Genomic DNA, 72,089 nt, shown 5'->3' on the forward strand with positions numbered 1-72,089 from the left:
TATAAAACTTGGGGTTATTGGATATTAATTTGAATCTTATGTGTGTTTTATCCACTGTACCATCTTAAATGTATGAAAGAACTAGAGATTAATACAAAGAAGTAATACTCAATTTTGATAGGAAATATAGAAGCTGGAATGATGACGACCACCTTTTTAATGGGAACTGGGGTGGGGTGGGAGAGATAGTTTAAATAAAGGGAAGGAGAAGGAAATGAGCATTAGAAGTTCAGTAGAGAGAAAAATAGAATACTAAGGAAATTGCCTGACAAAAGCAAAGATTTTTGTTGGGAAGTAGGAGAAGGGAAGCTTGGGTAAGCTGGGCTCAGCTAATGAAGGCCTTGAATATCTGGGGCAAGAATGGATGGTTCTGAAAGAAAGGTAATGTGGTACAATGGAAAAGACATTGGGTTTGGGGTTCTAGGGATCTCAGTCGGAATTCTGGTTTCTCTACTTACAACCTCCATGACCATGAGCAAATCATTTAACTTCTGTTCCTTGATCCATCATCCTTAAAATGAGGAAATTGGGCTAGATGAATTCAAAAGCACTTTCCAGTTCTAAGTCTATGATTCTCTGCTCTTATGATCTTGAACAAGGTGGAATTATGCTAAAGATAGAATTTGATTAGTACTAATCTTATATCCAAGAGAGAATGAAGCATAGGTGAAATTGGAGTAGGCTCATCATCACAGACTCATAGAATATTAGGACTAGAAGGAACATAGAATGTAGAGTTCAAAGGGACTTAAGAGATAATTGAGTGCATGCACCCCCTCCCCTTCCCACTTTTATAGATGAGCAGATTAAAGTCAAGTAAACAAAAAAAAGTAAGGGTAGGCAGCTAGATGACACAGTGGTATTGGAGTCAGGAAGCCCTGAATTCAAATCCATCTTCAGGCAGTTACTAGCTATGTAATCCTGTGCAAATCACTTAATCCTGTTTGCCTCAGTTTTGTCATCTGTAAAATAAACTGGAGAAATAAATGATAAATCAGCAACCCTAACCATCTTAAATCTCTAAATCATGCCTTGATTATAATTTAGTTGAAAATATTAAATTTAGCTTTCATATTCCATCAGAGAAACAAAATATATATCACTCCAACAAAGACCAGTTGGTGGCATATTAGAACTTAATTTTGGCCGGAGTAATGTAAAACTCTCAGGACAATGAATAAATATTTTCTTAATTTTGTCTCCATACAAGACAGAAAGGAATTGAACTGAGTTTCTGAGCATTAAAAAAATAATATTTCAAATGTAATTTCTTAAATAAAAGAATCATCAGAATAATATGTTTCTTGATTATGGCTCATTTGTTAATTCTATACTCAAAGACAGACTCTAAAAATTACATATCTTCTTATATTAGACAATTAAAGTAATGGGTATAGTTTTATCAAAATTGCTATGGATTGAATCCTTAGAACTTTACACTAAGAAAATTGTTTCCCAGATACACAAAACAGAATAAAGAATTAAATGAAAAAATAGGATATCTGAAAGTAAAGAAGGGCATAAGAATGTAAAAAATTTAGGTTTTTATGTTAATATGAAAGTTCTAAAGTAATATTGTGGTCACTGATTTAAAAATATTATAGCTTGAGTCAAAATTACTTTTAGTAGCTTTATTTATAAAGAGGTGGAAAGAGTGAAAGTGGAGAAATGTAAGAAGAAGGTAGAGAATTGTCTAGTCTATCACCCTAATTGCTTACCCAGTATCCAGCTCCGCTCTGGCAGGTCTCAATAATCTTAAACCAGAGGACTCAGTAGTGTCTTCAGCAAGGGTTCCATCAACACAGCCTCATCCAGGAAAAGAAAAGCCTCTCTGGAACCAATCTCTCCAGAAGCCAGGAAAGGAAGGCCAGCTACTCACCCAGCACGCCAATGGAGAATTCAAGGAAAGAATCTCCTCCTTCAGTCCAGTTCATTGACACAGAGCCTCCCAAGACAAAGTCCAAAGGAGAGGGTCCAAAAGGCCATGTTCAAAAAGGCAAGTTCAGGGCTCTTTAGAGTCCTTTTTCAACATCACTTCCAGTCCCTTCCTCCACTTTATGGGAACCAATTGTCAACTTTCAATTTGCCTAGCACTGCCCAGGGGGTGGTCAGTGGCCTATAGAGTTGTCACCCACTCTGGCAAGTGACTTATGAACTCTCATACTTCATGTTAAATAGCAATGTTTTGAGTCCTTGCTTGATTAAGTTAAAAGTTGCTGATTGATAGACAAAGAAATCTTGATTCACTCTTCATAAGGGCATCCACAAATATACAAGTCTGCTGGGCTTGAGGAATCTGATCATGGCAGTGAGGATTAACTAGGAACAGAAGGCCCTAGAGGAAGGTTTAAGTTTGTGAGAGATAAGCTAGACCAAATAGTAATATATTGGAACTACTTTGGATTGCATGTAATATAACCAATCTGTCAGACTAGATTCCTGGATCAAAGATCTAGAAAGAAAGATAGAAAGGAAAGAGGGAAGGAAGAAAAGAAGATAGGGTTTAAAGAAAGAAAAAGAAATCTTCCAAATTAATATGGCAAAAAAAAAGTTATCCCCCAGGAAATCAAAGATGCGTCCATTGTCCATTTCTCTAAGGAAAGAAAAAAAAAGATTGTTCTGTGACAATAACAAAAGGGTCTCTCTCTTAGTTATTGCTGGCAAGGTTCTTGGAGGAATCCACCTATCCATGTAAAAGAAAATGCAAAGTGTTTACACAGGACATGAACTCCTTGAGGGCAGAGACTGTTTAAACAGTATGGAATCCCTTAGCACCCAGCACAGTGAATTGTTCATTAAAGTTAAAGAAAAAAATTAGTTGACTTACTGATAGACTGATTGGTTGAAGTAAGTTCTTCTTATATAACTACATAAAATATCTGTTTTTGTTTTTTATTATTGCTAAGAGGCAATAAACTAAGGGAGAATGTTTAATGAAGGTACAAATAATGCAGACTTCATAGTATATATTCATCTGGTTTTTTCAGTGTCTCCATATCAAACACTTTATCTAACATTTTCTTTGACTGTAAAGAAGTCTTTATAGATGAAAATAAGACTTTGAATCTTATTAGCCCAGAACCTTTCACTCAAGAAGCAATTTTCAATATAGTCATGATACTAACATATAAGTCATAACTATATTTTGGAAAGAATTATTAGCTAAAGCTCCAGACTCAAAAAATAAAATTACCCATAGTTTTATATTTCTGTTCATTTCCATATTAATAAAATTCTACTTTTCTATAAAACAAAAATGTTTTATTATCCCCATACTTTTTACTGCTGAGAACAGAATTCAGTCATCATCCCTTCATATGATGGTGACAAATAACCTTTTGTCTATATGTTCAGAAAAAATACCATCAAAAGAATTGCCATTCTCATTAATGACATGTTTCTGTATTCCTATGATATCTAGTTCTTTTGGGTTTAAAAACATTTTTTAAGATATTTTATTTTTCCAATTACATGTAATAAAAATTAATGCATATGTTTTCTGAAATTATAAGATCCAAATTGTCTCCCTCTCTCCCTTCCCTCCCCCTTTCCAGAGAGAGTAAGCAATTTGATCTGGGTTATACATACATTATCAAGCAAAACCCATTTCCATATTAGCATCTAGTTTTAAGAAGTTAAAAGCTCATCAGTATCTTAGGGACAGGATTATAACTATTTTATTGAAGGAAATTGTTTCTTGAAAATGTTCCAGAGTTATATAGTCAGTATTTTTTCATTTTATTATTTTAAAATATATTTTTATTTATTTTGTTTAATATTTCCTATTACATTTAAATTTTTTTAAACTCATATTTTAAAATTTTTAGCTAAAAATTCTCTCCCTTCCTCTTGGACTTCTCCCACCCATTAAGAATCAATAAATATGATATCAATTATATGTGTTAGTTCTGCAAAACATAGTACTTTGCCAGTATCCATTTAGAGGACATCTTTCTAGGAAACTGCTACGGTTACTCTATATTCACCATCACCTCCTCCTGTTCTTTTTGAGATTGAAATCTCATAAATCTTTTGGTTTCCCTTGCAGATAAGTTGTTTTGTTCAGTTGCATTTAGTTGTGTCCTACTCTTCATGATCCCATTTGGGGTTTTCTTGGCAAAGATACTGGATTGGTTTGCATTTTTCTTTTCTAGCTCATTTTACGGATGAGGAAACTGAGGCAAGCTGGGTTAAATGACTTGCCCAGAGTCACATAGCTAGTGAGTGTCTGAGGCGAAGTTTGAATTCTGGAAGATGAGTCTTCCTAACTCTAGGCCTGGTGCTCTATCCACTGAGCCACATAAACAATATCTCTTCTATAAATTATAATCTTATAGAGCAATGCCAAGGCATAAAGGTTATTAAAAGACAAATATGGGCCAGCAAGGTGGCTCAGTGTATTGAGAGCCAGGCCAGCCTAGAGACTTCTAGGTTCCAATCTGGCCTCAGGTACATCCTAGCTGCGTGACTATAGGCAAGTGACAACCCCCATTGCCTTGCCCTTACCACTCTTCTGCCTCAGATACACAGTCTTATTTCTAATGTGAAGCTAAGAGTTATAAAAAAAGTTATAAAAACAACAATAACATGCCCTGCCTGGATCACCCAGATAGCATGCTTTAGAGGCAGAACTCAAATTCAAGTCTTACTGATGCTAGTCAGCACTCTATCTACTCTGCCTCTTTGTTCCCCCAATCTCTCCATTTCTATGGTTGATATTGCCAACCTCAGAGACACGTAGAATTCACATCTCAGTCATTTTTTACATTTCCATGTCCCTCACCCTTGGCATCCAATCTTTTGATTTTCCCTCCACATTAACCTTTCCTCTCCATTTATCCTGCTATCCCTCTAGTTCATATTTTCACCACTTCTTGTTCAGACTTAATAATCCCAAGAAAATAGAACTCTACAGGTCTCCCATCTCAGATTATTCCTTTCTACAATCACCAGAGTTAGCTGACTATGTCATTCCCTTCTAAAAACTCCCCAGTGGCTCACTTTTCCCCCGAGGATACAATACAAATTTTTTGTCCAGGCATCTTAAAACTCCACTATCTAGCTCTAACATGTTTCAAGTCTTATTTCACATTATGTTTCTTCATCCTTTTTTTGTTCTAGTCAAACTGGACTTTTAATTCTTACCCTTTCTTACAACTCACCTCCATGCATTTTTAAAAATTTCCCCAGACTATACAATTTTTAACAATTTTCTGACATTTTGCAATCCATGTTCTCTCTCTCTGTCTCTCTCACTCTCTTTATCTATCTCTCCCTGTCTTTGTCTCCATCTCTTGCATCTCTTTCTCTTTGCCTCTCTCTCTGTCTCTCTCCCTCTGTCTCTCTTTCTCTCCCCCTCCCACCCACCCCCTCCTCTTCAAGATAGCAGGTAATTTGATATAGACTATATATGTATTATCATACAATACATATTTCCATGGTTGTAATGTTGTGAAACAAAAGATATCACTTGCAGTATAGAAAAACTTAACATTCATGCATATTTGTGGGGCATCCTCCACTCCTCAAATATACTCTTTTATCATCTCCAACTACTAAAATTGTTCTCTTCCCTCAAGCACTTCATCTTTGATCCTATGAAATATGTATAACCATAAAAGTGGAAGAACTAGTACTGGAGTAGATATGAGAGTAAGTGGGGAACCCAAGAGCTCCACTGCTACCTTCAAGATAATAAAAGCAGAAGCCTCCATTGCATTAAATGGATTCTCTATGAAGGATTTGTAGAAGGCTAATGGCATAGGAATGCTGGCTGGCTTGTGAGTTACACTGGTAGTGGAAATACCCATGAATTGGTTATAAATCTATTCATGTATATTGAGTGACTAGAGTTGATGTCCACTAGTAGGCAGAGAATTCCAATTTCTCCTCTAACTTACCCTTGAGAGTATAAGGATAATTTTAGGGTTGTGACCTAAACTAAATTAATTTTGGTCACCAGGGGATATCCCAAATAAAATGCCCAAGTCAGCTAGAAATTTATGGTGATTTTAATTAATATAGAGGAAAGAAAATAAGGAGAAAGGAGAGGGAAAAGTTGTAGGACTTTTCCCACCTGGCCTTTGCCAGGGGGAGTTCAAATTAGTGGCTTTTAAGAGGATAATGTTGGAAGGTAAAGGAGAAAGGAATCAGCCTAAACTCCAAGAGGGCTCAGCTAAGATGCCTGAACCTGAACTAGCTACTCAGCTTCTCCCAGTATAGTATCATGGGAAAATTCACCTCCAAACTAGACAATAGCTGCCACTAAGCTAAGATGTTGGAACACTTAGCACACTGCCAGTCAGAGCCACTTCTCCAGGGAAAGACCTCCGAGAGAGGAAGAGATGCCAAATATATAGACAGTTTTACATCACTTTCCTGTGTCTCATCTGTACCAATGGTAGCTTAAGCTTGACTCAGGACACCCCAGGGGTGTCCTCTCTCTCTCTCTGTCTCTCTCTCTCTCTCTCTCTCTCTCTGTCTCTCTCTCTCTCTCTTTCTCTCTCTGTCTCTCTTCCCCTCTGTGTCTGTCTCTCTTTCTGTCTCTCCCTCCTCACCCCAACCCTGTGTGCTCTTTCCTGATTCATCCAGATGGTGAAGCCCACACACAGTTCTTGAACTGAACTGGGAAGCTGGGATACCTTCCCCACTTCTCTCCTTTTGGGTGCTATGACTTGGGCTACTTTCTGTTTCTGTTCTGTTTGTTATTCTCAGTTCCAGGTACAGTAGATAATCCTCACTAGAGTGGAGAATTCTAGCCAAGGTAGGCTTGGAACCAGGATGTTGCAGCTAACCAGCCAGCCTGGCAGAGAAGTCCTGATAAGCTAGGATGCCTGGACTTGAGTCTGATGTGGGTTTGGGACTTGGAACTATGCTCTCTAGGAACTGAGCTAAGCTACCGACCTCATATCCTTCACCTTCCCTGTGGAGAGCCATCATACTCACTATCTGACATGGTTGCGCATGGGTGCCAGAGTTGTAAGGTGACTTTTTGAAAAGATGAAGGCACCCACTCAGCCCCCCTCTGTGTGATTTCTTTTACTAACATCTCTTGCTATTGAATTATTGTTCTCTCCCTACTTCCAGGAAAATAATATAAGAGCAAATGCTTACAGGGTTAACACACACATATCCTAATTTTATCCCCCTAGAATAATACCCCAAAGATCATATTCACAGAATTAAAACCTAAAGATCATTACCCACTTTCCTCTCTTTTTTCTCTCAGCAGAGGTACACTTAGTTGCCCAACACCCACTGCTAGCCAAACACACAAGCACCACATCAATCACTCCTCTAAAACACAAGCTGCTGACACACTTCACTAATGATTCTCTTAGCTGGTCATCCCACAGGTCAGGAGGAACTGACCTCCTGGTTACTGTTTATATCATTTATCGCTATCACACACTTTTCTGTTGTAACAACATGGTATATGATCACAAAATGTTGATTAAGCAATTTGTTAATGTGTGACATATCCAATTATCTGTAGAAGATCATATATGATTGAAAAATGATTGTGTACCAGAAAAGCATGTACCCACTGAACTATATAATAAACATGAACCCTGAGCCAGGAGGAACAGCTTGGTGATGCCTGAGCACAAAGGTCTGAGCATTGAGTTGTCTCCCATCTCATCATTATTCACCTGAACTGACACACCTAGGCAGAAGGGACCCTTGCCTTTGAGAGACTGCTGGTCCAGCTTTCAAAACTTCCCAAAGACGAAGGTGGTAAGAGTAGAGAGGAGGACATATATGCAAAGAGACTCCCCTACAACTGGGAGGCATAATTCTCATCCTCCCCACTCTTATGACTTTCATCTCTAGAAAGATGAAAGATATGAGCTTCATAGCTTGGCTGGGTTCCTAGATAGCATAGTCCCAAGGAGTGCAAGTTTTAGTCACTGCAAATTTAAAACCACTCCCTTTTGAGATACACTGTTTATCTAGCTAGCTACTGAGCTAGATTAAATGGTAGATAGGTAAGTAGATAAATACATGGATGGAGAGAGAGAGACAGAAACAGAGATGGAGACAGAGACAGAGACAGAAACAGAGAGAGAAAGCACAATTATCCAACCAATCCCTAATCAAACTTACAAGTAATTTTTCCCCAGGAAAAAAAATTAATTATTTTTATGAAGTGTAATGCAAAAATTGAATCATGTGGAATATAGACTTCTAAACAGTTTTTGTGCATTTAAATGATTGAATGAATTAATATAGGAATGATTTTCACTGGAATTCTGTAAACAAAAACCAAGGATATAATTTTATTGACAATTTCAGAAAATAGGGTTATTTGTTTTGAATGATAATATAAAAGCATTAATATTTAAGCCATTCCTTTCTAAAATGTTTATGTTCTTTTGAAAGTGACACCTTGCAAGAAAATGACTTTTTGAAAAAACTCTTACCTTCTGTCTTAGAATCCATACTAAGAATGAGCTTCAAGGTAGAAGAAGGATAAAGGCTTGGGGTTAAGTGACTGCTAGAAAGGGTCTGAGGTCAGATTTGAATCCAGGACCTCCCATCTGACTCTTTATCCAAAAGTAATCCACCTATCTGACCTAAGCCAAATTACTTTTACTGTCATATGTTATACTTTTTATTAAAAAAATGAATCAAGCAATTTCTCAAATGTCATTCTTTAGAAGTCTCCATTTGTTCCCCAAAGTATTTTTCCTAAAACATAACTCTTCATAAAGTCATTACTGATCTTGCAACACAACATAAACCTCAATATTATGTGTACATTGAAAAAAATTAAGTAACCAAATTGGCCTTTTTTATTCATGACAAGCTAGGCATTCTGTTTCTGGGGTTACATTTTTATATTTCATTCTGAACATAGCATTCTGGCAAAGATTATAAACCCAAATCAATGAATTATATAAGCACTAAATATGCCATTAACATACTCCTTCAAGAGAAATGACAATGAGAAGCCGTCATCATACCCTTGTAGAACATCTACATGGATGCAAAGGAAGCACAAATAAAGGAGGTTCGGTGCAGGGGGGAAGGAAGGTGGGGAAAAGGGAGGAGTATAGAAAAAAATCCTGAAAGTCATGTAACAGTTCTTGGTAGAGAACGTTAGTAGAGTTCTTTTTCTAATTCTTTAAACCCTTACCAATATGGTGTATTAGTTCCAAAGCAGAAGAGCAGTAAAGGCAAGGCAATGACGGCTAAGTGACTTGCCCCAGAGTTACCCAGCTAGGAAGTATCTGAGGCTAGATTTGAACTAAGTCCTTATCTCAAGCTCAGACTGTAATTCCCTGGGTTGGGGCTCCAGACTTCTCCACAGGCTTGAAATTTCAAGGGGTTTGGGTTGGCTTGTACCACTATTTGCCCAGGCTGGATCTCTGAGGTCACATTTGAACCCAGGACTTCCCCATCTCTGGGACTGGCCCCCTATCTATCTAGCTTTTATAGTTTTTATACTCCAAAGGGCTCAGAAAAAAATAAAGCTTCACGAAATTAACCCTAATGATCAAAGAACTGTTCTTATCTTTTCTTCCAATTATGTTAACAACAACAGGTAGCCTTGGTAGTATCATGAGTCCCTCTAAGATTTCCAGGTTTATGTTATGTTGCAAGTAACTAGTGTAAATGCTGCTCTTGCAATAATACCTCTTCTTTTCCAAACCTTTACCTTCTGTATCGGTTCTAATATCTCTAATAATATATTAGATCTAAAACATCTAATACATCTTACAAGGACCTATGTCCAGCGCCCCATCTCTCTGCTGAGGATCATGGAGCCCTGAGCCAGAAGCCCTTGTTTTCTGATGTCAGAAGAGTAAAGGCATTCAGGCTTCCTCCCCCATAAGTCTAACTCCCTGACTCCTCCTCTGATTCAGTCACCCTTTTTTGGGGGGAGGGATGATGCTCTGGCAGTCTTGGGGAGCCCTCTGTCATGTGTCTAGCTGTCTGATCCCATAAGTGCCCTGAGAGAGTAGTAGGAATCTGAGTCCTAGGGGACAGAGAAAGAAAGGGAAGCTGGGGGGGGGGAGGAATGGAGGGAAAATTAGAAAGGGGGAGACACAGCAGTGTCTCTCTGGCCTGTGCCCCTGCTATTCCCCAGCACTGCCCCATCTGGTTCTGACCTCTGGATAATCTTGATTTTGCCTCCTTTGCCCTCCTGGTATGTGTGTGAGTTGTGAGGACTTTGTGGGGGTTAGAGGCAAGAGATACTTTGGAGAAGGATCTGTTCCATGCCTAAAAGAACTCCAACAGGGTGTATTAAAGAGAATACCCCCACCCTCACCCCAAGCCCTGCCACCTCCCTCTCTGAAAGACTCCAGGCTTTAGCCTCCTTCTCTGAAAAATCAAGTAGTGAGTGCCTTCCAACTGTAGCTGTTGTTAGAGCCCAGCACAGTTCAGCCCTGTCCTGTCTCAATCCCAGGACCCAGCTGGGATTTTCTTTCAGTGGTGAATAAATCATGCAAACTGTGGAGATAATTTTAGGGTTGTGACTTAAAATCTAAATTAATTGGTCACCAGGGGAAAATCCCAAATAAAATACCCAAGTTAGTCTGGAAACTTATGGTAATTTTAATTAATATAGAGGGAAGGATTTTAAGGAGAAAGAGGGAAGAGGGTATAGGATTTCTCCCACCTGGCCTGTGCCAGGGGGAGTTCAAGATCTCTGCCACTAAGTCTCTGAAGGAGATTAGAGGCTTCTAAGAGGATAAAGTTGGGAAAGTAAAGGAGGAAAAACTCAACCAGAAACTCACCACCGAACCAGATAATAGTTATAGCCACACCAAGATGCCAAAAGGCCCAGCACGCTGCCACCAGCCATCTCTCCACCATCAAAAGGTACCGGAGAGAGGAAGTGACACAAAATATATAGACCTTTTACACTTGTGTCCTCTCCTCTAAATTTTCACGCCTACCAATCACATCAGAGGCTTTGATCCAGGACTGCCCATTCTTTAGTTCTCATCTTCTTTGATTAGATTATATCTTTTGAATTACTTAACACTTCTTTGTTAAGTTCACATTTTGTTAGTCACTTAACCCTTTTGTGATTAATTTACCCTTTATAGTTACTTAACGCCTTTTTGTATTAAGATCTAAAAATAGACTTAGCTTAAAGTTCTAGCTATAAAGTAAGAACTAAGTACCTTCATTATTCAATCAGGAGATTACAATTTTATCTTCACCATAAAGTAAGATCTAAGTAGGGTGGAGTAATCTAAATTTCACAAGATCATTTAAAAAAATTCTAATAGAAAAGCAAGGACTAGCCAGTTGAAATTAAGTGACTTACTCAGGATTGCATAGCTAGAAAGTGTCTGAGGTCAATTTGAATACATCTCCTCCCTACTCCAGGCCTGGTGCTAATAGTTATTCTTCTAAACTACACCTAAACCAGATGGAAAGTCTATAAAGCTACTTAAACAAATGCAGAAAAGCTGAGATATGAAACATATCCTTTATTGTATACAACATAAAAAAATTATAATCAACAAAGGGGATATGAAAAAAAGAGTTCAAATTTAAATGGAAATTAACCATTACAATCCTAAAGAATTGGTGGGTCAAAAAAAAATCATAGGAAAAAAGAATAATTATATCAAATAAAATAATAACAATGAAAATATACAAAACTTCTATGATGCAGCCAAAGCAGTCCATGGTGGGGTGAGATGGGATTTTCTCTAAAAACTTTCACAAATAAAATATAAGAAGAACAGATCAGTGACTTGGTTATGCAACTAAAAAAATTGGAAAAGCAATAAAAAACATTTTTAAACAAACACAAAAATTTTTTAAATTGGAAATCAAAGAATAGATTAAATCGAAACAAAAAATTTAGTTATAAATACAAGAAGAATCTATTTTTAGGAATGATAAAATAGATAAATCTTAGCTTAAACCAGTCAAAATCAGTCAAAGATACATCAATGAAAACCAAATGGCCAAAAATGTTTTTAAAAGGAAATTATAAGAAGTGAATGGGGACAAAAGAAAATTGTTTAAAGTATTTTGTACAGTTACATATCAACAAATCTATTGACAAATGAAATAGATGAATGTTTGCAAAAACATTAATAGAATGAGTAGAGAATTTAAACAACTCTAATAAACATAAATTGAACTCACCATAAATGAACCCCTAAAGAAAAATATCCTCCTAGCCCAGATGAATACATGAGTGAATTCTGTCAAAGTTAAAAGAAAAATTAATTCCAATATTATGTAAATTATTTTCAAAAACTGAGAAAGAAGGCATACAACCAAAAGTCTTCAATGAGACAAATATGGTCCTAATAACAAAATCTAGGAGAGATAAAATAGAAAAATCATATATTGGCCAATGTCTTTAATTAATATTGATTCAAAAATATTGAGTGATATAGTAGGTTATAACACACTTTAAAAAGAATATTCTCTGTCTCTTGAAAAAGTTTATATTGAGAATTTAAGGTTAGTTCAACATTAGGAAAACTACAAATATTGAAACCACATTAATACTAAAACAATAAAATTACATAATTAAATCAGTAGATGAAAAAGCTTTTGAAAAACTACAATATTCATTTATGGTTTTTAAAAATAGCATAGGAATAAATATACCTTTCCTTAATATTATAATTAGTACCTATCTAAAAATAAAAGCTAGCACTATTTATAACAAATAAACAGAGGTCTTATCAATAAAATAAGGCATAACACAAAGACATCCATTGCCACGTACTTAAGGTATAATTCTAGAAATTCTAACTCTTACCCATGAAGGAATATGCATAAGCAAAAATAATACTAATACACATATAGATTATATGATAGGTTATTTATATAATAATAGAGATCTAGCTTGAAAATTAATTTAAAAAGTAGCAACTTTAGTAAATCATTTTTCTTTCTGTATATCATTAACAAAACTGATAGGAATTGATAGGAAAAAAATTCCATTCAAAGTAACTATAAAATGTACAAAATATCTAGGAGTCTAACTAACAAGATGTCTTTCAGACTTACATGAATATAACCACAAAATACTTTTCACAAAAGTAAAAAAGGGCACATGTATAATTGAAAATTTGTTACCCTAAAAAAGAACTACATTTTCTAGGAGCCCACTGACTTCCTATCATTATGTCCTGTAGACAGGGAATAAATATCCAGTGGGCAGTCCTGCCTGCACCTCTCTCTTTTTGGCATGCAGCCATTGGTATTGGTGGTGAGTGGGGATTTTGAAGATGGCTAACCAGCCATGAGCACATGGTCTTTATTTTGTATCCTCTTTATTCCTTGATTTCTAATGATCATTTGATAAGCCTCCTAAAACATAATATTTTATTATTGAGATTTAAATTAATTTTTATGTTGATGGCATCCAGAAGCTGGAGGGGAAACTCTCAATTTTTAAAGATAGCCTAGATAAAATTTTTAAGTCATGTTTCTCCTGTCAAGGCTTTTTGCCCACCCCACCCACCCACCTACCCTCGAAAACTCCAAGAGAATTCTGAACTCTCTTTGGAGCTGCTGCCTTTTTTCTTCCCCTACTTTTTGCCTGGTTGCTCTCCCTACTGGCTAGGCTATTTTTAACTGGGGGACTCTAGGCGAAAAAGAGAGAAGTCTCTTCTCTTGCCCATCTGCTTAAGCCCATGTTCCTCAGTTCCTCACTGTTGCCTCTGGCATTGCTGATACTGCTTCCTCCTGAACTCCAGCCCCAGCCCCAGCCCTGGATCCCAGACTACTGGTAGTCTGAAGACTCTGTGTCTTCAGAATTCACAAATTTGGAGCCACTCTCCAGGCAATTGATAAAAACCGGGTGTATTTTCCTTAGGCAACGATTAGCCTCCTAACTCCCTCTCCACATGGGTGGGGAAACAAACTGCTCCCTAGTTTTACCTCGGGAGGAAGAGAACAAGGAAGTTACTATTCCAAACAGGAAGTAAATTACAAGCATGGTGTACTCTTTGAAAGAGCAGAACCTTGGTAATTTCAAACAGCTTCTACCATTCATGAGTGCACTGATCTTTTCACTTATCTTGTCTGAGATTCAGGGGAGAAATTCATCTCCCTACAATCCTTTACCACTTGGATCTGCCCAGTCTCTAAGATTCATCCAGTTTGAGATTCCTGAAACCCATGTTCTCCCTCACTATGGGAAATACCACGGTTCTGACAAAAGGAATCTGAATGGATAGAGAGAGAGACTGGAGGTGAAAATTTTAATCCTTTTCAGACTCCACTGTTTTATGAAAGTCTCTGTATCTTATTGTATTTTGCTGTTTGTTTTAAGATTTAATTTTGTTGTTTTAAGTTCATATATTAATATATTCAATACTATTCTGTTACACAAAATCAGTTTAATCTACTGTGTTTTAACTGTTAGATATATTGTTACCTTTCCCCTATGACTACTGACAAAAATATTGTAAAAGCCCATAAACAGCTTTTTTTTTTCCATTTTGCATTTGTCAAATAGATGATGGAAGGACTCAACCTGGCTAACAACCTTTGAAAAATTTAATGAGCTAAGAATTTAAATGGTAATTCTAAGGGGTCTTCAGAAATAATTTTAATTAACTAGTGGTTTCTGAGTGGATGATTTTTTTATATTTATATCATAAAGAATGTTGTTATTAAAGGTAGAGAAACAAAGAAATGTTCCTACCAAGGTGTTTCTATGAAGCAGGAAGCCAAAAAGAGTTCCTGCAAAAATCTTCAGCTTAATTTACTTCCACTAGAACAATCTAGGTTTCTTGGTGATGTTCTAGACCCAAATAAGTTTTACTTTGTTTAAAAATATATTTGCCAAGGTTGAAAGATTTGCTATGTCTATAAAAATTGTGACAAATATCAATCAGTTCATAGGTTGGTTTGTTTGTTTGTTTTTTGTCATACAGCAACTTATACGAAATGATAGTGTATTTGTTTGCTATTGTTATTAACTGGGCTATTGTGAATTTTGGTACTTCTTTGAATGTGTACTATCTGCTACTGTTTTATTCTGAAAATCATTTGTACTCAAACAGTGGTTAAGTTAAAAAGGAAATAGATTTCATTTTTTTGGTGAGAAACCTTTGTATTGTACCTCTCCTTGGCTGACACAGAGTGTCACTGATTGTAAGCTATATATCTTTGATTTTTAAAACTCATTTTTATTATTGTTTTTCCTTGCATGTGCAATATAGTATCTGAGTTTTATTTTTTCTCTCCTTTTTGTATTTGAAGCACATGTCAACAGTATTGAGAAGGTTTTTCTTTATTTTTTTTATTTTGCAGTAATCTAAGTTTAAAATACACTTGTTCTCATATTAATGCATTTCCAAAAGGCTTTAGACTATAAAAATGATGCCATCGATTGTTTAAAAAAATTATGAGACTTTGCTTAATGAGTTTGTCTGATTCCAGGAGAAGAGAATATAAAAAGAGCCATTGCACAGTGCCAAAGAAGCACAAAGCTAAACTGTATAGTGCCAAATGAGCCCAAGGTCAAAGAGACCAACCAATCCCAATGGGATTGATGAAATTTTGAACCAAGACAAGAGGACTTGAACTTGTTTGGAGTTTGATGTTGCAGCTGTTTTGACATATGTCAAAGGCAGGTCTTCTTTGTCCCACATTCTACCAAGTATCTCAAATTTGGCTCCTACCTGGCTTCTATAATCTAGTCCCTATTCTGTCTTTCATTGTGTGGCAAAAACTTTCTGTAGTCCTGGCTGCTCATTGGGTAAATGCATAACTGCTTAAATCACTTTAATTGGGCCCTGATTCAAGGAACTGTTATAGGTTTATTTTTCCTTTACTTAGAATTTTTACGCATAAGACTTTGATAGTCTATATTTCATCCACAAATTGTTTTCTCTTTTATTTGGATTTTTTAAATGTTTTTTTACTTCTCTTGCCAATTGATTCATATACCTCATAACTCAGCCATGCATTCCTAAGTGATCCCTGTGTTTTTCAACACCCTCTTCAGGGAGTAATGTATTATTATTATTATTATTATTATTATTATTATTCTAAATTGCAAGTTTAAATTTGGGGGGGGGGGGTAGTAATTTTAGGATAAGAAACATGTTACCTCTCCAAATCCAGACAGTCAACCGTTTGGAGAAGGCACCATGAAGATACCTGCACAGACCACTTGCTATACCAGAAGATCCAGAGTGAACTTTGGGATGTGGTGATTTGAACTGTGTGGGGTTGAATGCATTTGTTTTGTATGTATACTCTTATGCCAATGGGGACCGCCCCCTAATTGGCTTTTTGTCAATGCTCCTAGGAATCACTGGTTTTTGCTCTTTTCCTTTTATCCCCAAATTATTGTAATTTCAAAGCTGGTTATGTTTACAAAATCCATTGGAGAGACTAGTCTTTCATGAATCTCAGGGGGAATGTATAATTTAAAATCTGTTACCCTAAAAAAGAACTACATGTACTGGGATCCCACCAACTTCCTGTCATTATGTACTTCCTGTAGACAGGGAATATTAGGTGGGGACATGGAAGGTCCCACCTCTTTACTTCTTGTCCTGAGCTTGGTGGTGGTAAGGTGGGTGTTTGAACTGGCTGATCAGCCATGGGCATGTGGCATTTATTTTGTATCCTCTTTATTCCTTGACTTCTAATGATCATAATAAACCTCTTAAAATCTAATATTTTATTATTGTGTTTTGAATTTAATTTTTACACACAGTGCTAGAAAAATAGTCATTGGTTATGGTTGGGCTATGCAAAGATGATAGTATTACTTAAATAGTTCATAGATGTAGTGCCTCACAATCATAATACCAATATGTTATATTATTTTAAGGCATTTAAATTTTAAAGAACTAGACAAAATAATAACAAAATTAATCCAGAGAAATAAAAAGTCAATAATCTCAAGGGAAAGTAGGAATGAAGAAAGTCTAACAATATCAGAACTAAAACTATATTACAAAGAAGGAATCAAAAATGATTTGGTACTGGCACAAGAAAAAAGTTTATAAATGGAACATAGTACATATAGATACAAATTAGTTAAACATATTATATTAGCATAGCCCAAGGACATCAACTACTGGGGAAAGGTCTTCCTAATAAAAACTGTTGAGAGAACTGGGATGTAATTTGGAAAAAAATGAGTTTAAAATTTCATACTATATGCCATAACAAACTTCAAATGACTGAATGACTGAAGTATAAAAGATCATATAATAAACAAATTAGAGAAGGGGGAAAGATACATTCACAACTGTGGCTAGAAAAAGAGTTCTTCACTAAGCAAGGAATGGAGATAATCAGATATTTTTTTAACATATCAATAATTTTTAAAAATATGAATAAGAGAACCCTTTGTTCTTTATAGAGGTGTAGGATTATGGATGTGAAAAACAGCATGTGTTGTCAGATTTTTTCAATGTTGGTTTTTTTTTTACTTTTAATATAATTATCTAACTTTTGTGATTTCATTAGTTTAAGAAACTCAGATGGAACTACTTGATTTCTACATAAACTGGAAAAATCCTCAGGAATTTATGCAGAGCAAAATGAGCAGAACCAGGAGAACATTGTACACAGAAACTGATAACAAGGTGGTCCAATCAAATGGAACAGACTTTTCTAATAGTAGCAATGCAATGATCCAGGACAATCCAGAGGAATTTATGAGAAAGAACACTATCCACATCCAGAAAAAGAACTGTGGGAGTAGAAACACAGAAGAAAAACATGATTGCTTATGTGGTTCGATGGGGATATGATTGGGGGTTTGCCTTTAAAAGATCACTCTATTGTAGATATGAATAATATGGAAATATATTTTGAATAATGATACATATATAACCCAGTGGAATTGCTTATCAGCTCCAGGAGGGGAGAAGAGAGGAGGGAAAGACCATTAATAATGTAACCATGGGAAAATATTCCAAATAAATTTTTCAAAAAAGAAAAGAAACTCAGAAGTAAAGAAACTACCCCTACCACAAAATCAGGTTAGTACTTCCTCTACAACTTTAGTCTGAGGGTTGTCCAGAATCATATAGCCAGTATATTTCAGAAGCAGCATTTAACCCAACTATTCTTGGGAGGGTTGAAAGATGGATCATTAAATTCATCCCAATGCCTTCCTTTACAAGAGGCTGAAATCTGAAATTTCCAGTTAATGCTCCATTTCCCATCACTAGCTCTGCTTTGTTTTGATTTCAAAGAACATCATGTTCATAAGCCAGGTACTCTCTGGTGTTCCCTCCCACCTTTGCTTTTCAGTTTTTGTGTATGTATTGTCTTCTCCCATTCAATTCTAAGCTCCTTGAGGGCAAGGACTGCTTATCTTTTTCTTATTTGTAGCTGTAGTAATTTTTTTTATAAGCCCTTACCTTCTGTCTTAGAATCAATACTGTAGAAGAATGGTAAGGGCTAGGCAATGGGGGTCAAGTGACTTGCCCAGGGTCACACAGATAGAAGTGTCTGAGGTCAGATTTGAATCCAGGACCTCCCATTTCTGGGTCTGACTCTCATTCCACTGAGCCACCCAGCTGCCCCCTAGCTTTAGTAATTTGCAGAATGCCTGGCACATAGTGGAGTCATAATAGATATTTATTGTTTAATTAAAACTGATTTGAATTGACTATAAAACCAGTTTTCTACCAATTATGCCATGTTGCTTTTATAGAGATGATACAGAAGCATGAGAATAAGAGCCATTCCCCAGTATATAAGGGATCAAAGGCACTTCTCAAATGAAGAAAGGAAAGGAAGGGGGGGAAATGAAAGAAGGAATAGAATTCAAGGCATCTAGGTAGTGAGAGATGAAGGAATGGGGTTGCAGAAAGATATTTATAGCTGGGGGCAATGGATGGAATGCCAGACCTAGAGGCAGGAAGACCTGAGTTTAAATCCAGCCTCAAGAGTTTACAGGCTGCATGACCCTGATCCAGCCATTTAACCTCAGTTTTCCTCAGTCTCATCATCTTTAAAAAAAGGGAAATAATAGCATTTACCTTGTAAGGTTGTTGTGAGGACAAGATGAGATAATAATTGTAAAGCACTTAGAATAGTGCTTGGTATATTGTTTTTGTGTCTGTCTTTCATTTCAAAGAGGACCAATGACTTTTACAAGATGATGACTTGACTGTCAATTAGACTCAACTGAGGCTGAGATACCCAAAGTCATCAGTTTCACTCTCTTTCATAGTCATCCAAGACAAAAGTCAGGATGGCTAGTGATGGGTTCAGGGTGCAGAGGAGAACCTTGGTATCTTTGATGTCTAACCAAGCTCTAAGAGCTCCACAGTGCCTGCTTCACTCACCTTCATGCCCATTGGAATAAACTGTTCTCATTCACCCATTCCACCTGGAGAAGTCTTTACATTCTGGGGTAGACATACCCGTAACTCACTGATGGGTTTGCAACCTGTAAATTACTCTCAATCTGGTTTGGCTCATCAGCTGAGATGGTTTTACCAAAGTATGGCTACTGCACATGGTACAGTTTCTTAGAGCCACAAATGGGAGTTGGATGAAAGGTAGACACCAAAGGTGGAAAAACAGCCTGAAAAGGATACAACAGGCCCTCATATCAGAGATGCTGGTCCTCCCTATTCCTGAATACACATTGCTTATAGTAAATGCTATATAAATGTTAGTTATTATTATTATGATAATATTTTCAGATATGGTTAATGTGTTGATTTATTTTTCTGGACTATATTTGTTACAAGTGAAAGACTGCAAATGGAAAGAGGAAGGTAGATAACTGAGTGGGTAATGATAGATGTGAAAAACAAAATTAAAAATTAAAGATCTTTTAAAAGACAATAGAACATTTATAAAACAGAAGAAAGTTAAAAATACTCAGGAAAGGACTATTCAAGATAAGTTTTCTACTATTCTATTAAATCTAAACTACACTTTTGAAAAAATTAAATTACATAATGGAAATCCATAATGTCAATGTAATTCTCTTTGTTCTTTTTTTCTCCAGTAACATTTTAATGTATCTTCCCCCAATTATAGGTGGAAACAATTTTCAACATTTGTTTTCTGACATTTTGCAATCCAAATTCTCTCCTCCCCAGCCTATCCCTGAGAGGATTATACATATGCTATCATACAAAACATATTTCCATATTCACAATGTTGTGAAAGAAGATACACATCACACATAAAGGAAAAAATTCATGAAGAAAATAAAGTGAAAAACTGTATGCTTTGATCTGTGTTCAGATTCTATCAGTTCTCTCTCTGGTGACAGGTAGCATTTTTCATTTGAGTTATTTGATGTTGTCTTTGATTTTAGCATTGCTGTTAATAAATTAATTCACAGTCTATTATCATACTTTATTGCTGTTACTATATATAATATCTCCTGGTTCTGCTCATTTCCCTTTTTTATCACTTCATATGAGTCTTTCCAGGCTTTTTGGAAATCATTCTACTTGTCATTTCTTGTGGTTCTTTGTATATTTACATATTAATTTTTGTTGTTGATTGTATATTTGTAGTTTTTAAAAAAAGACATAACTCAAAAAGAACTGAGACTATGGACAAATGTCAAATTACATCACAAAAATAATCATAAAAATAAAGGTTGGGGTTGGGGCTATGAGATATCTGAGAAGAGATTTAAAAAGAGGACCTCCAGGCCTAGTTCTCAATCCACTGAACCACCTAGCTGCCTACAAACCTTCCCTTTAAAAAAAAAAAAGATACAGCCACATAAGGCAAAGAAATTTGTCTTTGGATAAAAGATGCTATAGTTCTTCTGTCAAAGTTGTCATAAGCAAGAACAAGGAGGGAACATCCCTCCTTAACTCTTGACGCAAGTTTTTCTCCTTTGTATAACCTAAAAGACTGAAAGTAAATGTCTCTGTCCTCCTGTTTATCTATATTTACTTCCTGTTGCCTAACTACTCACTTCCAGCATCAATAATGGCCTCAAAGCTCTTGAGCCCATTTATTTTCCATCTGTTGCCTGCCTGCTAGCAGCAGTGTTAATGTGTCCCATAAGAATTTGTTCTTGTAAATTATAGCAGGGGAAAAAAAGCACTCAAAGCCTTTGGGGTGTCATTTTTTTTTTATGATTCTCATGTAGTGAATGGCGTTATTGCCACAAGGGGATACTGAAGCCTTATCTTGGTCCACTTAGGTCCTTTGCTTAGTCCAGGTACATACATCTCTGAGTTGTCCAAGAGATAATAGGCATTAAGGCTGTTGCTACCTGGAAGTAATAACAGCAGACCAAGTTTATCTCTCAACTCAGAAGAAAGAAAAAGTCAGCCTTTCTAACATTATTGCCACAGTTAGTGGGTGTTTAATAAGCATCTGTTGACATGGATGGTGATCAGCCTTACAAGGAACATTTTGGTCTCTTGGACCAGCCCACTTCCACCTGCTGATGGAGAAAGTTCCTTCCCCCTTTGGCTTGTATCCTGATGGTATCTGTGGTAACCAGCAGGCAGCCAACCTTTCTCTAGAGAGGGGGAGCCCCAAAGTTCCAGATCAGGAGATCTTTGAAAGAGGAGGAGCATGTATTGGTCATCAGTGTGGGAAATTTCATCAAGCTAGAGGCCTGAGGGATTTGGAGAAGTTGGGGAATTTGAGGTTTTTAAGCAAAATGATAAAAAAGCAAGACATTTAAAACTCAGGAAAAAGAAACTTATAAATTGAGGGAAAGGAGATTTAGGAGAAAGATGATAGAAGTAAAGGATTTAGAGTTGGAAAAAGCCTTAGAGATCATTTATTCTGGCTATCTTATCCAGCAAATAGGAAAAAAAAAAACGGAACCAGGGAAAAGTCAAATGTATTGCCCAAAGTCACACAGCTTAACTGGAATTTGTTCAAGATTCCCTGGTTTTCAAATCCAATACTCTTTAGGCAGAAAGAAATTCACTGATAAATCCAGGGAAGGAAACTAAAGGAAATGGTGAGAAAGATTATGAAACAGAGATCAAGGAAACTATAAATAGGCACAAAAAAAAAGGTGAAAGACCAAAGACTTTAAAATAGCAGTTGCTCAGAAGAAAAAGATCTGGAATGTATTTATTGTTTAAATCAAGGAGATTCAGGGGGCTAGTAGGATGTTTCCCACAATCCTTAATATTTACTGAATTTCTTGACACTTACCAGTTTACCAATTATAAGTATTATGGGACAGGAAGGAAATTGAATCACCTTCTCTCAGAGATTTTAAGGAATTGGAGGGAAAAGAACAACTATTTGATCAATGAACAGAATGGGTACCACCTACAGAATGGGTGCCAACAACTAAATTAATGTTAGTGGTTGATTTTCAACTTTGTATTTTCTCTCCCATTTTGCTGTTCTGTCCCAATTGCAGAAGCAAAAGACTAGGAGCCATTTGTGTTGTGTGTTTTTTTAATAAATTCGTTTTGTTTTGTTTCATTAATTATTGTATTTTAAAATTAACTACTAGCTATTAGGTTGTGATTATTTGCTTAGATGGAGAGTAGTAACCTTTCCCAGTTCCTTTTAACTCTGTAACTCTATAATTTCTTATTAGAAGATCTTTAGTCTAATACTTTTTTGACTATAAGGCACTTTATTAATGAACTTTGAGGTTTACTTGCCCTAAATTTCTTTTCTAACTTGGCTCTATCTAACTAATATCTGCCATTTTATAGTACTTTTTTAAAATATTATTTTATTTGGTAATTTCCAAACATTGTTCATCGGAGACAAAGATCATTTTCTTTCCCCCCCCCCCACCTCTCCCATAGCTAAGGTGCGATTCCATTGTGTATCACGTGTGTTCTTGATTCGAACCCATTTCCATGTTGTTGGTATTTGCATTAGAGTGTTCATTTAGAGTCTCTCCTCAGACATGTCCCCTCAACCCCTGTAGTCAAGCAGTTGCTTTTCCTTGGTGTTTTTACTCCCACAGTTTGTCCTCTGCTTGTGGATAGTGTTTTTTCTCCTAGATCCCTGCAGACTGTTCAGGGACATTACACCGCCACTAATGGAGAAGTCCATTACGTTAGATTATAACACAGTGTATCAGTCTCTGTGTACAATGTTTTCCTGGTTCTGCTCCTTTTGCTCTGCATCACTTCCTGGAGGTTGTTCCAGTCTCCATGGAATTCCTCCACTTTATTATTCCTTTTAGCACAATAGTATTCCATCACCAACATATTTATAGTACTTTTAAGGTTTGGTTGTTTTATTTGTAAAATGCCTTCCATATATTATCTCATTTGAGCCTCAAAACAACCCTGTGAGGGAGGTACTATTGCTATCCCCATTTTACAGATGAGAAAATTGATACTGAGGAAGATCAAACGACTTGCCATGTCTAATGACTAGCAAGTACTTGAGGCCAGTCTTCCTGACTTTAAATCTAGACTTTATACACTATATCACCTACATGTCTGATGTGCTCAAAATCATTTTTTAAAAATCTCTCAGAGAAATAACCTCTTTTGCATCATTATTTTCAGATAATCAGACAATTTAATGACAACCTAATATAGTGAAGCTAACTAGAAGTAACAATCAACTCAGTTAAAAGGTCAAAGCCTTCATTCCAACTTTGAGGTTGTCTTCCTATGTAAGATGTGACCATTGAAACCATTTTGTTGTAACTTAAAATATCTCATTCAGAGGTGTGACATGCGTAGGACCTTCCTAGCCATGGGTATTTTTTGGTCAATTGATGGTACAATGTGGATGACTGATCATCAGATCATCACAAATTTAGAGCTTAAAGGAATTGTGAAGTTCATAGTTCATACTCAGTTGAGGGATGGGGGGGGGGGGCGGATTTGCTTAAAGAAGAGCTACACTGCGTTTGCTGAGGACTATGGGGAAGATACTCTGTTCCCATTTTTCTTGCTATACCATTTCAGCAAAAAATGCGTTTGCAGTCAAATGAGTTAATTGGATGACAGTTGAAGTCAGTGGGAGCTCATGAGCAATAGTTTTAGGAATGTAAATCCACAGGGTTTATCTTGAATATGGGATAGTCATCCTAAGGAAGACCTAACCTGTGAGAGTGAGTTTGATAGGGTAGCTCTTTGGAATACCACAGAAAGAATCCTGACCATCCCTCACATTTCCTAAGGTCCATATCCTAGGATAATATCATTTAGTCAGCATGGGATTTCCAGAGAGCTGCCATCAGAGACAGCAGCTAACATAATGGACAAATTAAATTAAATTGGTGCTTCTTGGTCCTAAGTGTTTTTAGGCAAATTCTTACCTGCTTAATGGCTGAGAAGGTGCCAGCCTACAATGGTAATGGGAGTTTCCTCATTTGCAAATTCCTTATATCATTGAAATGCCTGGCCTACTCCCTATGCCTCTAGACATACCCAGAAAGTGATATACAAACCCAGAAGAGCCAGATAAACAGGCTGAATGCTGGCTCTAATCCGCCCAAAGCATCTGCTTCCAGTTGTTCCATTAGTCAGCTACTGCAGCCAATGAAGAGATTTGCATGGAAAGAGTGCTTAGCTCAGCTGGACAGCTACTCCTAGCACAATGAGCACTCCACCTCTAAACAAGAATATTATTTTGGTTCCCTTTGCAATTTTGCATCTGTAGAATCCCATCATGAAATCTGCTCAGCACTTTGTTCCACAAACCAGGAGTTTCTATTGCTGCTAAAATGTTTGTAGGGTTTAAACTCTATTTTTCACAACCAGAACTCTATTACTACCTTAATTCGGTGAATTGTTGGATGGACTAAACCTGACATTCCTACCTGTGCTGTTTGCATTGCCATTTGCAATGTGAAATGGCTAGCTAATGGTTTAGCTGGTTGCTTGGAATATTTAACAGGTGGAAGACACTGGCTCTTCTAGTTTCCTGATTTCTCACTACAATATGTAACGCTTCTGGATTGACCCCTTCGCCTTTTCTAAAATAATTAAGTACCATGGAGCATGAGAAAGCATGAGCTTTTGCGGGAGATTTAGAACAAAGATGCTTTTGTTAACTCTCTCACTTTATATTAGCATGCTCTTTAATAGAAATCCAAAAAAGAGAAGTGCCAAAAATTCATTTATATTTATAGAGCATTCAAGAGTAGGAGGACTGTGGGATGTGGGCACAATATCAGCAAATCCATGACAACCATGGGATTATTTTAGGAAAGCACGTCTGCATTCATTCAACAAGTTCATATTGAGTGTGCCTCATAAAAGAGGCTGTAATAGGCAGTTCAGAGGCGGTTCCATGATAAATAAGGGACAGCTCCTGTCCTCAAGGAGTTTGCAATCCTAGTGATAACATCCTTGTAATGACCTACCAGTATGTACTAGTTCAGGATTTTACAAAGTGCTTTCTTCATATCATCCCCCAGAAATATAAGGTAATGAATTTTACAAATTAAGAAACTGAAGTATGGAATTATTAAGTAGATGGCCCAAGATCCTAGGGCTACTATGTGGGATGTACACAGATGTGATTAGTACCATGCTTCAGCTTTCAGATATTAAATTTAATTCTATTAGTAGACTCAAAGATTCAGGTCAGACTCTAAATTCACGTCTCCATCTGCCATTTACGAAGTCATCATATTTCTGGTGAGTCCCTTCACCTCTCATCCTGCTTACTCATCCATAAAATGATGATATCAACATATATTCAGCCTAACTCACGAGAGGTTTGCACAAGGTTTTTAAAAAGATCATGGAAAATTCTTTATAAGGTTTCGTACAAACATGAGTTTCATTACGTGCCTTTATCTTTAGGATCTTTATGGTCCTTTGGGAAGGTGCATATCTATAATTTCCTAGGATCATGAAGCTAGAAGGAACCTCAGAATCCTTACTGCTGAACCTCCTCATTTATTTTTAGAGATGAGGAAACTAAGGCCCCCAGGGAGATTAAGTTTGACTTGGCCATGGTCATAGGGGAAAGTAAGCATGGGTCAGAAGTAAGATTTAGACCTAGCTCCTTGGACTCCAAAGCTGATGTTCTTTCCACTGCCCAATTAGCTTAAGGAACAAATGAAGGGGGAAATCTTTGCTAATGTAGGTAGCAACTGTTCTGCAATATATAGACTGAGAATATTGCCAAAGTCACTGAAAAATTAAGCAACGTACTCAGTAGCATGTCTATATATGTGTGTCTTTTTTCTTTTCCTTAAAACTCTTACCTTCTGACTTTGAATCAATATTTAGACAGAAGAGTGGTAAGGGTTAAGTGACTTGCCCAGACAACCAGCTAGGAAGTGTCTAAGGCCAGATTTGAAGCCAGGTCCTCTTGACTCCAGATTTGGCACTCTATCCACTGCACTACTCTATATATATTTGAGATAGGACTTGAACCCAGGTTTTCCTGACTCTGAGTCTGGCTTTCTAGACACTATACAATACTCCCTCTATCTTTAGTTGTATACTACATACTAAAGAACATGGGGGCAAATAATGGATTCAGTGAATTTAGTCAGATGATCTAGATTTAGTCCTTTCTTTACAACCAACTGCCTTGTGACCTTGGGCAGGTCACTCCATCTGTTGGTGACTCAGTTTCCCCAACCCTAAAATTAGGGGAGTAAGTGGTTCTCCAAAGTGCTTTGAAGCTCTAGCTGCTATGAGCTTCAGTAAAATTTTGCATTCTCTAGAAACCATATTCAGGCATAGTCTCTCCTATTCAAGCTGTGGCTATCAACTAATTGCCTCCCTGTGTGCCTTGGCAGTTTGAAGTTTTGACCCTGGGGAGGTAGTTCCAGAGTAGCACCTGCAAAGGTGGTGAGAGTTCAAAGACAAGACTTTAGCTTCAGCACAAAATGGTAAAAGATGATAGAGTAAGAAGGAAGGAAACAATCATTTGTTAAGCACCTGTTAGTTAGGTACTGTGCTAAGTAAAGCTAATCCCTTTAAAGAATTAATTCATTTGGAAACCAGTGCTATTATTATCTCCTTTTTATAGAAGAAGGAACTAAAGCTGGCAGAGATTACGTGACTTGCCCAGGGTCATACAGTAATTAAGTGTCTGAGGTTGGACTCAGGTCTACCTGGCTCCAAGCCCAGTATCCTTTCCACTGTACCTCCTGGATGCCTAATTACTTGATAACATTGAAGGTTGTTTTTTTAAGTCCTTACCTTCTGTCTTAGAGTTGACAATAACAAGTATCAGTTTCATGGCAGAAAAGCAGTAAAGGCTAGGAAACTGGGGTTAAGTGACTTGTCAGGGTCACACAGCTAGGAAGTGTCTGTGGTCACATTTGAACAGTAGGGTAGAAACATGAGCATCATATTAGCAATCAACAACAATCAAAAGAAAGGATACCAACAAAATGGCATAGACAGTGCCCTGAACAGAAGCTCATTTGGAAGCCCTACTTCTTCTATAGCCCTGGCACCATCTCATTCAAATGCTGTGTGTCTTTGCCATTACAAAGAAGCTATAGAAATTGCAGGCCAGCCTTCCAGACTGCAGACATGGGTAGAGGTTTGAGTTCCACAAAATTTGAGCTCCAGTTCAGTTCAAGGATTCAGATCAATCGTGTGAAATATTGGAAATCTATCCATAAGTCTGGTACATGAGCACTTTGCTCATAAGAGTCAGCTTTTGAATACATCTTTAATACTTTCATGATTCGTTCATACCTGGAACCCTACATGAACCCAGGACCTCCTTTGTCTGCAGACTTGGCTCTCAATCTACTGAGTCATCTTGCTGCCCCCAAAATAAAACTCTTAGACAATCCCCTCGATAAAACTTAAATCTGAGGTCTCCCAAAAAAAGGATTAACAAGGTCCTTTCTACATAGGTACTCAACGTACAAAATAAATCAGGTGTAAGGCAGATATTTACTTCTTCTAACACAAAAGACAAGACTCCAAAGCACACAAAGCCTGCCCAGGTGTTCCACTTTTCCCTCTAAGCTAAGGAACTTGTACAAGGTCCTGGGAGATCTTCTGACAAGCCAGGACATGGCTTCATTTCTCTTAATCCTTTCATCTGTATTATCAACCTGACAATGGCACTGAGAAATTACTTTAGAGTTCTCCTCCTGCTGGGCAACCAGATCCTGGAGCTAGGAGCTCTTGGATTTACAAGGTTGCCGCCAAGGCTAGGAACATCCATCTTCACAAGGCTGCCACCAAGGCTAGGAACATCTATCTTAACAAGGTTGCAGCCAAGGCTAGGAACATCCGTCTTTTAGAGAGCCACTCAGTCAATGTTCAGACCAAAAAGCACAAAGCCAGAAAGGCAGCCATAGATTTAAATTTCAGTGTCAAGCTCACTGGACAAGCATATGTACTCACTGCCCATTGTACTCTCACTCATGTGGCTGTCCAGGTGGGAGAGGAACAAGAAATTCCCATTTTGCAACACACGTACCTCCAGAAGTCCATGGCATAGTTATTGAAAAACCAGGTCTTCTTTTCAGAAGGAAGAAAAAGACAGAGCAGAAATTGCCTCTCTCTAAAGTCTACTCAGTGGCCAGCTCTTAGTGTCTAGTGGCCATAGGGCCCTGCTGAAACCCATGTCCCTACCTTTAGCATGGAATGGCCAAAGGGATGAAATAGCACTTGAGAGCCAACCAAAAGCTTCCGGTTGGTAAAGAGAACAAGGCATAATGTCTTTTTTTTTTTTTAACCCTTACCTTCCATCTTAGAATCAATACTGTGTATTGGTTCTAAGGCAGAAGTGGGGCAAGGGCTAGGCAATGGGGGTGGGTCAAGTGTCTTGCCCAGAGTCACACAGCTAGGAGATATCTGAATCCACATTTGAACGCAGGACTTCCAGTCTCTAAACCTGGCTTTCATTCCACTGAGTCATCTAGTTGCCCCCAAGACATAATATATCTTGCTAGAAGTAGCCAGGCCCTACAGCTCACTACTATGTACATGCCCCATACAGTAGGCTTCAATCCTATCCCAATGCTACCATTAAAATGGCTTTGAATGAATGGAAATAGCCTGTGAAATTTTTAGACCCCACATTTGGATATAATACATAAAATAGGGAAGAGAAGAAGAAAACCAATATAATTGAATTGAATGGCAAAGTTGAAATCATTGAACAAAATAATCATCAAAATGGCCTCTGACTTTGGGACCTCCAAGCAAGGGTGGGAAAAGTTGGGAAAATCTTTTATATTCGAGTAAGGAAGCCTAGATGTCTCTGAGAGTAGGACGGATCAGGATAAGGGCTACAACCATTGACCTCCAGGGTCATTCTGGACAGCACAAACTTCTTTTCTTCCTTTTCCTTTCTTCCATTTCCCTTTCTTTCTGAAGTCTCTCACGTCTGCCTCAATAATTAGTGATTATTAGTGATTATTGTGATATATAATAGAGAAATAGTGAACATTAATGATTAGGCACTTATTATATATCAGATTACAAAGAACTTAGATTCTCTAAGAGATAGCATATTCACATATAAGCACATATGGGCATGTAAGTATATGCATGTATATTTACATATATATCTATATAGGTATCAATTCTATAAATATATATGTTCATACACATCCTTTTCTATAGACATATGTATATCTGAAGTTTTAAATTTATGAATTATTCTATGAATTATGTGTTCATACATTATATGAATATATACCCATATATATCCTTTTCTGTAGATATATGAATATATATCTACAATTATTGGCTTTATATAGACATATCCATATATATGTCCATTAAAATGTCTATAGAAAATATTATTTCTATATATCCACACCCAAGTATACATATATATATATGTATATATATGCATATAAGAATCTTCCATCTACTCTGTGCATGTCTTATACATACCTAGTTCTTTTTGTGTTTATCTTCCCCATCAGAAAGTGAGCTCATGACAGGCATGGCCTTTATTTTATTCACAGTATTTTTCACTGAATTTGGCACATAATAAGAGCTTAATAAATGTGTGTTCACCAAGTGTATATATAGGATGTTTTTCCATATGTGAAATTAAATGTCCTTAAAAAAAGCAGTTTCACAGTCTAGTACCTGCTTTTATCATTTTCAACTGACTTAATTCTCTATTTTCAACTGACTTAATTCTCTATGGTTCTAAATCAGAGGTTCTTAACATGGAGTCTGTGAACTTGATTGTTTTTTCTTAATAGTTTAATAACTGTATTTCACTATAATTGGCTTCCTCGGTAATCCTATATATTTTATTTTACTCATTTAAAAACACTGTCCCAAGAAAGAGTCCACAGGCTTTTACAGATTGACTCCTAAAGAGGCCTATGACACAAAAAAGATGAAAAACTCTTGATCTAAATGTTGGGTCTTTTGTTTTTGTTTTTGTTTTTTGCTAGTTTATTAATATGTGACATCTCAGATGATCACAATTCTGGTCTCTTTATGCTGATATCAGTCTATAAATTTTAATCAATTAATTTTAGTGGAGCAAGTGGTATGGTTTTTAAAACTTTTTTTTAAATAACACACCCTTAATAGAATTATTTTCACAATTTAGAATAATTTTCTTTCTTGTCTCAAAGTAAAAGTTTGTACTTTCTCCATATACTTTGTTTAAAAAAAAATTTTTTTTTAAACCCTTACCGTCCATCTTGGGATCGTATATTAAATCCAAGGCAGAAGGGCAGCAAGGACTAGGCAATGGGGGTTAAGGGACTTGCCCAGGGTCACACAGCTAGGAAGTGTCTAGGGCCAACTTCGAACCCAGGACCTCTGGTCTCTAGGACTGGCTCTCTATCCACTGAGCCATCCACCTGCCCCCTTCTCTGTACACTTTCACTCTTTTCCCTCCATTGGTTCCTTTACTTTCTTCTCCTTTGATTAAAAACATATCGAGAGAACAGTTAGGTGATTTAGTGGATTGGGAGCCATGCTTAAAGATGGGAGGTCCTGGTCTCATATCTGGTCTCAGATACCTCTTAGCTGTGTGACCCTGGGAAAATCACTTAACCTCCGTTGGCTTACAATTGGTGAATTGTGGGTGAATCCAAGGGACACGTGCCTGAGGGGGCTGCTCTCCTTCCCCTCTCCATGAGCCTGAGGACATTTCTTACATGACATTGGAAGCATTTCCTCTGTCCCCTGTCTGGGGTAAGGCGAGGGCTCAAATGCAGCATCAGGATATAGTTTGGGCACTCAGTCTCTAAAAGGTTCACCAACACTGGCTAGGGCTCTTCCACTCTTCTGACTTGGAACCAATTACACAGTAGTTATTCTAAGATAGAAGTTAAGGGTTTTTTAAAAAAGCATTCTATTTAGCAAATGTCATTTCAGAAGGAAAAGATAGATATCACCAATGAAATAGACATTATAAGCCTGTGTCACTTGAGACAAACTCATGTTTTAAAGTAATAACAATTCATATACCTAAAAAAAAAAGGAAAAAAAGCCAACCTATGCTTGCTTTATTTTCTCCTTATATTCACAACTCCTATGGGCTCTCAACCACAATCTTGGAGTGAGAAGGATTCTCCTCAAAGACTATCTTGATAGATAGTACAACCTATTATTGAGAGGAAAAAAAGATTTTTCACTATTATATTCCCAATGCTTCGTTATCCAGCTTCCCTTTACAGACCTCTAGTGAAGGGAAACCCACTACTTCCCAAGGCAGATAAGTTACACTTTCAGATAGCTCTAACTGTAAAGAACTTGGAGCTAAAATTGGCCCCTTTTTAACAGCCATCTATTTTTCAAGTTCTGCCCTCATCTGCCCTGAAATATGTTAGAAGAGTAGTAGTTAGAGGCAATTAAGTGGCTCCTTGGATAGAGAGTCAAAACTGGAGACAGGAGGTCCTAGGTTCAAATGTGGTTTCAGATAATTCCTAGCTACATGACCCTGGGCATGTCACTTTACTCCCATTTAGTAGTTCCTACTACTCTTTTACCTTGGAACAGATATTTAACATTGATTCTATGACAGAAAGTAAAGGTTTTTTAAAAATAACAATAGATAATGTTTCACTTGAATCTTCTGTTCCTCCAGCTAAATATCTCATTTTTGGTTTTTTGGGTTTTTTTCAGTAGTCTCATGATGAGAAATTGAGATTCTAGTTGTTCTCCAAACATCCTCCAGACACTGACAACCTTTTTAAAAACATGGCTGGAATGGAACACAATAACATTGGAAATTAATACAATATACCAGGTGCTAGTCCCCAAATTTTGGAGGTACTTATAAACAGTGACAGTGATAGTGCTTATAAACCTCCATCAGTATAAAAACAAATTTTGCATCTAATTTTCAAGAATAACTTAAACTTGGTTATTCCCAGGTAAATATCTACTGCCCAAAGGTGAGCACCTACCACAACCCTCCAAACTCCCTTCTCTCCAGAGCAAAGGCCCCACTAGATCCTGAGGTCTCAACCCACAGGATTTGATGTTTTTTAGGAATGTTTTTCCCTAATGTGGTGCAAAAAAGATAGTGAGATCCCTTATCAAGACTCTCCTAAAGTACCCTTAGATCATGGTAGTTTTTTTGGCCACCATATCATGCTACTGACTCATATTGAACTGGCAAATCGCAAATCACTAAAGAAACTTAGATTTTTTTTTTCAGCTGAATTGCCCACTAGCTATGTTTGTTCCATCTTGTAGGGTTTGGTTTTTTTTTTTAAGTACAAGTATAATAGTTTACATTTCTCCCTATTCAATTTAATCTTTTCATAATCAACCCAATGTCCTAGCCTCAATATTGGAGCACTTTTGAGATCCTGCCACCTATGACATTTGCCGTAGTTATCCTCTGCAGATTTGGATTATCATCTTTCAAATGTGATGATCATTTGTCTTAGACCAGAGCTGACCAGGCTGGTCTAATGGCATATGGGTCAAATATTAGAACACAATGAGATACTTGTAGGCCATTTAATAGTTAACAAAACATATATATATAGAGAGAGAGAGAGAGAGAGAGAGACATTCAGAGGAAGGAAAGAATATTCCTTGAGGATCCAATTAGATGAGCATAGTTTTTATTCCACAGTTGTCCATGCTGCTTTTCTACAGTCCAAAGACTGAAAGAAGAAAGAGCTCTAGTCCCTTATGTCATGGCTAATTTTGTTCTCATGCTATTGGGAAGCTATGTAAATAGCCTGGGTCTTAGTCCCTTGAGCCAATTCAAATTCTAGAGCACATCAAAGAGGTCTCTGGTTTGAATCCAGGTACCTCCTCTAAAAATGACAACAAAAAAAATCCAACCACCAACCCCTTGCAAAGAGTCAAAAACAATAATCTAGAGGATAGGTTCAATACTTTTTAAAGGAAAACCCTGCCTTAGCTGCCTAGAGAGGGACCTTAGAATTTTGCTTTAAATCACAACATTCCATCTATACTTCATTCTGGTCATCAATAAAAGGGTAACATGTCCAAACACAGATTTCTGACACATTCCATAGAAGATCCCCTTTCAGGGGAGAAGGAAAGAGTATAGTACTTATGTGCCAGGTACCCTGTACACATTTTATCTCATTAAATCCTAAAAATAACCCTGAGAGGTAGGTGCTAATATTTTCCCAATTTTACAGGTGAGAAAATTGAGGCAAAAGAGGTTAAAGTATCTCACCCAGGGTCACACAACTAGTTAAGTGTGAGATTAGATGGGTCTTCCTGATTCCAGGTTCAGTGTGCTATTGACCACCTCTAAATTTAATTTTGATGCTGACAATGAACCATTGTTCCCCCCCAATAACTATGCTGAAACAGTTCTCTTTAGGATCACCAGTGACTTCCTGATCCCTATATTCACTGGCCATTTTTCAGACTTCTCCATCCTTCTCAGCATCTTACAGTGTTGACTACTTTCTTAACTTTCCTACTCTGACATTCACGGCCATACATATCCATGGTTTCCACCCAACCTCTCTAGCCTTTCCTTTTCCATTTCCTTTATTAATTTCCCTCTTTTTACTTTTTAACTTGGTTTTCCCTTTGGCTTCTCCTTTTAGTCTTCTCTTCTTCTGCCACATATTTTCTGGTAATTTTAGCCACTCCCATGACTTCAACTATTATCACTATTTTAGATCACTTTTATTACCTTAGTCCAACCCTAGTTTCTCTTTCAAACTCTAGACTAGATTTCTAATTGCCTTCTGGACAGTTTCTTATGGATGATTGCCAATATCTAAAATTCAACACATCTAAAACCAAGGAGGAAAAAAAGTAGACTTTCCTTGAAAGTCTACTCTTCTTTCTGACATCTTTGCTTTTATTAATGGTGCTACCATACTTCCAATAACCCAGAATAAAAATCTCACCCTAAAAAGCTCTCAATTATTCCATATTCCACCTCCATCAAATCAGTTATTGAATTATTCTATAACTACCTTCCTTTACCTCACACTCATCCTTTCCTCTCATTTCCCCACTGGCAATATTCTAGTTCAGATCTTTATTACTTTTCTCCTAGATTCTTGTATTTGCCAAGCAACCATACCATTTCTACTACATTCCAACCAACCCTACATACTACCGACAGATTATTCATCTTCAATATCTCTAATTGTGTCTAACCCTTCCTCAAAAATCATTAGTTGATCCCTAAGATCTACCAAATACCACCCAAGTTCTATTCAAGGCTCTCTACAATTTGTTCTCAACCTACTTTGCTTATGTAATCTCCCATAATTCACCTTTCTACCCCTTAGACTCTATCTATATCTATATCTATATAGATAGATAGATATATCTATATCTATCTATACTTACCATTCTTAGAGTATTTGTCCTTTGGTATCTTTGCCTTTGTTCTTCTAGCTGCCTGGGATGCTCTTCCTCATCAGTTCAATTTGTCTAGTGGACCCCAGGAAGCAGTTTGGTACTGTGGATAGAGACCTAGCCTTAGAGTCAGGACAGAGTTTTAAAAATACTGCCTCAGTCAGACATTTATCAGTTGTGTGATCCTAGTCGAATCAGCCAACCTATCTCATCTTCAGTTTTCTCATCTGTAAAATAAGGATAATAATAGCAACTATCTCACTGGGTTTTTATAAGAATTAAATGAGATAACAGATAAATAATTTTGCAAATGTTAAAGTGCTATACAAAAATCTTTGATCTAAAGTTCATCCTTCTCTAATGAAATTATCTGTTCCCCACAGCCAGGAGCCATCTCTCATCCCTCTGAACTTCCACATACTTCATACTTGTCTCAGTATGCTTTCAGAGTATTGTTTTTATTATAGTTGATTATGTTTGTATCATATGCATATATATTCAACTCTAAGTTGCCATGTAAGAGTAATTGCCAATTAGTGCCACTAAAGGAAGATTTCTCCCTAAGGATTTCCCTATACCAATCCCAGGTCCAGACCAAGAAAGATAAAATATGTCATATGTGCCATTAGGCAATAAGCTTCATGATGAGAAGAACCATGTCAAGAACTTTTGTACCTCCATACCACCTAACACTATGCCTTCCTTATCCAGAGTAGAGCCTCTATATAGATTTTTTAAAAAAATAAATCATTTCCTTCCATCTTAGAATCATACTGTGTATTGGTTCCAAGGCAGAAGAATGGTAAGGGATAGGCAATGGGGGTCAAGTGACTTTCCCAGGGTCACACAGCTGGGAAGTGTCTGAGGCCAGATATGAACCCAGGACCTCCCATCTCTAGGGCCTGGCTCTCAATCCACTGAGCTACTCAGCTGCCCCCTCTATATAGATTTTTTAAATGAATAAGTGATCAAGAATCAAAATGTATTTTATTGGAGTAAGACTTCTTTAAAATTTTATTGTTATTGTCTTTAGATTTAACTGAACTTTTAAGTGAGGAAAAAAAATTTTTTAATATTATCTAAGGCTGACCTTTATACTTTTCCCCAAAAGTCACTTTTTTTTAAACCCTTTCCTTCTGTCTTGGAATCAATACTATGTATTGGGTCCAAGGTAGAAGAGTGGAAAGGGATAGGCAATGGGGGTTAAGTGACTTGCCCAGGGTCACACAGCTGGGAAGTGTCTGAGGCCAGATTTGAACCTAAGACCTCCCATCTCTAGGCCTGGCTCTCAATCCACTGAGCTACCCAGGTGCCCCCCAAAAGTCACCTTTTGAATTTCCAGACATTCTTCTTTCTGCTAATGGTCAAATCTAATGGACATTCTCAAGTCATAAAACTGAGAATCATGCTATTTGACACTCTTGAACAATATATCCTTGATAACTCTTCTGTAGTTCTATTTCACTGAACTAGTCCCATTCTCTTTCCAACTCTCTGACTACTCCTTCTTTGTCTTCTTCAGTGGCTCCCTCCCACCCACTGAATACAGGTATGCCTCATATTCTGTCCTTGACCTTCTTTTCATATATACTCTCTTTCCTGGCAAGTACATCCACTCACCATTATCATTTCATGTGGATAACTTCCAATCGTTCTCTGGACCTTTTCCCTCAACTCCATTCTTAAAACTTTTCAAATACGCACCTCATCTTCCCCCATCCCCAATCCTACCCTGAAATTCTTACTCTGGACTTCCTTGCTTTTAATAACACCTCCATTTTCTTAGACACTCAGCCCCAAAGTTCAGATTCATCTTTGATCCCTTCTCCTCCTTTACCAAATACTTAAATCATTTACCATTTTTATGAATTTTTGCTTTTTAAGACCCCAGATCCATTTCTTCCTTTTGAACCCCATAGTCAGCACATAGAATTTAGGCCCTGATTGTTATAGCAACATAACTAGACATAGGCTAGGACTGAGAGTCCTATAGACTACTAAATGGGGAAGGGGAAAAAAGGCAGTGGCCAGGAGGCCCCCACACAAGGAGGCATCAAAATCATTAGAGCTGGTTGCTAAGGGATCACGAAATCAAATTCAGGGCTAGAATCAGGGGTGTGCTGGTAAATATTTAACACCTTTCTCTGAAAAGCATAACCTGCTTTTTAGTCTGATATATATCATTAACATTTTCTCCATCACTTTCTTGAGTTTGGAGGATCAATAAAACAAGAAGACAAACCCTGACTTATAGTAGTGCCCATTTCTAACATGTGTAACTGGTCATGCTGGTAATTTAACAATCAGTTCTTGAACAAGCCACTGTACACTGGTGGTCAGGGAGTGATCTAAGAGAACAAATAGCACAACTCATGCTGGAGGAAAATTAATAAATACATATTTTTATATATGGCTGAACATATAACTATATAGATATGTACATATGTACACCTCCCATAACAACACACCTGAATGGTGATCATCCAGCCTTTACGTGAAAATCTCCAACAGGGAGAAGAACTCACTACTTACTGAGATAGTTCACACTAATTTTAATTAGCTTCAATTTTTAGGAGTTTTTTTTCTTTGTTCATTTACTTCTGAACTTTATATATATATATCATTCCTAAGCCTGCCCTCTGTGGTGAAGTAGGACATTTCATCTTTTGTTTTAATTTAAATTTATGTATTTATTTGTTACAATAAAGATATCTTCCTCCCTCCCTCCCAACTCCATATTAAAGAAGGTATCATTTGTTTAAAAAAAAGAGATAGATAGATATATAAAATATATATACACAAAGCATATATAAAACTATGTTTTGCTTGTTTCTGTTTATTAATTCTTTCTCTGGAGGTAGGCCAGCTTTTCCTCGTCCCTGAGTGCTTGACTGTGTCATTTCTGAGCCTTTTCTTCAGTGAAAATATCTACTATTCTTCCAATGACCATCATATAGCATGGACTCCAGGATCTACGCTATTCTGATAGTTCATTACCAAGGTCTTTTCTAAATTATGGTGCTCAGAGTGGAGCTTGGTGTTCATTGGTGTTCCAGAGGTGGTCTGACCAGGGCAGAATGCGGAGGGACAATTATTTCCTTATTCTTACTATAGTCTGAGGGGGCATCATTTTCTTAGCTGCCACATGACACTCATGAGCTTTAGATTAACTATAACCAGAAACAGGTTGGATCCAGCTCCAACTGGCTCTCAAAAAAGCTAATTGCTAAATTTTTAGTTTCAACATTTACAATTTGGAAATTGGAGAACACTACAAATCAAGGCTTGATTTATCACTTTCTTGATTTTCCAGTCTTATGAAAATGATGGAGGAACCATTCATTAATAATTCAAATTAACCTTAAAAATATATTGTTTGGCATATGATTGACCTGGCTTTAAATGATCACTCTATTGCAAATGTTAATAATATGGAAATAGTTTTGGTTAATGATACATGTATACATGTAATGATACATGTGGAATTGCTTGTCAGCTCTGGGAGGGGGGAGGAAAGAGGGGAGGGAAAGAATATAAATCATGTAACCATGGAAAAATATTCTAAATTAATTAATTTTATTTATATATAGTCTGGGGCAGTTAGATGGCTCAGTATAGAAAGCCAGGCCTGGAGAAAAGAGGTCCTAGGTTCAAATCTAATCTCAGACACTTCCTAGTTATATGACCCCAGGCAAGTCACTTGACCCCCATTGCCTAGCCCCTACTACTCTTCTGCCTTGGAACTGATACTTAGTATTGATTCTAAAACAGAAGGTAAAATTTGTTTGTTTTTTTAAGTATATACATACATGTTAAAAAACTTTTTTTTTGAAGAGTCAGTTGTTAAACACTTACTCGGATATACCTTACTTCAAACTCCCTCAATCTTTAAAAATATTTTTAAAAATAATGTCTAACCATGCCTCCCTCATATTGTTTAGTCTTACTGATAAACCTCAATGTGCTCTATTAATGCTTGTTGTTATTGTTCAGTCATGCGGGCATGTCCAGCTCTTTGTGACCCAGTAGATCATAACACACTTGGCTCTTCTGTCCTCCCACTGTCTGTGTGGTTTTCGTGGAATAGTTTGCCATTCCTACTCCATGCAACTCATTTAAAAAAATTTTTAATAACAAATTTCCACATGAGTTTTCCAAAGTTATATGATCCAAATTATTCCCCCTCCCTTCTTCTCTCCCAGGGCTGGCAAGCAATTCATTCTGGGCTATATGTGTCTTCTCCAACTCATATTAAAGATGATGTAAGGGTTAAATTTTAATGGTTTGACTGAAATACATGCTCAAAGTCAAAAATGACTTTAATAGCTTTTATTTACAAAAGAGGTGGAAAGAGTGAAATTAGAGAAATACAAAAGGATAGAGAAGACATTAACCTATCTAACTAGTATTCCAGTACTTGGCTCAGCCAGGACTTATTAACCTTCAACTGGAATTAAACTCTCTCCAGAAAGACAGGAAGGGAAAGCCTGCTATCTATTCACCCAAGTTCCCTCCAAGAGGCAGGTCAAGACAGTGACTGGCAACTATTTCCCTTGAGCTGATCTTCTTCCTGAAGCCAATTCCCTTCTTAGAGTTGACTTCACCAGAAATTCAGGGCCTTTTACAGTGGCTTCTTGTCTCCTCCCATCTTCACAGGGGCCAATCACAGCTTCCAAATTGTCTAGCACTGCCCAGGGGCAGAGTCTGTAGAATTCATACCTCTCATCCTCTGAAGGCCTCTGAAGGTCAATTTTTCATCAAAAGGTTCCTTGCTAAGGGTTTGAACCCTCCAAATCTCACCCTCTGGAGAGGCAAATACCCATCAAGAGTCCAAGGACCCTCTGGTTGACTGAGGACCTGTATAATAGTGATTGTCAAAGGCTTCACAGTTATAGCTAATAAAAATGTCTAAAAACTATTTGATTGTTGACATCTTTTCTCCAGTTTTACCACCATCATTGTGAAAGCAAAAGGACTTTTGACACAGGATAAAGGACTGTATAAAATGGGTCTGTATAAAGCAGGAAGATTTTTTTTTTAAAGAAATGAAGTTTTAAGGGACACCTAAGTGGATCAGTGTATAGAATGCCAGACCTGGAGTCAGGAGGACCTGGAGTTCAAATACCCTGAGTAAGTCACTTACCCCCCAATTGCCTAGTTCTGTTCTTTTGCTTTAGAACTAATACACAGTATTGATTCTAAGATGGAAAGTAAGGGTTTGAGAGAGGGGGTGGGGGAGAAAGATGAGGAGAGACAGAGGGAGAGACAGAGAAAGAAAGAAAGAAAGAAAGAAAGAAAGAAAGAAAGAAAGAAAGAAAGAAAGAAAGAAAGAAAGAAAGAAAGAAAGAAAGAAAGAAAGAAAGAAAGAAAGAAAGAAAGAAAGAAAGAAAGAAAGAAAGAAAGAAAGAAAGAAAGAGAGAGAGAGAGAGAGAGAGAGAGAGAGAGAGAGAGAGAGAGAGAGAGAGAGAAAGAAAGAAAGAAAGAAAGAAAGAAAGAAAGAAAGAAAGAAAGAAAGAAAGGAAGGAAGGAAGGAAGGAAGGAAGGAAGGAAGGAAGGAAGGAAGGAAGGAAGGAAGGAAGGAAGGAAGGAAGGAAGGAAGGAAGGAAGGAAGGAAGGAAGGAAGGAAGGAAGGAAGGAAGGAAGGAAGGAAGGAAGGAAGGAAGAAAGAAAGAAAGAAAGAAAGAAAGAAAGAAAGAAAGAAAGAAAGAAAGAAAGAAAGAAAGAAAGAAAGAAAGAAAGAAAGAAAGAAAGAAAGAAAGAGGAAGAAAGGAAACTGATAGGAAGATTGGCTTGCCAAGTAGAACTGGAAACAGAACAGATGCCCATTGACTTGTTCAATGATGTCCAATTCTTTGTGACCCCATAGACCATATGGTTTTCTTGGCAAAGATACTAGAACAGTGATAGTAAACCTATGGCATGGGTGCCAAAGATGGCATGCAGAGTGCTTTCTGTGGGCATTCAGTCACCCTCCTCCCACCCCACCCCAGTTCCTTACTAGAAAAGCAGAGGGACTGAGACAGAGATGCTCCTCTCCCCCTCTCCACCATGCCTGATACATGTTTTCATATCCCCTTGTAAACCTCAAAATTTCTCAGACTTATGAATGTTAGGGGTTTCCCCCATTGGGGAATCTTCTACTTGAAAAAATTCCCTAGTAGATGGTGAGAACTCTACTTGAGTGTGGGGGCTCCTAGCTATGAGAGTGTCCCTGCTCCACCCTACTTAAGACTGCTTTAGGACAGAAAAGGGCTTGCTAAACAATGAAAGTACTTTGATCCATGCTTATGGAAGGGACAGGAAGTTCTTTGAGTCATGACTGTTTTAGAATTGATACAATGGGATACTAAGTACCTATAAAGGTGGGGCAACTTGTAAACTACTTAAACCTAAAAGGGTGATAACTTATTCAGAGGTTTTTTTCTTAATGAAATTTGTCAACACAGCAGCATTTTTTCCTGACTTACTAAAGAGATTAAAACTACTCAGCTGAGTAGCTCAGTGTGTTGAGAGCTAGACCTAGAGACGGGAGGTCCTAGGTTCAAATCTGACCTCAGACACTTCCCAGTTGTGTGACCCTGGGCAAGTCACTTGACCCCCATTGCCTAGCCCTTACCACTCTTCTGCCTTGGAGCCAATACACAGTATTGACTCCAAGACGGAAGGTAAGGGTTTAAAAAAAAAAAAACTACTCAGCTGTGAATTCAAAATGGGCAGTCCTTTAGAAACATCTACAGTGATTGGTAGATGTAAGGACTTAGGGGAGGAGACAGAGGAAATTTTGCCCTTAAAAATAAGAGCTTGGATCTCTTTGAGGATCTCAATTTCTGATTCTCATTCTGGAGGATCTCATTCTGAGAGACTCATTTCCTTGAGGACTGATGCTTGAGGGCTCTTTCCTTGGAGATAGATCTCTTTGAGGAGAAGTGCTCTTGGAGGAAATCTCATTCTGAAGGAGAGCTCCTTGAGGAGCTCCTCTGAGGGGCTCTGTCCCTCTGGGGTAGGAGCTCTGGAGGCTCTTGAGAGAGGCCCTTTGAAACAATCTCTGGCTGGAAGACTCTTTGAGGAAGGCGCTGGCCTGGTGTCACTAGTATCCTTGTTTAGTCAGACCTTGTGGTGAGTGTTAAAAAACTGACTGATTTCTCTTTTAAGACTCAGGTCTAGGCCATATTGGCTTGAGGCCCTTCATACTTATTCCTTTCTTACTCTCTCTCTCTTTCTTTGATTACTCATTGTATTGTTAATTAAAATCTCTATAAAACCCAATTGACTTGGATATTTGAATAATTGGGAATATTTCCCTGGCGACCACCTTATATTTGATTTTAAACCCAAGACACTGTAGTGAAACATATTTCTGCAGTCAAATTTACTCACCCTCTCTTATGTCTATCACAATTTATATCTTCCACTATTTTAATCACTACAGTTTAAGACCTCAACCATTTTAAATCTCACACCCTGCCCCTCTGCCCAACAGCCCAATGAGAGTGCTTCCTCCCTCCCCTTTAATGGGGTAAAGGGAGAGGCTGGGGTATGCCTGGCACTTGATCTCTGGTGGGGATGGAGGGGCATGGCACTTGGTCTGGGGAGTAGGGTTGAGGCTAAGCTAGGCACTCCATCTCTAAAAGGTTTGCCATCACTGTACTAGAATAATTTTCTATTTTATTTTCCAGTTTTAGGCAGGGGTTAAGAGACTTGACCAGGAGTCACACAGCTAGTAAATGTCTAAAGTCACATTTGAACTTTTATCTTTCTGACTCCAGGCCCAATGCCCTTTCCACTGTTCCACCTAGTTGACAATTGACTAGGGAAATGGCTAAACAAATGAAATGTAATCAAATATTGCTGTCATGTAAGGTATGAATATAAAGAATTCCAAGGGACATGGGAAGTAACATTTTTAAAAAGAAATATTTTATTATTTTCAATATATATTTTCCAATGACTTCTGACCACCAGGGTACCACAATCTCTGACTAGACATGAACCTGAGAAATCAAGACTTAGGAGGTGTGGTCAATGATTTTGTGACAATTCATCATCACAAAGTACTGTTTGTGACCAAGATCTTAGGCAACTCTCAGCAGAGCTCCTGAACCATAAGTGGTTTCCCCAGGAACACACACAACTGAGGCAAATACAGAAATACACAAGCTAAGTCATTTTGGAATAATATATTGCCAAAACTACATGACTCTTCCATGGAATCACATCTAACTCATGTAGAGTTAAAGCAGCAGCATTATAAAACATAAGCTCAGATGTTTTGCTTCAGCCTGATTTTATCTGCTGCACACAGGCAAATCCAGTCCCACATTTATGACTGATGATGTGATCTCCAACTGAGAAAATATAGGTCATCTGATATCTAATATCATTACCTCTTCCTTCCTACCTATCTCAAAAGAAAAGGTATCCCTATTCTTTGCTAAGATCTAAACCTCTGATCCTTCTCCCTGAGCCTTTGAAGCTATTGTCTCCTTCTTCCCAGAGGATCTTGATGAAGTATTCCCCCTTGGTGTCTTCAATTTCTCCCTCTACATTAGTTCCTTCTAATCTGCCTACAAATGTGGACTCTTCTTGCCTCCTCTGTCCAAAAATTGTCTTCCGTCAATCTTTCTTCCCCATTTATCTATTATTCCATTTCTTTCCTTGCCTTCCCTTCAGAACCAAACTTTTTGAAAAAATCCTCTGTCCAGAACTTGACCTTCTTCAATCATCACTCTCCCTGACCCTTTGAAATCTAACTTCTCTCTCCATCCCTCTACTAAATCTGTTCTCTCCAAGTTCATCAAAGACCTAATGACCAAATTCAATTGCCTTTCACCACCCTAGGCCTTATCTTCCTTTATATCTCTGCAATATTTAATGCTGATGAAAACCCTTCTGTGATAGTTAAACGAGACAATGTATTTGAAATATGACCCTCTCTGATATCCATAAGACTCACTGCCTCTGTTAGAGGGGACTGAAAGATGGTGTGAATTTTTTTATCTTTTGCTTCCTTTTCTAGAAGACAATTTGCTTAAAATCCCCCTTTAATTTAGTGTGACAAGTTCCCACAATAAACTACTTAAAAGAGCAGCCTTGGTCAAGAATGGAATGAAACAACCAGTCCAAATGGCATCACTGCTGAATTAAAAATTTTTTTAATCCCTTCCCTTCCCTCTTGGAATCAATACTGTGTATTGGTTCCAAGGCAAAAGAGTGGTAAGGGCTAGGCAATGGGGGTCAAATGACTTGCCCAGAGTCACACAGCTGGAAAGTATCTGAGGCCAGATTTTAATCTAGGACCTCCCATCTCTAGGCCTGGCTCTCAATACACTGAGCTACCCAACTTCCCCCCTGACTTTTATTTTTTAAACCAATACAGTCACAGCAAAGCATCTGAAAGGGATATTTTCTCAGTGTTGGCTTGTGGTGGGATCTTTCCCATCTTCGTGCAAATGCTGGAGTTGCATTCTGTCAAATATCTGTCTTGCTAGAGAAAGGAAACACAGCTTCACATGATTCGTTGTCCCTGGATCCAAGACTCTAAAGTCTTCTAATGCTGTCTAGAGTCTCAGGAAAACCTGAATTTAAATATGGCCCCAGACACTAAATAGCTGTATGATCCTAAGCAAGTCAGTTATCCTTGTCGTCCTCAGTTTCTTTATCTGTCAAATGACTCCAGGACCTTGGCTAAGAAAACCCCAAACGGGGTCACAAAGAGTCAGACATAACTGAACAACAACCTCTGCTAGAGATGCATATATAACCCTTCTACTGCCTGTGGGGAATAAAGATAACATGAACTCCTCTCAGAAAAATACCTCTGGATGACGAGATAAGCAAACCAGACTTTCCCCCCCCTAAAACCGCAATATGGAATCTTTACCTCCTCTGAATGCTTGAAAGGCTACAGGATATGCAAAAAGATTCTAGGGCTGAAACATGCCTTGTTCTGATTGGTTAAAGGGCTATAGGCGCTGCAGATAGATAGTATTGAAACAATCCTAGTTCTGATTGGTTAACCCTATTTGAATAATTAGGATAATTGGGGGTGTGGATTGTGCATCTTCATTAGCTAGCTTCCGGATAAGGTTGTGGCTCTCGAGTAACCAGCCAATGGTGAACGAAGGGAGGGTCATTTCTGCATCCGGGACCCGGATAAAAAAGGGGCTCTGTCGCAGAAATCTCTGCGCTCTCCTTTGGTTGTAATACTGGCGCTTTCTAACGTGAAAAAACGCCTAAAAGATCTTCTGCCATACTACTGCAAGATGACGGTGTTTACACCCTCTATTTGATTTGTCCACAAATCTATCAGAGAAAGGAGACCAACTAGAGACCCACCTGAATAAGAAGTTGCTCCCTTCCTTATAAGACTCAAAACTTTCAACTGCCTTGGAAGTTGATCCTGGTATGAAGTCATTGTGACTCCCAGCATCCTGTATGGCAAACGGGAGAAATGTACAGAGCTCAAAGGAACCTTGGCGGGCGGAGTCTGAGGGCGGACTCTGAAAACAATTACAGACGCAGGAGCTGTGAGACATAAATGAACTAATGGATGTCAAGTATTTCACAAATGCGATGTAAATGCCAGTTTTCATTAGTGTTGTTATTACTACTATTCCTAGTAGTAGTAGTAGTAGTCTCCAAGCCTGGACTCGAGGTGACTGCATTTACTAAAGCATTTACTAAAGCTTCGACAGCTATTCTGCTGAGTTCAACTGACATTTCTGGAGCAATCCAGAGATGGGATGATAAATGTTAAACAAGAAGTCTGCAGTGGAAAACTGCATGCATGGGCACACACACACACATGCCTTTTTTTAAAATTTAATCTATTAAGGTTTTCTTACAAGACTAGAAAATCAACAAGACTATAAATCAAGCTCTAGTTTATAGCTGCTTATTTCTGAGTCCACAAACGATCACCCTGAAATTTTTATAATCGAGAGTTAGGCCTAAAGATAGTATTGCTTCTAAGGCAGAAAGTAAGGCTTTTTTTTTGTTTATTTGTGTTTTTAATTTTTATTTTTTAAAACCCTTACCTTCTATCTTGGATTCAATACTGTGTATTGGTTCCCAGGCAGAAGAGTGGTAAGGACTAGGCAATGGGGGTCAAGTGACTTGCCCAGGGTCACACAGCTAAGGAAGTGTCTGAGGCCAGATTTGAACCTAGGACCTACCATCTCTAGGTCTGGTTCTCAATCCACTGAGCTACCCAGCTGCCCCCTGTTTTGTTTTTTAAAGAAAAGAAAATGGAACAATCAGGTCTTTCAAGGTTATCACTAGCTCCCCAAACACTCATTATAAGTCCTACTTCCTACACTTTTCACTTCCTGCAGGCTTAAGATTAAGGCTTAAGGCTTAACTTTGATTTTTTGCAAACTTTTACTTTCTGTCTTCCAGGTCTAACTATGACATTTTGAGGATTGGATATTCAAGCACTTCTTCAAAAAGGCCATGAGACTGTTTTCCTCAAAAGCTGGGATTGTTTTTTGCCTTTCTTTGTAGGTTCAGCCTTAGCACATAATAGGCATTTAATAAATATTTGTAGACTTGATTTTCCTTGACCTGATCTGTCCACCTCCAACCTCCAAGAATCTTCTTGGAGTCCAAATGCAAAGAAATAATTAATGATTATTAATAATTAGATGCTAAATTTCATTTAAATAGGGAGTTAGCTAATCAGACCTTCTCACTTTGGGGGAGCTACCTCTCAGCCTATGTATTTGTCTCCCTAATCCTAATCCTGTCTTTCATTCTGTTTTTCCCAGTCAGAACCTTCATACCTTTTCCCAGAATCAAAAATTCCTAGTTATGGCTCTATGCTTTGTGCAATCTTATGCTGGTCGATCTGGTCATCTTGCAGAAACCTCTTCTAAGTCAAAGACTAGAATGATACTGGATGCTCCCTTTTCTCTTGATTTTCCTCTTTCTTGTGATTGTTGTGCTCACTCAAAGAAACAAATGACATCACTGGTGATGTCACTCTCTTTTTTTTAACCCTTACTTTGGTTTTAAGGCAAAAGAGAGATAAAGGCTAGGCCACGGGGGTTAAGTAACTTGCCCAGAGTCACACAGCTAAGAAAGTGTCTGAGGCCAGTTTTGAACCCAGGACCTCCTGTCTCCAGGCCACCTGGCTGCCCATATATTTTATCTTGCAGATGATAGCTACCAAATCTTTCTCTCCAGCCTTAGCCTCTCTCCATTCCCCCATATCTCCGATTCATTTTTATAAGTACATCCCCACCTTGATATCCCACTGTTACCTCAAATTAAAGGTGTCAAAAACAGTTATTATTCTTTATCTCATCTCCCTACCTAAATCTCAAGCTTGACATCACTCTTTTTCTCAGGGACCCCTCACCTATGATTTTTAAAAATCTTGGTATTTTTCTTTTTCATCTTCTGTAACCAGTAACATGTCCTATCAGTTCTATCTCTATCAAACTTTCCAGTCCATCCTTTTCTCTCCATTTCTACTGCCTATGAACTCTAGTAAGAAGGAGCCTGGTACCTTGAAAGTCTTGAAAACAGAGGACCTAAATTTAAATTCCATGTGTGATGTTTCTAATAAGTGAACTTGGGCAAATCATCACTTAATTGATCTTAGCCTCAGTTTGCTTATCTGTAAAATGAGGGAGGTTGGGCTAGATAATCCTTCTAGTTACATAGATTAATAACCAGCCCTCATTTCTACTGTGGGAGTATACAGGACTATGATGTTTGTTTTTTTTTAATTGATATTTTATTAGTGTCCTAATCTGAAATTCCTAGTTTCACTTGAATGGAAAATCAAATCACTTTATCTTGATTAAAAGACTTGGTTCATTTCAGGAAGGAATTTGAATTCCCTGGGACTAGATGTTTAGGGTGAGTTTTGGCAACCATAAGCTCAACCTGGGAAAGTCAAGAAGTGTCCTTTTGTTTACCTTTCACCACCAGTCTTGAAAGTGGAATTTGTCCAATAATTTCTCCAAGGGTGTATCCACATTTCTAAATTCAGTTTAGGTGAAAAACTCTAAACTTCCACTATTTGTCTTTATTTTACTTTGTTGTGAAATTTTGTCTTTTGTTTCATTACTATAAGTATTAAGGTGGAAGTTGCTTGGGTCAGAAGATATTCTGAATAGCAGAGGGATCTTTGATCTTCCAAATTTTTCTCCAAGTAGAAATACATCTATATTAATATATTGTCTCCAACAAATTTTCACCAAAACAGCAGCATATAGGTTTTCCTATAGTGAAGTAGCTGGCTCAGTGGAGATAGAGCCCAGAATGGAGTCATGAAGACGTCTTCCTGAGATATCTGGCCTCAGACACTTTTTGGCTGTGCAACTCTAGGCAAGTCACTTAATCTGGTTTGCCTCGGTTTCCTCATCTGTAAAATGCACTAGAGAAGGAAATGGCAAAGCACTCCAATATCTTTGCCAAGAAAACTCCAAATGGGGTCACAAAGAGTTAGACACAACTGAATGACAATGACGCTATTAAAATATCTTCCTGATCTAATTCTCTACTCTCTCCCTTTTCAACTGGATTGTCCACTTCCTAAAACCCTTCAATGACTCCCTATTATCTAAGAAATAAAATTTAAACTTCTTACCCTGACATATAATGCCCTTCACTAGTCTGTCCCCATCTACCTTTCTAGCCTTTGGTCAGACACATATTCTCCTGAAAATCTTATAAGTTCCAGCCAAATCAGACCTTTGCAAAAGCCACATTTTCCCAACCATCCCCTTGCTTGGTCTCTCCCTTTACCTACCACCACCAACCCCCTCTCCAACCACTCACCTCAATCCAACTTTTTAAAATCCAACTCAATCTCATTTTCTCCAAGGGACCTGTCTTGATCCCTCTCAGGCAATAAAGTTCTTCTTAAATCTCACATAGTGCTGCTTTGTTTGCCCATCTCTTAAATACTTGTGACATATTTGTTTGAATTAAAATTGTTTCTGTAGTCTACCAGGTCCCTCTACTAGACTCTAAGTTTCATAAAGACAGAGGCTGTTAAATCTTAACTAAATTTTATATATTCTCATGCATAAGGCACTCTTTGTACAAGTGTGGACCACATATTTAGCCCTGGAAGGAACCACAGAAGCAAGAGTTCAAAACCCTGAGGAAACTGAGACACAAGAGGCTAGTTGACTTATCCAAGGTGACACAGTTAATATAACTGTCTCAGGTGGGATTTGAACCTTCTATCTTCATGACTCCAAATCTAACATTTGTTATTCCATTTATTAAATAGACACTTAATACATGTTTTTTTTTTTTAATTCAATGTATGGTAAATGACTTGAATTCACTATCAGTACCTTCTCTTTCAGGAGAAGGGGGCACTGTACTATGGCAGACTGAACAGAGCACTCTCTCTGAGTCAGAAATCTTGGGTTCAAATTTTGCCTCTGATATATTGTGTGACCCAGAATGAGTTACTTAAACTCTCTGGGTCTCAGTTTCTGGAGATCTAGAAAATTAAAAGGTTGGAGGTCTCTAAAACCTTTCTACATCTAACTCTATCTATCTATATGATTCTACTCCACAACAAGAAGAAAATTGATTTAAGCCTAATCAAGAGCACAATGATTCCAGACTTAGTTCAGTTAATGATGCCTGGCCCAGATTTACTTTGTCTTTTTAAGAAAGTTTTTGATTGGCCAGGACAGGGCATCATAATCTCTAAATGAGACACAAGAAAAGTGATTATGACATCTGATAGTCAACCTCCAATCAGAAGGAGGGACACAAGCTGGTGACACGTGGCAACCCTATAAATATAGGAGATCACACTTCCACACCATTATACCACTTTGATACCAAGAAAGGACATGAATTTGGCATATACTCTGTCCTGAAATCCACCTACAATGACTAAAGCAGTTAGATCGAATGAAAGTCAGAAATTAACCACCAACCAAGAGAAGAAGAAGAAGAAGAAGAAGAAGCTCCTCCTTAGCCGAAACTACTCCCTCTACACTCACCGAGTGCTCAAAGAGGTGATCCCCAACCAAGGTCTCACATACAAAACCACTGAAATCATGAACTCCATGATCAATAACATCCTCGAGCGCATCGCTGAGGAGGCCGGCAACCTCCTCTGCTACAAGAGACATTTAACGCTGGGCCACCAGGATATCCAGATGGCAGTTTATAGGCTGCTGCCAGATGAGCTGGCCAAGCATGCTGTGGCTTTTGGCACGAGGGCTGTAACAACTTATAATGACTCCAAATAATATTGGCATCCTGTGAGGAACTGAATTCAGGTAAAGCAGACAAGTCTTTTCATCCACATGTTGTGTTTCCTTAGAACTGAAACTTTTCAACCCTAACATGTCTCATACTATGTTATACTATGTTCTCTATTTGGTATTTTTAGTGGCATCCCCAACCATCTGTGTGTGTGTGTGTGTGTGTGTGTGTGTGTATGTGTGTGTGTGTGTGTGTGTCTGTCTGTCTCTCTTTCTCTCTCTCTCTCTCTGTGTCTCTCTGTCTGTCTCTCCTTTCTCTTTGTCTCTGTCTCTCTCTGTCTCTGTCTCTCTCCCCGTCTCTCTGTCTCTCTCTCTTTCTCTCTCTTTCTCTCTCTCTCTCTCTACCTATCTATCTATGTGTGTGTGTGAGAGAGAGAGAGACAGACAGGGAAAGAGAAAGAGGAGGGAGGGAGAAAGGAAGGAGTGGGGGGAGAAAGGGAGAGGAAAAAGAAGAGAGGGAGGGAAAAGGGATTGAAGAGAGGAGGAGGGAGAGGGAGGGAAGAGAAGAGGAGGGAGGAAGGAGAAGGGAGGGAAAGGGGGAGAGAGGGGAAGAGGGAGAGAAGGGGAGGGAGGAAGGAGAAGGGAGGGAAAGGGGGGAGAGAGGGAAAGGGAGGGAGAGAAGGGGAGGGAGGAAGGAGAAGGGAGGGAAAAGGGGGGAGAGGGGAAGAGGGAGAGAAGGGGAGGGAGGAAGGAGAAGGGAGGGAAAGGGGGGAGAGAGGGAAAGGGAGAGGGAAAGAAGGGGAAGGAGAGGGGAGGAGGGGGGAGAGAGAGAGAGAGATTTTTCAAGAGGCTAATTATCAATGATCAAGATTGGGGATATCAGTAAACATGTGCAATAACTTTCTCAGAATCATTTTAGGAGAAAAGCAAATGGAATTTTAAGGTGTTAAATATAAATATGAATTTCATTTACTCATTTTTAAATTTAAATTATTTTCAACAAGTTTTTTTTTTGTCTTCTCTCATCTCTTTACTTAAAAAAGAAGAAAGAAAAGAAAGAAAACACATTAATTCCTGGTGATTCTATTTCTGTCTCAGTTTTTCCAATTAGCCCTCATCTTAATCTTTATTCTAAAAATATATTTTGCTAAATGGTCAAACTGAGTTATAGTTACTATACAAAAATTGACCCCCTCCCAAAGAAAAATTACTTGCCAATGCAAGTATTTTGTAATGTATTTAATTGAAAAAGTTACTCTGTCCTTTTATACATTATCATGAACAAAGCCCTTATTCTGATGTATCTTTACTCTTAGAGATAGATCATTTCATTAATTCTATAGTATCCCAGCATAATATGCATTCTGGACCAAATGAGGAAGAGAAATTTAGAGAAAAGTGACACTCTAGAAAGATAATTTGCAAAAGGTGCTAAAAATATGTAGGAATTAAATTGTACTAAATCAAAACTATATGCCAAGTGAGAAATATTATTTAGGTGATGTATACAGATAAATAACACACAGGAAAATGGGATCGTTGTATATTGTCAAACAACCTAGAAGAAAATGTGTTCATATACAAGCTTATGGCATGTGCATTGTATTTGTTTTAAAGTTTATATTTTGTGATCGTGACACTTTTTACACTTTGGGGTTGTTGTCTTTTAGCATGCTACACCAGAAATGAATGAAAACAAGCAATGATATATTCAAAACATAGGTGAGAAAAATCAGGATTTACTTTAAGCCAATAAACTGAGTAGGGGGCAGCTATGTGGCTCAGTGGGTTGAAAGACAGGCCTAGAGTTGGGAGGTCTTAGGTTCAAATCTGGCCTCAGACACATCCCAGCTGTGTGACCTTGGGCAAGTCACTTGACCCCTGTTGCCTAGTCCTTACCACACTTCTGCCTTGGAACCAATATATAGTATTGATTCCAAGACGGAAGGTAAGGGTTTAAAAAAAAAATAAAATAAACTGAGGAGAATTTTAATATGATTAAAAATGAGACTGGTTGGGAAGTGGGGGGAAGAAAGGGTAAAGTAAAGTGCCTAACAAAACACCCTCAACAGGTAGGATGCTGCTACTGGTTGTAATACAGATTTTCAAGAAGAGCCATATCGTCAAAACATGTATCTGCTTTGGAAAAGAAGAAATCCTAAGATTCCCCCATCTCCACGCCCGAAAAGATGCTTTCAAGCAAAGCCAAAAATCGATCAAGAAAAATTCTCCATCAAAGTCTGTATTTCAAAATCCTTAGCATTGTTTATAATTTGAGCAGCCTGAGTCTTAAAAAAAAAAATCTCATAAAGAGATCCATAAAGAGATGCTTCTTGTGTTTGTGGTGTGTATAAAATAAGATGACACTGGGGATTTTTAGTCAGGAAGGTGTTCAAAATTCTAACCTCTGAAGTAAGCTCTTGCAGGGGAAGCTTCAACAGGGGGAGAGGTACACTCTTCTGAATCCACTAAGGTTATTTTGTGACCATACCTCATAAGCAAATCTCCCATCCTTTCTCTTATCCCCCTGGTCCAGCAAAAAAACAAAAACAAAAACAAAAACAAAAAAAAAAAACAGAAGGAATGGTGCCCAAGTGTATGAGCTCGAATCAGAAACTCAGCTTAAAAATAAATGCAGAATTTCAGATGAGAAAAACCTCTTCTCTTTCTGTATGGTAGAAAGGATTTTAGGGGTCAAGAAGAGAATTTTATAGCCAAGAGTAAAACTATTGGATCTATCAGTCTTTTCTCTCTACCAAACCTTTCCCTTATTCCCCACCCCCCCACCCCCTCTTCCAGAAGCAGCTAGTACTCCACATTTCTTTTTCCAGCCAAAGAAACCGGTTCTGCAGAAAACTTTCTGGGAAATTCTCCAAGAAAAACAGAATCAATGTAAGGTAGAATCATTTCCCTCAGAGCCGGAAGTAGAATCACCTGCAAAGGTAGCCAATTGTCCTCCTTCTGCTGCCCCTTCCCCTGATAGAATACCTATGATGTCCCTGTTACAACTAACCATAGAGAAAAATCAGGACATAAATGATGAAATGCTACAATATTTCTCTTTCCCAGCAGTAGAGCCGACTTGACACACAGGGAAATCTTATATAGATACATCAGCCTGTGCCATTAAAAATGTTTTTTTTTTTAAATTTAAAGCAAGCTACTTTTTTTTTTTAACCCTTACCTTCAAAGTCTTAGAATCAATACTAGGTATTGGTTCCAAGGCAGAAGAGTGGTAAATAAGGGCTAGGCAGTAGGGATTAAGTGCTTTATCCAGTGTCACACAGCTAGGAAGTCTCTAAAGCCAGATTTGAACCCAAGATCTCCTATCTCTGGGCCTGTCTCTCAATCCACTGAGCCACCCAGCTTCCCCCAAGCTACTTCTTAATATGGTCCTATAGCCCCAGTTAAAAATGAAGTCTGAATATGAGGATAAAGTAAAGATTCAGGCAGAAAACAATAGGAATGTTCAATTTAGAATTACCTATGACATGCTTACTGGGAAAGGAGCTTATGCTACAATTCAAAATCATTTGGCTTATAATTCACTAGTATACCAGCAAATTAAAGTCATAGCATTGCAGACCTGGCATAGACTTCCCACCACCAGTAAGACCCAGGAGCTAAGCAAGAACAGACAAGGACCAGAGGAACCTTTCCAAGAATTTGTCTCCAGATTGTCACAGACAGTCTCTAGAATTATTCAGAACCCCAAAGCAGAAAACCATTTAGTCAGACAACCTGCCTTTGAACATATTAATTCATTTTGTAAGACAGCCGTCAAATCATATCCAGATAAAGCTTCCCTAGATGGGTACTTGAAGCTCTGTATAACCACAGGATCCTCACAAGGAAAAAGGTGAACCAGTATAACCTCTAATAGAAAAACCTATTAGTTACATGTCTTGTAAATCTGTAATGTCTGTTTCATGAATCTATGTTATATGTATGTAGTCTGTATGTGTGCACTGGGAGGGTTAATTTTGGGGGGAAATGAAGAGGTCCTTTGCACCTCACTACCTCTCTTTCTCTCCTTCATTACCCATGGGAAGAATGAAGGAGAAAAATCAGAGACTGTTTGAAAGATTCAGAAATAGCATTGTAAAACCTTTTGAGTCTCCTAAAATTAGACAAAATTTAATTACGTGAAAAGAAATCTTACTATGCTCTCATTAAAGCAAGAGTCAAATAAGCTAATCTGCCAAACATTTCTCCTCCTATTTCTCACTGGCCATGAGAGAGGAAACATAGAGAAAGGGACAAATTGATCCCACTATTGAATTCTATCAACAGGTCAAAAGATACATATTTTATGAAAATCACAAAGGATAAAATACAATCTAAGGAAATTGGCCGAACAGTTTTCAGATAAAGCTACCTGTAAAACAATGACTCAGAAAAGTACAGTGACCACTCAAGTGTGAAAATGCTTAAGAAACTTGTGCCAACTCAAGCTCTCTGTAAAGTGTAAACATGAATAAGAAGTTATTATATCACCCTTATGACAATACTGTTCAAAAAATGCAGATTTCCATAATTCACCACAATTGGAATTCAGATTTAAAATAAAAAGGGAGAAACTGCAGATATTACTAATAAATGGTAAAAAAATATAAAACATCAAAAAGAATTGGTTTAAATTTAAAAATTGGTCATCTGTTATTGTGAAATGCCATTGAAGACTAATGCATTAAAATACAAGTTAGTGTAAAATACATACAACAAATGTTATATCAGAATATAATTGGTGGAATTTAATCAATTATGTAAAAATATTTTGGAATATCCATTTGAAAGTTCTGAAGTTTTAAATCAATACCCATTGAGAGTAATTTAATACAAGGTTAAAACATGCAAATTTATAGGTACAAAAATATTGAATTTTTGACAAAATTGTATATTGAGTGTAACCAAAACATGTCTATGCAAATGTGACACTGAAAAAGCTGAAAATATGTGTTTAAAATGTAAACTATGCAGGGGGCAGCTGGGTAGCTCAGTGGATTGAGAGCCAGGCCTAGAGATGGGAGGTCCTAGGTTCAAATCTGGCCTCAGCCACTTCCCAGCTGTGTGACCCTGGGCAAGTCACTTGACCCCCGTTGCCTAGCCCTTACCACTCTTCTGCCTTGGAGCCAATACACAATATTGACTCCAAGACAGAAGGTAAGGGTTTAAATTTTAAAAAAAAATGTAAACTATGTGTAGAAGCAATTTGTTAGGAATTGATCATGTTTACTTGCAGTTGACATATGATTTGTATTGTAAACCAAAAGTTTAAGGTAAATGGGTTTTGCTAATGTACAAAAGATATGATTTTATATATTAAAATAATGTTGATTCTCTTCCAAGTTACTGACCAGACCCTGCACCAGCAATCAAGAGAATGTTGGTGGAAATTTAACTTCCAACAAAATTGTTGTTAACCCTTTTCCTGTAGAAATTGGGAAGGATTGCCAGATAGCCTTAAAAGCATTGTTAGTGAGTGTTGAAACTTAGAAAAAAACTGGATATTTATTGGAAAGAAAAATTGGTTATCATGACATAAAATCAAATTTTTCCTTGTGTATGTGAAGCTTGGAAATTTTTCAGCTCCAAGCCACAATTGGTGAGAGATTGGCTGTTTAAGGTAAAAGCTTTGGGGATTGCAATTAATATTAATTTAGAGTTTTGAATTCAGATATAATTGTCTAATTAGATCATTGAACTGTATCCACCAATCAAAAGGAAAGAATAACCCTGACTCTTACCTGAAGTCAAACAATGTTATAATCCTTTGCCTGTCTTTCCTTTTGAAGCAAATTGTTATAATCAAAGCAAAGTGCAATAGTAATTGAAGCCCAGAAATGTGAATGTGTATAGCAAACAAATATTTTCCACTATTTAAGACACAGTACCAAGTTTTTGTTTCAATTGGAGTTACAATGAATCTCTTGTAAGTTAATTTATTTGTATTATCACTGAACTTGAATTGGAGTAACCTATTTTACAAATACAAACAACAAAAAAACCCTAGAATTATAATATGGGATAGAGGTTTTTGTTTTTGGTTTTGGTTTTTGGTTTGTTTTTATTTACACAGGAAATGAACATCTACAGCAAAGAACCTTTCAGGAACAGCTGAATATGAAAAAATCTAGATGACTACTCTGAAGCTGACCAAAGCCCATAATTTGGAGACAAGTCAAAAGAACAATTCACATGACTGAACAATCCATGGAGATGACAAGTCTCCCTAATACTGACCAATTCTCTCCCTTTAATTTTTATTTAGAATATTTTTCTATAGTTACATGATACATAATACCCCCCTTCCCCCGCTCTCTCTTCCCCCCACCCCCAAGCCTACAAGCAGTTCCACTGGGTTATAGATGATCTATCATTGTTCAAAACCTGTTTCTATGTTATTCGTATTTAACATCAAAACCCTAATCGTACTATGTGATCCAGTATATATTTTTCTAATGCATTTCTGGTTCCACAGTTCTTTCTCTGGATGTGGATAGTGGTTTTTCTAACAAGTTCCTCTGGATTGTCCTGGATTGTCTTGCTGCTGGTCAAAAAGTCTATTACATGAGGGGATGCCCTTCAATTGGGGAATGGCTGAACAAATTGTGGTATATGTTGGGGATGGAATAACTATTGTGCTCAAAGGAATAATGAACTGGAGGAATTCCATGGGAACTGGAATGACCTCCAGGAAGTGATGCAGAGTGAGAGGAGCAGAAGCAGGAGAACATTATACACAGAGACTGATACACTGTGGTACAATCAAATGTAATGGACTTCTCCATTAGTGACAATGCGGTGATCCTGAACAACCCGGAGGGATCTATGAGAAAGACCACTATCCACATTCAAAGGAAAAACTGTGGGAGTAGAAACACAGAAGAAAAAACAACTGCTTGAATACATGGGTCAAGGAGATCTGGCTGGGGATGTCGACTCTAAATGAACACCCTAGTGCAAACATCAATATGGAAATAGGTTCTGGAATGATCTGAAATGGATCAAGGACACATGTAAAACCCAGTGGAATTGTGCATTGGCTATGAGGAGGGGTTGGGAGAGGGGAGGGAGGAAAAGAATATGATTCTTGTAACCAAGGAATAATGTTCTAAATTGACTAAATAAAATTCTCTTTAAAAAAATAAGTCTATTACATTTTATTGTGCCATAATGTATCAAAGACTGATCAATGTTAACTATTAACCCCAGCCCAATTATTACTATTGTTGTGCTTCAGTTACCTTTAGCATTAGAATTTAGCTTTCTAGCCTTACACAATCCATACAAACCATACTTACCTTGCCTTCATTTGTTAAATTTCTATAAAAAAGGAGATGTGAGAACAGCATAAGAAGATAAGGGGCTTCCATTCCAGCAATGTGGAATGCCCAATGCACTCCAGTTTGCAAGGTCTCTGGAAAATTATAGCTTAGAAATTACAAAACACATAGTCTGCTCCCCAGCATGAGAAAAGCAAACCTTTCCCCTTCCCAAATCCTAGATGTCCTAAGAAAATAATGCAAGAGTTCTGTGAGAAGAACATACAGTACTCTATACAAAGCTGGGTCGTACATTGATATGCTGATGTGATTTATTATTCTATAGAAAACACTGCTTAGATCCACTAAGGTAATCTACATCCATTGTTTCCATCTTGTAAATCATTACTAACCATTGTCCCTGCAAAAGGCTTACCTAATCACTTAGCCTATGTCATTTTCCCTATAAAGTACATACGGCAAATCATTAAATTTTGTCACCACCCAGCAAGAGGATGTCTATGTGTCAAATCTATCAGTCTAGCAGTTCAACCCTCCTGTACTCTCCAAAATCATTTTTCTCATCCTGGTTTGATGACCCATGAATAATTTGTAGTGCATAATTTGACAGAGGGGTATACCCTTAATCCAGCCCCAAATAAGTTTATTGGACATCTCAGACTCAACATGTGCAAAACAAAAACTGTTATCTTTCTCCCCAAATCCACCTCCTTTGCTAAAATTCCATATTCTGGTGAAAACATCCTTTCAAAAGTTTCTCAGGTTCATAATCCTTGGAGTTACCCTCAACTTCTCATTTATTCCACCCCACATATGTACTTCAGCATCCTTCAGTGCTTTGGGGTATTCACACAATGTGACAAGTAGCAGGCATTTAACTTTCCTCTGAATTTTTGTTGGTTTTCAATAGTTGCCAAGCCTTCTTGAGAAATCCCATCTGCAAAGATACTGGAGTGGTTTGAAATTTCCTTCTCCAGCTCATTTTATAGATGAGGAAACTGAAAAACAAGCTTAAGTGAATTGCCCAGGATCATATAGTGTCTGAGGCCAGATTTAAATTTAGGAAGATGAATCTTCGTGACTCTAGGCCTAGCATTCTATCCACTATACCACTTGGTTAGCTTGCACTATCTTACTGGACTTTTTACAAGTCTCTAATATCTCTCCATTTAATTTCCTTCCTATATTATCCCTAGGAAACAAAAGAAAACAATTTCTATAAAGAAGAGTTAAGGGGGTAGCTGGGTTGCTCAGTGGATAGAGAGATGGGAGGTCCTGGGTTCAAATATGGCCTTAGATACTTCCTAGCTGTGTGACCCTGGGCAAGTCACTTAACCCACATTGCCTAGCCCTTACCTCTTCTGCCTTGGAACCAATACACAATACTGATTCCATGATGGAAGGTAAGGGTTTAAAAAAAAAGTTAAGGTCTGACTAATATTGACCCCTAACTCTTAATGCTCCTAGTGACCTCTAGATTTTAAAAAAATGAAAATTCCTTTGGCTTTTTTAAGCCTTTCACAATTGAGTCTGACTCTATCTTTTCCAATCTCCACTCTCCTTCCCTTCTTCCATTCATTCCTATAGCAAATTTAAAGAGCTAAATCTCATCTCTTATACCCCTTAGTAATCCTCATCTAGAATCTGCGGCAGCTAGGTGGCTCAGTGCATCGAGTACTAGACCCAGGGCCAGGAAGGACCTTCAAATCTGACTTCAGATACTTACTAGCTGTGTGACCCTCAGTTATTCCTGCTGGCCTGTGAACTTTAAAAACTACTCCACCCTACTTAGACTAGTACTTTAGTACTTATGGGGAAGATAAAGTTGTAATCTCCTGATTGAACAATGAAGGTACTTAGTTCTCACCTTATAGTGAAGCTAGAACTTTAAGCTAAGTCTATTTTTAGATCTAATACAAAAAAGGTGTTAAGTAACTATAAAGGTTAAATTAATCACAAAAAGGTCAAGTAACTCACAAAAGGTGAACTTAACAAAGATGTATTAAGTAACTCTAAAGATATAATCAAATCAAAGAAGTTGAGAACTAATAGTATGGGCAATCCTGGAGAAAAAGCCTTTAATGTGACTGGTAGATGTGAAAATTTAGAGGAGGAGATACAAGGATGAAAGGTCTATATATTTGAGATTTTTCATCCCTCAAGGATTCTCTCTCTCTTTTTCCCTGATTGGCGGTGGAGTTAGTTGAGAGCTGCATGCTGAGCCTTTCGGCATCTTAGCGTGGCCACAAGCTATTGTCCGGTTCGGTGGTAAGTTTCTGGCTGAATATTCCTCCTTTACTTTCCAACTTTTTCCTCTCAGAAGCCTCTAATCTTCTTCAGAGACCTAGAGGTGGGGAATTTAAAACTCCCCCTGGAATAGACCAGGTAGGAGAAATCCTATATCCTCTTTCCTCCTCCTTAAATTCCTTCCCTCTATATTAATTAAATTACCATAAATTTCCAGACTGACTTGGGTATTTTATTTGGCAACCATTTAAATCTAGATTTAAAGTCACAACCATAAAATTATCTGACAGTCCTCAGTTTCCTCATCTATAATAGAAGCTGGGTAAAGGAAATGACAAATCACTCCAGTATCTTTGTCAAGAAAACCCTAAATGGAGCCATACACAACTGAAAAATTAAAGATCACACTCTAGAATGTACTCATCTCCTTACTTTTCCCTCATATCTTTCATATGCTTCAAGACTCAAAACTCAAGCATTATTAAGGTTAAGACTTTGCTGACTCTTTTTTTTTTATTTAGAATATTTTTCCATGTTTACATGATTCATGATTTTTTTCCACCCTTCTTCCCTTCCCCCTCCCAGAGCTGACAAGCAATTCCACTGCGTTATACATGTATCATTGTTCAAAACCTATTTCCATGTTATTCATATTTATAATAGTGATCTTTTAACATCAAAACCCTAATCATAACCCCATCAAACCACATGATCAATCTTGTGTTTTTCTTCTGTGTTTCTATTCCTACAGTTCTTTCTCTGGATGTTGATAGTGTTCTTTCTCATAAGTTCCTCTGAATTGTCCTGAGTCATTGCATTTGCTAGTAGAAAAGTCTATCACATTCTATTGTGTATGTATGTATGTATCAGTCTCTGTGTACAATATTTGGTTCTGCTCCTTTTGCTCTGCATCAATTCCTGAAGGTCTTTACCATTCACATGGAATTTCCCGAGTACATCATTTCTTTCAGCACAATAGTATTCCATCACCATCATATACAGCAATCTGTTCAGCCATTCCCCAATTAATGGACACCCCCTCATTTTCCATTTTTTTTTTACTACCAAAAAGAGCATGGCTATAAATATTTTTGTACACATTTTTCCTTATTATCTGTTTGGGGTAGAAACCCAGCAGTGGTATGGCTGGTTCAAAAGGCAGGCAGTCTTAAAGCCCTTTGGGCATAGTTCCAAATTGCCCTCCAGAATGGTTGGACCAATTCACAACTCTACCAGCAGTGTTTTAGTGTCCTGATTTTGCCATGGCCCCTCTAACATTTATTACTTTCCTTTGCTGTCATATTGGCCAATATGCTAGGTGTAAGGGAGTACCTCAGAGTTGTTTTTATTTACATTTGTCTAATCATGAGTGATTTAGAATACTTTTTTATATGCTTATTGATCATTTTGATTTCTTCATGTGAAAACTGCCTGTTCATGTCCCTTGACCATTTGTCCAGTGGGGAATGACTTGATTTCTTGTAGATTTGACTTAGTTCCTTATATATTTGGGAAATTCAACCTTTGTCAGAGTGTCATTATAAAAATGCTTTCCTAATTTGTTGCTTTCCTTCTAATTTTGGTTGCATTGGTTTTTTTCTACAAAACCTTTTTAATTTGATATAATCATTCATTCATTTTACATTTTGTAATGTTTTCTCTTTCTTGCTTGGTCTTAAATTCCTTCCTTTCCCACAGATCTGACAGGTATATTATTCTATGTTCATCTAATTTATTTATGATATCACTCTTTATATATTTAAGTCATTTACCCATTTTGAATTTATCTTGGCATAGGGTATAGAATGTTGATCTAAACCTAATTATTCCCATACTGTTTTCCAATTTTCTGAGCAGTATTTTTCAAATAGTGAGTTCTTGTCTCAAAAGCTGGGATCTTTGGGTTTCTTGAACTAGTCTATTCCATTGATCCACCCTTTTGTCTCTTAACCAGTCCCAGGTTGTTCTGATGACCCCTACTTTATAGTACAGTTTAAAATCTGATACTGCTAGGCCCCCATCCTTCACATGTTTTCATTATTTCCCTTGATGTTCTTGATCTGTTGTTCTTCTAGGTGAACTTTGTTATAATTTTTTCTAATTCTATAAAAAAGTTTTTTGGTAGTTTGACAGGTATTTCATGGAATAAGTAGATTAATTTGGGTAGGATTATTATTTTTATTATGTTTGCTCACCCTACCCATGAGCAATTAATGCTTTTCTAATTATTTAGATCTAATTTTAATTGTGTGAAAAGTGGTTTGTAGTTGTGATCATATAATTCCTGTGATTGTCTTGGTAGATAGATTCCTAAATATTTTATATTGTCTAGAGTTACATTAAATAGAATTTCTCTTTCTAACTCCTGCTGCTGAATTTTGTTGGAAATATATGGAAATGCTGATGATTTTTGTGGGTTTATCTTGTACCCTGTAACTTTACTGAAGTTGTTAATTATCTCCACTAGCCTTTTAGTTGATTTTCTAGGATTAAGTATACCATCATATTATCTGCAAAGAGTGATAGTTTAGTTTCCTCATTGCCTACTTTAACCCCTTCAATTTCTTTTTCTTCTCTAATTGCTACTGCTAGCATTTCTAGTACAATATTAAATAATAGAGATGATAATGGGCATCCTTGCTTCATTCCTGATCTTATTGGGAAGGCTTCTAACTTGTCCCCATTGCAGATGATATTTGCTGATGGTTTTGTTTTTTTTTTTAAACCCTTACCTTCCATCTTGGAATCAATACTGTGTATTGGTTCCAAGGCAGAAGAGCAGTAAGGGCTAGACAATGGGGGTTAAGTGACTTGCCCAGGGTCACACAGCTGAGAAGTATTTGAGGCCAGATTTGAACCTAGGACCTCCCATCTCTAGGCCTGTTTCTCAATCCATTGAGCTACCAAGCTGCCCCCTTGCTGATGGTTTTAAATACATCCTGTTTATTATTTTGAGGAATGGCCCTCCTATTCCTATACTTTCTAGTGTTTCAGATAGGAATGGCTATTGTATTTTGTCAAAGGCTTTTTCTGCATCTATTGAGATAATCATGTGATATCTGTTGGTTTGATTATTGATATGGTCAATTATATGGCTGGTTTTTGTAATATTAAACCATCCTTGCATTCCTGGTATAAATCTCACCTGGTCATAGTGAATAATTCTTGTGATAACTTGCTATAGTCTTTTAATTAGTATTTTATTTGATATTTTCACATCTATGCTCATTAAGAAATTGGTCTATAGTTTTTCTTCTCTAGCTTTGGATCAATACCATATTTGTGTTATAAAAAAGAATTTGATAGAACTCCTTTACTTATTTTGTCAAATAATTTGTATACTATTGGGATTGGTTATTCTTTAAATATTTGAAAGAATTTACTTGGTAATCCATCTGGCCCTGGGGATTTTTTCTTAGGAAGTTCTTTGAGGGCTTCTTCAATCTCTTTTTCTGAGATGGGATTATTTGAGTGTTCTATTTCCTCTTTTGTTAATCTAGGCATTTTATATTTTTGTAAATATTCACACATTTCACCTATATTGTCATATTTATTGCCATATAATTGAGCAAAATAGTTCTTAATAATTACCTTAATTTCCTCTTCATTAGAGGTGAGATCACCCTTTTCATCTTTGATACTTTTAATTTGATTCTCTTTATTTTTTATTAATTAATCAGTACTTAATTTTTTTAAGTACCAGCTCTTAGTCTTATTTATTAGTTCAATAGTGCCTTTACATTCAATTTGATTAATTTCTTTTTTAATTTTTAGGATTTCCAATTTGGTTTTTATCTGGAGATTTTTAGTTTGTTCTTTTCCTAATTTTTTAAGATGCAAACTGTGAAGAGTGGATTTTGCCCTCCCCTGATTGTAATAATGAAGGTTCTTAGCTCTTCCTTGATTGTGAAGATTAAATTATAATTATCTGTCTATTTTTAGATTTTAATCCTGAAAATGTAAACAGAGTACTTAAAGTTGAGTATGGAGATCTACCCATTTTGGATTTTAACCACAAAAATATGTGGACACCCATTTCATACATTGAGTGGGAGGTCTTTGACCCATGTGGGAAAGAGTGGGCAGTCCTGGAGTGGAGCATCAGCTGTGATTGGTAGCCGTAAAATTTAGGGGAAGTGACAAAAGAGAAAAAGGTCTTTAAAAGTAGAAACAGAGACACACAAGGACACACACTCGGACTTGGAGTGAAGGGGCACTTGAAGGGAGTCACTTGGAGTGAAGACACTTGGAGTGGAGAGAGACTTGGAGTGAAGAGGGACACTTGGAGTTTGAAAGAGACACACTTGGAGTGGAGCCTACTGAAGTGGAGGCTGATAAAAGAGTCTTTCTCATTGAACTGACATGTGGTGAGCGTAAAAGCTGACTTCCTTCCTTTGCCTTCTGGAGGCATTATCCTCCAGGAAAGGCCCATTGTCTTGAGACTCCTTTCCCCTGGATGGGGCCTTAAAATTTCTACCTGGCTCAGAGGAAGTCAGAACTCTCTCTCTCTCTCTCCCCTTTTCTCTCTTCCTTAATATCTTCCCTCTATTGTAAAAATACTACCATAAATTCCATTTTATTTTAGTACTTTATCTTTTGAATTTCAAAATTAAATTCCTGGCAACCAATTAAATATTCAGTCCACCCATAAATTTAACAAAACCCAATTCATTGATCTCCCTTTTCATTTCATTGCTATAGGCACTCAGAGATATAAATTTTCTTCCTGAATACTACTTTGGCTCTATCCCATAGGTTTTGATACATTGTCTCCTCATTGTCATTCTCTTTAATGAAGTCCATAATTGTTTCTGTGATTTCTTTTTTGACCCACCAGTTTTGAAGAATTATCTTATTCAGTTTCCAATAAATTTTAAATTTGCCTTTCCATGGATGCCTTGTTAATTATAATTTTCATTGCATTATGATATGAAAACATTGCATTTATTATTTCTGTTTTTCTTCATTTGTTAGCAATATTTATATTCCCTAGTACATGGTCAGTCTTTGTATATGTACCATGTATTACTGAGAGGAAGGTATATTCCATTTCATTCCAGTTCAGTTTTCTTCAGATATCTGTTAACTCTAATTTTTTTTTTTTAGCATTTCATTCACTTCCCTTTCTTCTTTCTTATTTATTTTTTGGTCCAATTTATCTAGTTTTGAAAGGGGAAGGTTGAGATCCTCCACTAATTTAGTGCTACTATCTTTTTCCTCCTTGAACTCCTTTAATTTTTCCTTTGGAAATCTAGATGTTATACCATTTGGTACATAAATGCTTAGTAATACTATTACCTCATTGTTTATAGAACCCTTTAGCAAAATGTAATTTCCCCCCTTATCTCTTTTAATGAGATCAATTTCTACTTTAATTTTGTCTGATATCATGATTGCTACTCCTGCTTTTTTTTTTTTTACTTTAGATGACACATAATAAATTCTGCTCCAGACTCTTATCTTGGATTTATGTGTTACCCTGCCTCAAATGTGTTTCTTGTAAACAACATATAGTAGGATTCCGGTTTTTAATTCACTCTGCTATCTGCTTCCATTTTATAAGTAAGTTCATTCCATTCACATTGAGTGTTATAATTACTAATTGTGTATTGCCCTCCATCATATTATCCCCTGTAAATCCTGTTCTATTCCCTTTCTCTCTGTTCCTCCTCACCAGTATTTTGTTTTTTGTCACTCCCTCCACTTTCCCCTCCCTCCATTTACCTTCCTCTTGTATTGTCTTATTCCCCTTCTACTTCTCCATTGGGGTAAGATAGAATTCTATGCCCCAATGAGTAGGATAAGATAGAATTCTATACCCCACTAAGTATACTTGTTTTACCCTTTCTGAGTCAGTTTTGATGAGATTAAAGTTTAAGCATTGTCTGTCACCACCCTTATCCTCCCCTCTCTATAATGATTTTTCACTCTTCTTTATGTTATATAATTTACCCCATTCTATCTTTCCCTTCCCTTTTCTCTAAGTGAAACTCTCTCTTTCAGCCTTTGATTTATTTTTGCATATCATTCATATGCATTCATATCATACATACATATTATTCTATATCATTACATTTACATATGTATCATACTGTCATATACATCATATCATCATAATTAGCTTACTTCTCCACATTCTTTCTGAGTAAACTTCTATCTTCCCTACTAGTAGAAGTAATTTTTGGGAATTACAGAAATCCCCGTTCCATGTAGACATATAAACATTTTTACCTTAATGAGTCCCTTGAATTTTCTCTTTCTTATTTACCTTTTTGGGCTTCTCTTGTGTCTCATATTTGGATTTCAATTTTTTTGTTTAGGTCTGGCTTATTCCTCAGGAATGCTTGGAAATCTTCTGTCTTATTGAATGTCTATTTTTTTCCCCTGAAGGAATATACTCATTTTTGCTGGATAGGTGACTCTGGGTTTTAAACCTAAATCTTTTGACTTCCTGAACATCATATTCCCTGCCTTTCAATCCTTTAATGTAGAAGCTGCTAGGCCTTGTGTGATCCTGTTTGTAGCTCCCTGGTATTTGAATAGTTTCTTTCTGGTGCCTGAGGTATTTTTTCCTTGGCTTGGTGGCTCTTGAATTTAGCTATTATATTCTTGGAAGTTCCCATTTGAGGATTTCTTTCTGGAGATGATCTGTGAATTCATTCAATTTCAATTTTATTTTCTTGTTTGAGGATCTCTGGGCAGTTATCTTTGATAATTTCTTGCAATATGATGTCCAAGGTTTTTTCTTGATCATGGCTTTTAGGTAGTCCAAAAATTCTCAAATTGTCTCTCCTAATTCTATTTTCTAAGTCAGTTTTTTTCCCAGTATTTCATGTCCTGTTTTTTCATTCCTTTGATTCTGCTATACTTCTTGGTTTTTCATGAAATCATTAGTTAACCACTATTTGCCCAGTGTGAAGATTAAATTTAACTCTCCCCTGATTGTGAAGAGTAAATAGTAACACCTGCCTATTTTTTAGATCTAATCACCAAAAGTGTAAACATCCACTTAATCATTAAGTGGGAGGTCTGTGCCCCATGAGAGTGATAGTGGTAATGAATCAGAATTGACTGATTGACTCCTGGGCAGTCCTAAAGCAGGGCTTCAACTGTGATCGGTAGATGTAGAATTAGGGGAAGACACAGAAAGTGATGCAAGAGAAAGTGTCTTTAAAAGGGAGTTGCAACTTCCTGAATGGAGTTCACTGGCAGTTCTTCATTCTTTGAAGTGGAGGCTGGTGAAGAATGTATTGAGTGGACCTGAGACCCTGTTTTCTGGTGGTGTTCTAAAATCTCTTCCTTTGAACTGACATGTGGTAAGTGAAAAACCTGACTCAACTGCTGGATTTTTCTGAAGAGACTTCCCCAGGTCCTTGGCTTTGCTGGGGCATAAAAACTAATTCTCCCTGCCCAGGGCTATGAGTAAATTACTTATTGTTTAAGGTAGATATTTTACCCTATCCTCTCTCTGATTTTCTTACTTCACTCATTCTACATTTTGTAAATAAATTGTAAATAAATCTCTTTGGAATTAATATAAATTCCTGGTGACTACACTCTTAAATAATCCCGTCCAACCCTTTTAAAAATAACCCCTTTTCACCCTTACATTTTATTTAGCTGACCACAACAGTTGTGATAAAATACTCTCAATCTTTCTACTTTTTTTAACTTTTCCTTTACTTTTGTGACTACCTCTAAATCAGCTTTTAATAGCTTATTTTGAGTCTACACAAATCAGCTGCAGGAGGTAAGTTCAATTTTTTCCCCTTAAAAATAAATATAGCACAGCTGTTTTATTTTGTTTTTTATTTTAGTGACTGGACCCTGAGGCCTCACCTGAGGAAATTGTTCCCAACCCGCCCAACTCCTCACTAAACAATCCAATTAAAGGACCCTCAGCTTTTTCACTTGGGGAGGATTTTTATCTTTCAGCTACTTGATCTGCAGCAAATAGGCTGTTTATTAATTAGTTGTGAGGGTAAAAACCTGGGGAAAATCTTTCACTCCCTCTCAAGATAGAATATAATCCTGCTCTGCCGAAACAGAATTTCATCTCTCAGCCTAAAACCTCCAAGAAAACAAGCCTAACAAAATAAAACTGCAGTTGATTTTTTACTAGACAGGGTGATCATTAAGCTAAAATTAACAAAAGTTTTAGCCTTTTTTACCCCTAAAAATCTTTCTTTTTTCCAAACCCCACTGTCTCTAGGATTAACTTAAATCAGAAGTAAAACCTGGAGAGATCAGTCAGGAAGAATAGTGTTAAAGTTAAAACAAAAACAAACAAACAAAAAAAAAAACCTGGTCCTCTTTACCCTAAGAGGCTTTTACAGCCCAAATAAGGTAAAAAATAACTTATAAAAATCTTTTTTACCCCAGGCAATTAAAAAAAAGCTCCCCAGAAGCTGCTTTCTAGAAGCACATGATAGAAACATATGGTTCTAGCGTTTTCACACTGAGGGGAAAGTCTGCTGCTTCCTGTTGCCCCTCCCATACTTAGCCTACAACAAAAGAAGTTCATCCTCTCCCACCCTCCAACCAAGGTGTGACATCCTTAAAGGGACCACACCCTTACCTTTAATTTTCACATCCTGACTTTAACCCCTAGCCAGTAGTGTCATCTACAGACAAAAATCAGAATTACAAGCAATTTAACAAATTATATATAAATTAAATAATTTTTTTTTAATGGATGCTACTCTACATGAAAGTTTTCTGGATTTCACATAATTAGGAACCTTAAAGATTTCAGAATGTCTCCTATTCCTTAATGTTCTTAGGTAATTTAATTTTTTTATTCCTAAATATTGTGACAAAAATGCTACCATATAAAAAAATTAAAGCTGAAATTCAGGCAGACATGCAAATTCAATTGGATAATTTCAAATACTTCTTACATGGTCAAATGGCAAATACTGATCCCATCCACAACATATCTGATTTTTACAAGCCTGTTCCTGAACCACTGAGAGTAAAATCCTTCCCCAAAAATAGAGATAGAAGACACCTCTCCTATATCTCAGCTGCAGAACTACCTCTCTCATGCTCTGCAACTCTTGACTGACTTTACATCCCCTGATCCTTCTCCTTAAATCCCATCTTCTCCTGTTCCTTCTCCTACTCCATGACCAATTCCAGCCTCGAGGAAATCTCATCCTTCTAACAAAACTGTTCCACCCCAACCTGACTCACCATTACCCAACTAAAATAAATCACTTTTCCCCTTAAGTGAAGTGCCCAAAATAGAACACAATGGAGATGTGGTGACCCTAAGCCACCATATACCTTTAACTCTCCAAGACATAAATGAATTGATATGAAATGTACCCCAATATGAAGAAGATCCCTTTGTGGTAGCAAAAAAGATGGCTGACATTTTTTCAGTATAACCCATCTTACAAAGATGTTGAAAATCAACTCCAGGCTTTCCTAATGGAATGTGAGAAAAATAAAGTAATTCCTCATGTTAATAAAGTCTGGAGGTGCAATGCAGCACACTGGCCATCACAGGATCCCAGATGGGACCCTAACAACTCTGAAGATTATTCACAACTATATCGTTGTAGAGAGGCCATTCTAACTGCAATGAGAGAGTGCTCTGAAAACACAGATAAATGGATAGAATTTGAAAAACTTAAGCAAAAAGATGATGAGACACCCTCCATATTCATGAATAGGCTCATTGTGTTTTGGGAGTTGGTACCTAGATTTTGATCTTTCTAAAGAAAATTACATAAGACAAATTAGAAGACACTTTGTCAATAACTCTTGCAAAGTGATCAGGGATTATTTTAGAACTCATTGGTCAAAGTGGCCTGAAATAGATCTTGACAAATTGAGAAAAACTGCTGTTTATGTTTCAAAAGGCAACAAAGAAAAAGAGGAAGAAGCTAATGATTTCATGGAAATAATTAGTAAAGAATTGAAATATTTAAGAAAAAGTATTGATGAACAGGAAAAGGGGTATGATACTCAACCAATGGCACATGCCCCTCTCCAAAAATCTAACTATCAATCCATTACCTGCCACTTCTGTGAGAAGAAGGGCCACAAAATGATGGACTATAGAAATTTATTCAAAGCAATCAAAAATAATATGCAGTTTAATAACAACTACAGAAATAATAATTATTAAAATGATCATAATAATGATCATAGAAATCACAACTTTAGGACGGATTGAAATAACTATAATGACTATAGAAATCAAAATTTTAGAAATGAAAATTCTAGGAATAGAAATTGGGAAAATGATAACTCAAACCAACTAACCCCTCAACTGTATAACTTAGAAGTGGAGCTTGTCCAAAAAATGCTCAGGATGCTACTGCCCCTCCACATGGGGCAGAAGGTAGTGCCCTTTAGACTATTGTTTTTGTTGATATTAACTCTTTTCAGTTTTCTCTATCCACATAGTAGCAAAGAAGGAATAAAGAAGATAGAAGAAGAAATGGATTTTTGAACACAGTACCATGGTGATTGTGAAACATACACATTTTTAACATTCTTGTTTTTCTTCCTACATGTGCCATATAGTTTTCTCTCTCATTTTTTGCATTTGAAGCATATGTCACCAGTATTAAGAAGATTTTCTTTTAACTTTTTGATTTTTGCAGTAGAATAAGCTAGATGTCCATTTGCTTCGCATATAAATGCATACCCAAAAGCTTTAGACTATGGAAATCTGCCATTTATTGATAAATATTATGGGACTGTGATTAATAATTGGGTCTGACTCTAGGAAATAGGATCAAAAAGGGGCACAGATTTTATCTACATAGTGCCATAGAAGCACGGATTTAACCTGAATAGTGGTTAAAAAAAAAGAGCACACCGGTTTAAAAAAAAGAAAAGAAAAAGAAACCAAAGTGGGATTGATGAACTTCTACGCCAATATGAAATGACTTGAAGTTAGTGTGAGACTCTAGGTTGTGGTACTTTACAAATGTTAAGAGACAGGACTCTATGAACCACACTTCTTGTAAAATAATTTCTATGAAAGTACCTAACAATTGGCTGTCCTGGCTCCCCCATCCCTAAGAAATGAGGAAAGATCAGACTAGGGAATGACATTTCCCTTTTACATAAAAATATAGTCTGTTTTTCTCTCTTATAGTATGGCAACTTCCTGTAGCCCTGGTTTATAATGGGTAAATATAATATTAGTGCTTTTTTTTCCCCTACAGACTTGTGAGACAAAAATTTACTTTAATTGGACTCTAGTCACCCACTATTGTGCACGTGTGTCACAGACCTTCCACTTAATCATTAAGTGGGATGTTTGCACTTTAGGTGATTGGATCTAAAAAATAGGCAGGAGTTACAATTTAATCTTCATAATCAGGGGAGAGTTAATTATTTTCATTTTCACAATCAGGGAAGAGTTAAATTTAATCTTCACACCAGGAAGGATCTCAGGATATGGATGTTGGTCTGGGCATAGGTTCCTGAACCTCAGACAGCAAATGTGGGGTATGGGAGTGTGGCTTGCTCTTGGCTTCTTCTCATGGTGTCACAAAGCTGCTCTGGATTACTCTACCCTCTTGGTTCTACCCCTGGAACTCCCTTTGCTGATTCTTCACAAAAAAGGGAGGGAGGGGAAGGAATTTTTTGGTAATATAATTTTGGAAAACCAGCTCCTAAAGCTATTTGATTTTTGCTTTTTTGCAGCATCGAGTAGCACAGTCCTAAGTAGGGATGGATTGTAAAAAAAAAAATTTGGCAACTTAAAAAATAAAATATTTCGATGGAAAAACATTTTTCAATATAGGTTCAAAACTGTTTAACTCGCCAATCAGGTTCAAACTGTTTGGATACTTTCAGATACTTTTTTTTTAACCCTTACCTTCTATCTTGGAGTCAATACTGTGTATTGGCTCCAAGGCAGAAGAGTGGTAAGGGATAGGCAATGGGGGTCAAGTGACTTTCCCAGCGTCACACAGCTAGGAAGTGGCTGAGGCCAGATTTGAACCTAGGACCTCCCATCTCTAGGCCTGGTTCTCAATCCACTGAGCTACACAGCTTCCCCCACTTTCAGATACTTTCAGATTCCCCCACACAGTATCCTCAGTGATGAAGTGAAGCTCAAATGTGAACTTCCCTTCAGGGCCAGGCACAAGGACGCTAAAGAGACTCTTATTATAAACATAAAATATTTATTGAAATATATAAAGATAAATAAAGGATTTCTAATTCTAAGGGATTCTAAATCCATCCAAATAAACTCCCAGGTTCCACAAGGAACCTCTTCTCCTGTGTTTGATGGGCTACAATAATCCTCCCTGATCTGACTAACCCAAATTTATACTGTCTAAATAGAAACTACTGCTAATATCCTTATATATCTTAACTTTGCCTTCAGATTATAAAATAGTAAAGGCTAGCTAGGTAAGTCTCAACAAGAATCAAGTTAGGACTCTTAGTCTTAACAGATTCAGAATCCAAACCAAAGACCAGGTTTCTTTGGTCTTCTCATATATAAACCAATCTATAAAACCACAATAGTCAATAGTGTTTCCCAATGTGAAAATTGGATTTAGCTATTCCCTGATTTTAACAATGAAGATACTTAGTCTAACAAAATCAGGGGGGATTGTGAAGTTAAATTACTCCACCCTACTTAGACCGTACTTTAGGGGAAGATAAAGTTGTAATCTCCTGATTGAACAATGAAGGTACTTAGTTCTCACCTTATAGTGAAGCTAGAACTTTACGCTAAGTCTATTTTTAGATCTAACACAAAAAAGGTGTTAAGAAACTATAAAGGT

The 72,089-nt window shown here is 37.2% G+C and overlaps 1 protein-coding gene and 2 long non-coding RNA genes across 5 annotated transcripts; 2 read left to right on the forward strand and 1 right to left on the reverse strand.

The window, feature by feature from the left end:
* Positions 1-20,123: 20,123 nt before the first annotated feature.
* LOC107651695 (uncharacterized) lies at positions 20,124-49,206 on the reverse strand. 3 transcript variants are annotated; one of them, XR_001628509.2, is made up of 4 exons: positions 46,379-49,206; positions 44,934-45,097; positions 34,590-34,825; positions 20,124-21,178 (listed from the first exon to the last, which is right to left on the reverse strand). It is a non-coding gene; the product is annotated as an uncharacterized LOC107651695 (long non-coding RNA). The 3 variants fall into 3 exon arrangements; XR_001628508.2 differs by lacking the exon at positions 20,124-21,178 and adding an exon at positions 29,623-31,383; XR_001628507.2 differs by lacking the exon at positions 20,124-21,178 and adding an exon at positions 31,390-31,983.
* A 259-nt stretch (positions 49,207-49,465) lies between these two features.
* LOC130458129 (histone H2B-like) lies at positions 49,466-49,831 on the forward strand. The gene has a single exon (XM_056821109.1). It carries the CDS (start codon positions 49,466-49,468, stop codon positions 49,829-49,831), a length of 366 nt encoding a protein of 121 aa, XP_056677087.1.
* A 1,619-nt stretch (positions 49,832-51,450) lies between these two features.
* On the forward strand, positions 51,451-55,880 carry LOC100012084 (uncharacterized). Its single transcript, XR_463861.3, has 3 exons — positions 51,451-51,508; positions 51,859-52,683; positions 55,866-55,880. It is a non-coding gene; the product is annotated as an uncharacterized LOC100012084 (long non-coding RNA).
* The last annotated feature ends 16,209 nt before the right edge of the window (positions 55,881-72,089 follow it).

This window comes from Monodelphis domestica, chromosome 3 (assembly GCF_027887165.1).
Source record: "Monodelphis domestica isolate mMonDom1 chromosome 3, mMonDom1.pri, whole genome shotgun sequence".
NCBI classification, from domain to species: Eukaryota; Metazoa; Chordata; class Mammalia; order Didelphimorphia; family Didelphidae; genus Monodelphis; species Monodelphis domestica.

What these genes read in the sequence shown, in the direction of transcription:
- LOC130458129 (XM_056821109.1), top strand. Translation starts at nt 49,466, where the DNA reads ATGACTAAAGCAGTTAGATCGAATGAAAGTCAGAAATTAACCACCAAC.